Source organism: Salmo salar, chromosome ssa22 (assembly GCF_905237065.1).
Source record: "Salmo salar chromosome ssa22, Ssal_v3.1, whole genome shotgun sequence".
NCBI classification, from domain to species: domain Eukaryota; kingdom Metazoa; phylum Chordata; class Actinopteri; order Salmoniformes; family Salmonidae; genus Salmo; species Salmo salar.
In genome coordinates, this window is record NC_059463.1 from 642083 (window position 1) to 706019 (window position 63937).

Sequence of the window (63937 nt, forward strand, 5' to 3'; positions counted from 1 at the left end):
TTTTTCGCCCGTATTTTGCCCATTTACCTGGCATACTGACAGTAGACTCGTGTCTAGCCAGTAAACTAGCGTGTCAAAGAGGTTCATTCCTCTTTCCGCATCTCTGCACGTTGCTCCCTCTCTCCTCTGACTTCAACTTTCTGGCCAACACACCCAGAGAGAAAGCACATTGTTTGATCATTTCTCCCTCTCTCTTAAACTGTTGTGTGATTATTTCGCAGTTTCACTCCCTTGCTGTGTTGGCTGTAATGATTGGTAGGACTGGGGGCGGTCAGGTTACAAAGAATGAAGCAAAGAATAATTTTTATGGAGAAGTATGTAGTTAGCTAGCTAGTGCTGCTGTTCGTTGTTGAATTTCACATCACTTGTCATGATGTGCATGCACACTGCTCTCCTCTCACTGACATGAGTCAGCTGAGCTTCCTGCTGCAGCAGAGGCGCACTGTCTCAACAGTACTACACGCACAACCCTCCGGCCCGCCCCTCCCTTCCAATGACTGTATGAAGCTCCTTCCCTGCCACAACCACCACTCACTCACTCCTCTCACTCACTCAGCAACAGCAGCCTGCCTCACTGCCTGATAGTCAGCAGCAACAGGTCACAGTGAAACTAATGGAGAATAAAAAAAAAGAGAAATGCCATGGCGGCTGTGGAGCAACTTAGCTTCTCTAGGGCCAGTGGGACGATTTCGTCCCACCTACGTAACAGCCAGTGGAATCCTGTGGCGGTTTTATTCAAATACCTTAGAAATGCTATTACTTCAATTTCTCAAACATATGACTATTTTACACCATTTTAAAGACAAGACTCTCGTTAATCTAACCACACTGTCCGATTTCAAAAAGGCTTTACAACGAAAGCAAAACATTAGATTATGTCAGCAGAGTACCCAGCCAGAAATAATCAGACACCCATTTTTCAAGCTAGCATATAATGTCACATAAACCCAAACCACAGCTAAATGCAGCACTAACCTTTGATGATCTTCATCAGATGACAATCTTAGGACATTATGTTATACAATACATGCATGTTTTGTTCAATCAAGTTCATATTTATATCAAAAAACAGCTTTTTACATTAGCATGTGACGTTCAGAACTAGCATACCCCCCGCAAACTTCCGGTGAATTTACTAAATTACTCACGATAAACGTTCACAAAAAAACATAACAATTATTTTAAGAATTATAGATACAGAACTCCTCTATGCACTCGATATGTCCGATTTTAAAATAGCTTTTCGGTGAAAGCACATTTTGCAATATTCTAAGTAGATAGCCCGGCATCACAGGGCTAGCTATTTAGACACCCACCAAGTTTAGCACTCACCAAAGTCAGATTTACTATAAGAAAAATGTTATTACCTTTGCTGTTCTTCGTCAGAATGCACTCCCAGGACTTCTACTTCAACAACAAATGTTGGTTTTGTTCAAAATAATCCATAGTTATATCCAAATACCTCCGTTTTGTTTGTGCGTTCAGGTCACTATCCAAACGATAATGCGCGAGCGCATTTCGTGGCAATTTTTTTTCAAAATGTTCCTTTACCGTACTTAGAAGCAGGTCAAACGCTGTTTAAAATCTATTTTTAACCTCTTACATCTAGACGTTCCGCTAGCGGAACACCTGCTCCAATATCCAATGATGGGCGTGGCGCGAAATACAAATTCCTTTAACCTCTTACATCTAGACGTTCCGCTAGCGGAACACCTGCTCCAATATCCAATGATAGGCGTGGCGCGAATTACAAATTCCTCAAAAATACAAAAACTTCAATTTTTCAAACATATGACTATTTCACAGCATTTTAAAGACAAGACTCTCTTTTATCTAACCACACTGTCCGATTTCAAAAAGGCTTTACAGCGAAAGCAAAACATTAGATTATGTCAGCAGAGTACCAAGCCAGAAATAATCAGACACCCATTTTTCAAGCTAGCATATAATGTCACAAAAAACAAAACCACAGCTAAATGCAGCCCTAACCTTTGATGATCTTCATCAGATGACAACCCTAGGACATTATGTTATACAATGCATGCATGTTTTGTTCAATCAAGTTCATATTTATATAAAAAACCAGCTTTTTACATTAGCATGTGATGTTCAGAACTAGCATACCCCCCGCAAACATCCGGTGAATTTACTAAATTACTCACGATAAACGTTCACAAAAAACATAACAATTATTTTAAGAATTATAGATACAGAACTCCTCTATGCACTCGATATGTCCGATTTTAAAATAGCTTTTCTGTGAAAGCACATTTTGCAATATTCTCAGTAGATAGCCCAGCCATCACGGCTAGCCATTTAGACACCGACCAAGTTTAGCCCTGATCAAACTCCGATTTACTATTACAAAAGTTTCATTACCTTTGTTGTCTTCGTCAGAATGCACTCCCAGGACTGCTACTTCAATAACAAATGTTGGTTTGGTCCAAAATAATCCATCGTTATATCCGAATAGCGGCGTTTTGTTCGTGCGTTCCAGACACTATCCGAAATGGTAAAGAAGGGTCGTGCGCATGGCGCAATTCGTGACAAAAAAATTCTAAATATTCCATTACCATACTTCGAAGCATGTCAACCGCTGTTTAAAATCAATTTTTATGCCATTTTTCTCGTAGAAAAGCGATAATATTCCGACCGGGAATCTCCTTTTCGGCAAACAGAGGAAAAAATCACAAAGACGGGGGCGGCCAGGTCACGCGCCTAAGCCCACAGTCCCTTGATCGGCCACTTGAGAAAGGCGATAATGTGTTTCAGCCTGGGGCTGGGATGACGACATTCAGGTTTTTCCCGGGCTCTGAGCGCCTATGGACGACGTAGGAAGTGTCACGTTAGAGCAGAGATCCTTAGTAAAAGATAGAGATGGCAAAGAAGTTCCAGAAATGGTCAGACAGGCCACTTCCTGTAAAGGAATCTCTCAGGTTTTGACCTGCCATTTGAGTTCTGTTATACTCACAGACACCATTCAAACAGTTTTAGAAACGTTAGGGTGTTTTCTATCCATATATAATAAGTATATGCATATTCTAGTTACTGGGTAGGATTAGTAACCAGATTAAATTGGGTACGTTTTTTATCCAGCCGTGAAAATACTGCCCCTTAGCCATAAGAGGTTAAAATCCGAAAACTTCAATTTTTCAAACATATGACTATTTCACAGCATTTTAAAGACAAGACTCTCGTTAATCTAACCACACTGTCCGATTTCAAAAAGGCTTTACAACGAAAGCAAAACATTAGATTATGTCAGCAGAGTACCAAGCCAGAAATAATCAGACACCCATTTTTCAAGCTAGCATATAATGTCACAAAAACCCAGAAGACAGCTAAATGCAGCACTAACCTTTGATGATCTTCATCAGATGACACACCTAGGACATTATGTTATACAATACATGCATGTTTTGTTCAATCAAGTTCATATTTATATCAAAAAACAGCTTTTTACATTAGCATGTGACGTTCAGAACTAGCATACCCCCCGCAAATTTCCGGGGAATTTACTAACAATTTACTAAATTACTCACGATAAACGTTCACAAAAAGCATAACAATTATTTTAAGAATTATAGATACAGAACTCCTCTATGCACTCGCTATGTCCGATTTTAAAATAGCTTTTCGGTGAAAGCACATTTTGCAATATTCTCAGTAGATAGCCCGGCATCACAGGGCTAGCTATTTAGACACCCAGCAAGTAGCATTCACCAAAGTCAGATTTACTATAAGAAAAATGTTATCACCTTTGCTGTCTTCGTCAGAATGCACTCCCAGGACTTCTACTTCAATAACAAATGTTGGTTTGGTCCCAAATAATCCATTGTTATATCCAAATAGCGGCGTTTTGTTCGTGCGTTCAAGACACTATCCGAAAGTGTAAAGAAGGGTTACGAGCACGGCGCATTTCGTGACAAAAAATTTCGAAATATTCCATTACAGTACTTCGAAGCATGTCAACCGCTGTTTAAAATCAATTTTTATGCCATTTTTCTCGTAAAAAAGCGATAATATTCCGACCGGGAAATCATTTTTTATTACAAAGAGAGTGAAAGTAAAAGCATGCTATCCCCTCATGCACGAGCCTCAGTCTAATGGCCCTCTGATAGAGCACTTGCCAAACGCGCTAATGTGGTTCAGCCTGGGGATGGAATTACATCGTTCAGCTTTTTCCCGCCTTCTGAGAGCCCATGGGAGCCGTAGGAAGTGTCACGTCATGCCAGAGATCCCTGTATTTGTTAGAGATGATCAAGGAGGGCAAGAAATTGTCAGACAGGCCACTTCCTGTAAGGAATCTTCTCAGGTTTTGGCCTGCCAAATGAGTTATGTTATACTCACAGACACCATTCAAACAGTTTTAGAAACTTTAGGGTGTTTTCTATCCAAAGCCAAAAATTATATGCATATTCTAGTTAGAAACTGGATTATGAGTTCGGCGTGATCCCAAAGATGCCATATGATGTAATACTGGGTAGATACTTTCCTAACTTTGCAAAGTTAGGCCAAAAGAACGGCATATTTGAGAAGCCAACAACCCTGACCAAGCAGGAAGTAGCATGTCGCCTTCAACCAAAGCCAAGAAAAGAGTTCTCCCAGGGGCCAAACTCACAGGTGCTAGTAGGGGAGGATGAGGAAGAAGTGGCAGACCTCGTTGATAATGAGCAGCCCGGTACTAGTGGGGCTGATCTATCACATAAACCTGTTAGAAGCATGGAGAGAGAGAGAAACACTAATGGTCACGTACCCCACACACTCAGGAGACAGCCAAAATAAATAATTCACTCTGTCCGCAGCACAAGTACAGGAAGTAAAGACCCTGATCCAGAAAAACAGAGATGTGTTTTCAGAGTATGAGGCCATATCGGGTACCTAAGGCTCGACATGCCGCGATTAGAGCAGAGACGGAGCTGGAGTGATCGAAGAGGTCTAGCCCAATTGTCTCCAAGCCTGATGGGTCTTTGCGGTTCTGTAACGACTTTCGGAAGGTAAATGAAATCTCCAAGTTTGATGCCTACCCCATGCCCAGAGTAGACGAACTACTGGGGAAAATTGGTAAAGCTCGGTACATTACGACCCTGGACCTGACAAAAGGGTACTGGCAAATTCTTCTGACACCCAGGGCCAAAGAAAAGACAGCCTTTGCAACCCCTGACGGTTTGTTTCAATACACCGTCATGCCATTCTGCTTACACGGGGCCCCAGCCACCTTTCAACGGCTCATGGACAAGGTCCTAAAACTGCACCAAGCATACGCCGCAGTTTATTTAGATGATGTGGGGATCTACAGCCCAGATTGGGAATCCCATTACCCCGGGTACAGGCAGTGTTAGACGCCCTTAGAAAGGCAGGGCACACGGCGAACCCTGCCAAGTGTTACATGGGGTTAGAGGAAACAGAGTATCTGGGATACACCGTGGGAAGAGGGTTAATCAAACGCCAATGTAAGAAGGTGGAGGCAATTAGAGAATGGCCGAAACCAGTAAATAAGAAGCAGGTTCGAGCCTTCCTAGGGCTGACCGGTTACTACCGGAAGTTCATCCTAAGTTATGCCACAGTGGCCGCCCCATTCACCGCCATGACTAGAGCCAGAGGGCCAAACATTGTCAAATGGGATGAAAGGGCCACCAAAGCATTTAGGACATTACAGGAGGCTCTCTGCTGTAATCCAGTGCTGGTGGTACCAGATTTTGAGAGAGAGTTTGTGGTTCAGACGGATGCCTCAAAGGTTGTCTTGGGAGCGGTGCTATCCCAAGAGGTAGAAGGGGTGGAACACCCCATCCTGTTTTTAAGCAGGAAGCTGGAACCACGGGAGACCAACTACTCAGTCGTTGAGAAAGAGGCGCTGGTAGTAAAGTGGGCTCTAGAAAGCCTGAAAAACTACCTGCTGGGGCACCACTTCACCCTCATCAGTGACCATGCCCCACTCACCTAGATGCATAGGGCTAAAGAGAAGAACGCTCAGATGATGTGGTGGTTTTTGAGTCTCCAACCGTTTCACTTTGACTTAAAACACAGAGCAGGGAAGGAAATGGGAAATGTGGATGGGTTATCCCGCATGCACAGATATTTTGCTGCGGTAGCCCGACCTAGGGGGTCAGCTCTAGGGGGGAGATGTGTGGCAAAGAAGGGGGTCGAGTGATAAATGGCAGATATGTGAGAGCAGAACTAATAAACGGGCTCTGCCCTATCACTAAAATGGCCACCCCCATCAGAACTCCAGATCACAAAATGTCCGACTGCCAAAACTACAATTCCCAGAAGCAAGGGGAACCCTCAGAAAGTGAGGCTGACCCTCAGATAAAGGGTCAAGACAAACCAGGAAGAGAGAGAGAAAGGGCTGGAAGGATCTGTGAACCATAGAGAAAGAGACAATATATATCGGCTGGATTTACCGTGTATGAGCTGGACTATTTGGACCTACCGAGAACCCGATTTGTGTACCAAACCCTGCTATCCTTGACCATGCCTGTGGCCTGGGTGGACCAGGATGGAGAAACAAACACACAGGTACTGTCCTGTTCGAAAGAATTGTCATTCTGGGGTGATTTTGGTGACAGTTTCCCACTTAATTTGTGACAAACGCTCCTAATCTTGAAAAGATTTGCCACAATTTGTTTTGATTTAGAATGGACCATTATCATGCACCTGTCTTGAAACAGGGGCAGTGTAAAAAATACATGTCATCTATGCACTTAATTAGCGAATGCAGGAAGCTTTTCATGTGGTTCATTTTCATGCCAACCAGGTAAGCTATACTCCTGTTGTAAAGAGAAGCAATGTGCTTAATATTTGGAAAGTTGAGAAATAATAATAGTAGGCCTAGCCTATAGAAAGCTGATGGGATCCTCTTTTTTTAACAGATGCCATCACTGTTTTCTCACTCAATTGCATAGCCTATAGAAATGTTGCAGAACATGTTCTCATGAAGAGTTTGATTAGATTTTCAAATTCATTTGCATTGATGTCAGAGTAATTAGAGGGACAATAGAGTGCTGACTACCAGGCAGTTAGCAAGTTTGGTAGGCTACTAATGACCATCAGCAGCATCAGAGGTTGGAGAAGCCTAATTACCGTGAGTAACAGTCACATGGAATTTGACTGCCTTCATGACTTGTGACCGCCGGATTGGCAGTAATACGGTCGCTGTAACAGCCCTAGTCTGGTAGCCTCAATAAATAGACAAAGATTTGAAGTTGAACAAGTCATTGCATGTAGATTTTTTTTAAACTTGACTTGATTTAAATTTGTGATTCGACTCAACTTGCTCATAGAATGCACGACTTGGAATTAACTCCAGTCTTGACCTGTTCTACTTGGGACTTGACTTGAGACTCAGGCCTTGTGACTCGAATAATAGTGATTTGGTCCCACCTCTTGATACAAGCGCTTGTTTGATCATCTCAAAGACTAAATTCAATGTAGAATCAGTTTAACAGGTGAGAAACAGATTATTTTACTATTGTAACATGTAGTGGGGAGAATTCTTTCCATTGTCCCTGTCGGGAGCCCAGGTTTTGCCATAGATGCTAGAGTTCATGTCTCTGGACCACACAAGCTTTAGATTTCATTCTGCTAAGGCACCTGTCAGCTACATTGGTGACCAGGGTGGGATCCTTTCGATACACCTATGGGGCCTGAGCACACAAATGCTCCTAGAGAGAAGGGGGAATACTGAAGCATCTGTTGATGACAGTTCTACAGTTGCCATCAGAGGCCCAGGCTTTTGGCATAGATGGTAAAGCTCTCATTTCTGGACTGCAACATTGTAAGATTGTGCCCTCCACGGCACTTGATATACATTGATTGGTAGGTTATGCTATATTTAGATACTTCAAATACTGGCTGACACCTTTGCAATTTGTCTCCTCACTGATTAAATTGTGAAACACTATTTGTGATGGTGTTCTTTGTTGGAATGTATATGATGAAACGTACATTATGGAAAACATGTCTCACACTCAGTCATAGTTAGTAGAATAATGAATGGATTGGCAAGATTTTGGCACAGTACCTTTCCTACTAACCTTCTAAAAGTTTAATAATTTAAATCACCTAAATATACTCGCATTCACATTTAGTGAATGCGAGTATATTTAGTATATAAACTTCAAATCTTCATAGCAGCTTCCTAATTCTATGGTGGGCATGAATGCATCAGAATACAAGGTTTGGAAAATGATAGAGCCTTTAGGATTATAGAAAAAGCAGTTGGGAAATAAAGATTTGAAGTTCATATACTAAACCATCTAGATGTCACTGTAATTAATATTGTTAACCATCTAGAGGTCACTGTAATTCATATTGTTAACTGGGTGGTTCCATCCCTAAATGCTGATTGGCTGACAGCTGTGGTATATGAGACTCTATACCATGGGTATGACAAAACATTTATTTTTACAGCTCTAATTACTTTAGTAACCAGTTTATAATAGCAATATACCACAAACCCCGAGGTGCTTTATGGCCAAGAACGGCCCTTAGTCGTGGCCATCCCCTCAAGCCTTATTGCTTAAATCTACTACGGCAACAATCGGGACAAAGTGCCCTTCACTCCTGCTTGACAAACACGTTAACTACATAGGAAGTAGATAACTAGCCAATATCAGGGTGACAGTAAACACACGGATACAACCTACGACGCAACAGTATCCTACACCTATCATCAGTACTTTTAATAAAAAATAAACAATCAGCAGTTTTATAGCTGAAATGTACAATTATTTGTGTAAAAGTGTTAGTGAAATACGACTCATCCTATGGTTTAAAAACGGAAGAAACCCCCCCCCCAGCTCAATCAAAAACCGTCTACCTATAGCAGAGCGCTTTGGTTGCCATATAGGGCTGCAGCTTTGGCTCTTCCTCTCTGCTGTTGAGCAACACACCCACCTTGGGATTCGGGTTCCTATTGGCTGCCACTCCCGGTGGCTGTGAGAGCCTATGGGTTTCCTCTCACACGGGGCAGGAACATTCTCAGCCAATTGGAATCGTAAGGTGGAAGATTGGCATGGGAACTCATGAATATTACAAAAGGGCAAATGACGGCTACTTAAATTCAAGTTCACACCTATCGTTCCCTCCTTCTCTGTCCCTGTCCAAAGCCAGGCAGTAACAACCATACAGCGACCACGACTGAACGATCCAGAAGAAGACAATCATGTCCGAGAAACTGCCCTTCAAAGTTGGTCAGTATGAATTTACATTTATTTCTATTCTTTATCATACACGCGATCTTCAAGTCCTTCATTTATTGTGGATTACCGGGTGGCTAGCCGGCTAATGCTGTCGCGTAGCATTGATTTTAGCCTTCAATTGGCTAGCTAGTGCGTAATTTGTCTGACTCTAAAATAACTTAGTTAGCAAACATTTTATCTTTGGACATTTAGCTAACAAAACATTTGCACAGGTATTTATAAACGTGAATAATCCAGTTGAGGTGGAACACATGGTCCATTTCCCTGCTGCCTTCTTGTTATACATAATTTTTTTTACAACGCTTTGCCCATGCATAACCGCTAACAGAAATTGAAGAATGTAAATTACATAATTTGGTAAAATGCAAGTTTTGTTACAGAACGAATAGAATCGGCATGACGAACATAACACTGGCCCGCAAGCATGGTTTCATTCAGAATACGTATTTCTAAGTTGTTGGTAGTTGTAGTCCATTTAGTCGAGTTTGGTGCTTTCGTTCATATTCGGAACTTGGTAGTAAAACTACATAACCTAAATGTCAGCGTGTGGAGCCGCCAGTTTTCATTGATTGACAGGCAGTCTGGCACAGCAGGCAAAGCAGGGCACTATAACAGTGTGCTATTGTTTCTGCACTAAATCCATACTGAGTTTTTTTTTTTATGGTTCAATTTTGGAGGGAATTGGGCACAAGTTAAGATTTGTTGAGATAAAAAAAATGCCCGTCATTATAAATAAGAATGTGTTCTTAACTGACTTTCCTAATTAAATGAAGGTAAAATAAAACAATTCTAAGCTTCTGACTTTGGTGACAATGACTACACTTGTTTGAAAGTACCTATGTATGAAGGGGAAAAATCCCCACACTTGCTTGGAAGGGTTCGATGAAGTGACACTACAGTATGTAACCATTTAGTATTTCACCTTTCTACCAGTCTGTGTCTTAATTGGTTACATAACATTTTAAAACGTCTCACCTAGTATTTTTCAGTCCTCACTTGTCACCTTGACACTTTAAACATTTTTTTTGTAATAGATGAGGGAAAGTTAATCAATGGCTTGATGGTTAGTGCCCTAACCATGACCCCTGCATGACCACTTTAAATGTAAAATTCAATTGGGGGGGTGTCCAAGGTACCAAGGAAAATTGCTTGATGGCTGCCTTAGACTTTGTTCCACAATTTTCTTGGTCAGAGTTGCCCAAACGATACTTTTAGCATTGTATCATTCACTCAATATGTATACTAGGCCTATTTCATTTTTTTTATTCCACTTATAAAAAATGATCTCAAAACATCCTGGAATAATATCCATGGCTACGTTTGAGCAGCCTATGTTTTGCCTCAGTCTTGATAGTTTTGCAGGGTGTGGACTTATTTTGGACACTTGACGCAAGCTGGACTGCTCCAGTTCAGTGTGGTTGTTTGCAGTTGGCACATATTCTGGCTCACCGCATCTGACTGGCGTACAGGAGTAAGGTTCAGTTTAACTCTAACCTAGTGGTGTATACCCTTTTATTTTTTTTATTTTTTTGGCTTTTTTTTTCGCCTTTATTTAACCAGGTAGGCAAGTTGAGAACAAGTTCTCATTTACAATTGCGACCTGGCCAAGATAAACAGCTGGCACCCCATGGGTTCTCAGTTGATTGTACTGATCACAGCTGGCTCCCTTGTGAACAATAAATCCAGATTCTTTGTTTAATCCCAACGCTTTGTCTTTCGATGCGGGTTTGGAAACCTTTGGAGCTATCATAAGCGAGAATCTTTTAAATACAAAATATACGTTCTGTGTGCAGTTTAGATACATTTACTATGTGACATCTTATCACCTTGCGCTCAAATTTCCATTGGACCATTGATTTCCTCTTTCTGAAAATACAGCCAGGTGCAACATTTCTAATCTGTGTACAGTAAGTGTATTGTATTTGAACAATTGTTTCTTGCTTATATGAAAGTTTGACACATTTGGAATTTAACTATCATGTCCGAGGCATATTTGCGTTTTTATACAGAGCGTTTAGGCAGCGTCGGAGAGTTTTGAAATCCCCTGTGGCGGCTGACTGTCTATTCACAAAGCAGTAATGTTCAGTAACATTTACCGTCTATTTGAATGTGCTTTGTTCAGTTAGGAGACCTCTGAAGAGCACAGTGTTGGATTGCAGCTGTTAAGACCCAGTAGTCGGTGGAAGCTGCAACTGATGTTGACTCCCAAACGCGTTCAGCCAGTGCAAAGCAGCTGCCAGTGTCTTATTTTAAGACAAACTACTCTCACTGTCAGCCCGCTCTCCTAAACCACAGCTTGATCTCAATAGATCATGAGATGACCACTCGCAATGAGTTTTGGTTAAATTGCTAATTCTTTCAAATCAATGGCCACGAAGTGAAGGAGATGCTAAGGGATGGAAATGATCATGGACGGTTTAGACTTGATCAACCTATACTGAATTTTTTTTTTAGATGCGACAATTTCAAAGATTTGGCTGAGTTAGTTCATATAAGGAAATCAGTCCACTGAAATAAATAAATTAGAACCTAATCTATGGATTTCACATGGCTGGGCAGGGGCACAGTCATGTCCCCCATCCTCTTACGATCCCACAATTGAAGAAGCTAGATGTGGAAGTCCTGGGCTGGTGTTACATGTGCTCTGCGGTTGGGAGGCCGGTTAGACGTACTGCCAAATTCTCTAAAACTATGTTGGAGGTGGCTTATGGTAGAGAAATGAACATTAACTTCTATGGGCTGCGTGGGACCTGCGGGACACAGCCAGTGAAATATCAGGGCGGCAAATTCAAAACAACAATCTCCTCATAATTCTAATTTCTCAAACATACAACTATTTTACACCATTTTAAAGATGCATCTCTCCTTAATCCAACCACATTGTCCGATTTCAAAAAGGCTTTACGGCGAAAGCATAAAGTTAGATTATGTTAGGACAGTGCCAACACAAGAAAAACCACAGCCATTTTCCAAGCAGGAGAGGGGGTCACAAAAACTAGAAATACAGCTAAAATGAAGCACTAACCTTTGACGATCTTCATCAGATGGCACTCATAGGACTTCATGTTACACAATACATGTATGTTTTGCTCGATAAAGTTCATATTTATATCCAAAAACCCCATTTTACATTGGCGCGTGATGTTCAGAAAATATTTTGCCTCAAACTTCCGTTGAATGAGCACAACAATTTACAAAAATACTCATAAACGTTGATAAAATATTAAACTGTTATTCAAAGAATTATAGATTAACATCTTAATGCAACCGCTGTGACAGATTTAAAAAAAGCTTCACGGTGAAAGCACACTTTGCAATAATCTGAGTACGGCGCTCAGAAAAATACATCAGGCAATATTGGAGTCATCTAAAATCATAAATAGCATTAAATATTCACTTACCTTTGATCTTCATCAGAAGGCACTTACAGGAATCCCAGGTCCACAATAAATGTTTAGTTCTAAAAAGTCCATAATTTGTCATTTGCGCATTCAGTAAGCTACTCCAAATGTAGGAAGCGCGGCCAAAATTTCACGACGAAGTCAAAAAATGTTATATTTACGTTCGTAGAAACATGTCAAATGTTGTATAGCATCAATCTTTACGGCCTTTTTAACAAAACTTCAATAATATTCCAACCGGACGATTCCAATGTCTTGAAAAACGTTATGGAACACAGCTACATCATGTGAATGCGCGCCAATGAACTCGTGCTTTCCTGAGTCGCCAACTTCCCGGCCTTCTTGTTCGCTCTCTGTTCACTGCAAAAGCCTGAAACAAGGTTCTAAAGACTGTTGACATCTAGTGGAAGCGTTAGGAAGTGCAAAATGAACCCTAAGTCACTGTGTTAGATAGGCAATGACTTGAAAAGACTACGAGCATCAGATTTCACACTTACTGGTTGGATTTCTCAGGTTTCTGCCTGCCATATGAGTTCTGTTATAGTCACAGACATCATTCAAACAGTTTTACAAACTTCAGAGTGTTTTCATTCCAAACATACTAATAATTTGCCAATATTTGACTCTGGGCCCGAGTATTAGGCAGTTTACTCTGGGCACACTTCTCATCCGAAATCGAAAATACTGCCCTCTATACCTTAAAAAGTTAAGCTCTGTGGCAACAGCTCTAGTGGACTTTCCATGCCAATTGCACGCTCCCCGAACTTGACATGTGGCATTGTGTTGTGACAACTGCACATTTTACTGGCCTTTTATTGTCCGCAGCACAAGGTGCACCTATGTAATGAACATGCTGTTTAATCATCTACTTAATCTATTCACCTGACAGGTGTGACATATCTTGACAAAGGGTAAAATGCTTACTAACAGGGATGTAAACAGATCTGTGCACAACATCTGAGAGAAATGTGCCTTTTGCGAGTATGGAACATTTCTGGGATCTTCTTTCAGCTCATGAAACATGGGACCAGCACTTTACGGTTTGCCTTTAGATTTTTGTTCAGTATACATAATCTCAGTTATTCAGAAGTAGCTGAACTTGGACTTAAAGTGATAGTTTACTCAAATAAAAGTTCAGAACCCCAAATATTTGAAGGATAAACTCTGGCTTATTTGAGCACTTTAGAAGGTGCATACCCTTTTCTAACTAACATTGAGGTCTGAGAAGCTCTGATATGTTGAACTATCACTTAATCAACATGCAGAACCTGTTTATTTATGAATGTATTTTTCCCCCTCCGTAGCTGACATCAGCCTGGCGGAGTGGGGTCGCAAAGCTATCGACATTGCAGAGAACGAGATGCCCGGCCTGATGAAGATGAGGGAGATGTACGGCCAGTCCAAGCCCCTGAAGGGTGCCCGCATTGCAGGCTGCCTCCACATGACCCTGCAGACCGCCGTGCTCATTGAGACCCTCACTGCCCTTGGAGCCGAGGTGAGAGACACACTTCCATGCAGTCTTCCTCTAAGGTTTGACTAGATACTTTCCTGCACACTGCATGTAGCCTCAAGTGTCACTTGTGTACTTTAAATGCTAACATCTTGGTCTGTTGACCTTCATCACATTATCTGACAAAGAACTGTTCTATTTCAAATAAAAGTGAAACTTTGTGTGAGCAGTGTGCTGGAACGTCTTGTATTGGGTTAGGACTCTGGTCAGGCATAACGAGTTCATCCTGGGTTCTGAGTTATGTCTCGAACAGATTCTTTTGGTTGGTCATATTAGAATTGGAAAGCAGGTCTCAATCTTGCAGGTTTGAAAATCACTGCAAGAAGGGAAATGAAACTTATTTGAATAAGACCCTCTTTTGGCAAAGACGCAGCTAAACCTTAGCTTGTTTTTGCTAAGGCATCATGACCGTGGGAATGGAGAAGTCCACACAAGTGTTTCGGTTGACCGTGTCAACTAAATGTAAGTCACTGTGGATTTGCCCCTGTGGTAGCCATCCACCACAACACTTTAGATTAATTTGGTCAGCCCAAAGTCCAACTCATTCAGTTGGATTAAGCAGATGCTAATTTGATCTCAATAAATGTGAATTGTTAGTTGAATCTTGATGGTGAACATTACATTTCCATTTTTTGTATTGATGCAACTGTCAAGTGTCATTGACCGAGTCGCTTATGAAAATGTCCAGGCCTACACTGCATTCGGAAAGTATTCAGACCCCTTGACTTTTCCACATTTTGTTACGTTACAGCCTTATTCTAAAATGTATTAAAACACATTATTTCAGCAATCTACACACAATACCCAATAATGACAAAGCCAAAACGTTACAGCCATATTCAAAAATGGATTAAGTAGTTTTCCTCAGTCTGCACACAATAACCTATTTTTACTTTGTCATTACAGGGTAAGACATTTTTGAAAAAGTTTTTAATACAATCACATTTACCGGTATTCAGACCCTTTACTCTAGAGGTCGACCGATTTTATGATTTTTCAACGCTGATACCGATTACTGGAGGACCAAAAAAAGCCGATGCCGATTTTTCTTTATTTGTAATAATGACAATTACAACTATACTGAATGAACACTCTTTTATTTTAACTTAATATAATAAATCAATAAAATCAATTTAGCCTCAAATAAATAATGAAACATGTTCAATTTGGTTTCAATAATGCAAAACACAAAGTGTTGGGAGAAGAAAGTAAAAGTGCAATATGTGCCATATAAAAAAAGCTAATGTTTAAGTTCCTTGCTCAGAACATATGAAAGCTGGTGGTTCCTTTTAACATGAGTCTTCAATATTCCCAGGTAAGAAGTTCTAGGTTGTAGTTATTATAGGACTATTTCTCTCTATACCATTTGTATTTCATATACCTTTGACTATTGGATGTTCTTATAGGCACTTTAGTATTGTCAGTTTAACAGTATAGCTTCCGTCCCTCTCCTCGCCCCTACCTGGGCTCAAACCAGGAACACATCGAAAACAGCCACCCTCGAAGCATCGTTATCCATTGCTCCTCAAATGCCTTGGCCCTTGCAGAGCAAGGGGAACAACTACTTCAAGGTCTCAGAGCGAGTGCTGTCACCGATTGAAACGCTAACTAGCTAGCCATTTCACATCGGTTACACCAGCCTAATCTCGGGAGTTGATAGTCTTGAAGTCATAAACAGCTCAATGCTTGAAGAGCTGCTGGCAAAAGCACGAAAGTGCTGTTTGAATGAATGCTTTCGAGCCTGCTGCTGCCTACCACCGCTCAGTCAGACTGCTCTATCAAATCATAGACTTAATTATAACATAATAACACACAGAAATACGAGCCTTAGGTCATTAATATGGTCAAATCCGGAAACGTATTATTTGGAAAACAAAACATTATTTCAGTGAAATACGGAACCGTTCCATATTTTATCTAACGGGTGGCATCCCTAAGTCTAAATATTGCTGTTACATTGAAGGTTGTACAATGTTATGTCATAATTATGTACAATTCTGGCAAATTAATTTGTTTTTGTTAGGTATAAATGGTCTTCACACAGTTCGCAACGAGCCAGGCGGCCCAAACTGCTGCATTTACCCTGACTGCTTGCACGGAACGCAAGAGAAGTGACACAATTTCCCTAGTTAAAAGAATGTCATGTTAGCAGGCCATATTAACTAACTAAATATGCAGGTTTAAAAATATATACTTGTGTATTGATTTTAAGAAAGGCATTGTTGTTTATGGTTAGGTACACATTGGAGCAACGACAGTGCTTTTTTTCGCAAATGTGCTTGTTAAATCATCACCCGCTTGGAGAAGTAGGCTATGATTTGATGAGAAATTAACAGGCACCGCATCGATTATATGCAACGCACGACACGCTAGATAAACTAGTAATATCATCAACCATGTGTAGTTAACTAGTGATTATGTTAAGACTGATTTGTTTTTTATAAAATAAGTTTAATGCTAGCTAGCAACTTACCTTGGCTTCTTGCTGCACTCGCGTAACAGGTAGTCAGCCTGCCACGCAGGCCCCTCGTGGAGTGCAATGTAAGGCGGGGTTAGAGCGTTGGACTAGTAACCGGAAGGTTGCAAAAACGAATCCCAGAGGTGACAAGGTAAAAATCTGTCGTTCTGCCCCTGAACAAGGCAGTTAACCCACCGTTCCTAGGCCGTCATTGACAATAAGAATGTGTTCTTAACTGACTTGCCTAGTTAAATAATGGTAAAAGAAATCGGCCACAATCTGTGTCCAAAAAATGCCGATTACCGATTGTTATGGAAGCTTGAAATCGGCCATTCCGATTAATCAGTCGACCTCTACTTTACTCACTACTTTGTTGAAGCATCTTTGTTAGCGATTAGTCTTCTTGGGTATGACGCTACAAGCTTGGCACACCTGTATTTGGGGAGTTTCTCCCATTCTCTGCAGATCCTCAAGTTTTGTCAGGTTGAATGGGGAGTGTCGTTTCACAACTATTTTTAGGTTTTAGAGATTTTCAATCGGGTTCAAGTCCGGGCTCTGGCTGGGTCCCTCAAGGATATTCAGAAACTTGTCTCAAAGCCACTCCTGCGTTGTCTTGGCCACAGAGGAACTCTAGAGCTCTGTAAGTGACCATTGGGTTCTTGGTCGTATCCCTGACCAAGGCCCTTCCAAACTTCTTCCATTTAAGAATGATAGTGGCCGCTGTTATTGGGGATGTTCAATGCTGCGTACATTTATTTTTTTATTTATTTTTTTTGTACCCTTCCCCCAGATCTGTGCCCCGACACAATCCTCTCTTGGAGCTCTACTGACAATTCCTTCGACCTCATGGCTTAGTTTCTGTTTTGACATGCACTGTCAACTGTGGGACCTTTTTTTAAATGGACAGGTGTGCCTTTCCAAATCATGTCCGGTCAATTGCATTTACCACAAGTGGTCTGCAAGTTGTGGAAACATCTCTCAAGGATGGTCAATGGAAACAGGATGCACCTGAGCTTTGTATTTAATTTAATTTTTTGATCTGCAAAAATTTCTAAACCTGTATTCTTTGTCATTGTGTGTAGATTGAGGACAAAGTACTTAATCCATCTTAGAATAAGGCTGTAATGTTACAAAATGTAGAAAAAGGGAACGGGTGTGATTCATTTCTGAATGCACTATACATGCATGCACTCACTACCGGTCAAAAGTTTTAGAACACACTCATTCAACGGTTTTTATTTATTTGTACTATTTTCTACATTGTAGAATAATAGTGAAGACGATTAAATAACACATGGAATCATGTGTTAAACAAATAAATATATTTTAGATTCTTCAAAGTAGCCAAACTTTGCCTTGATGACAGCTTTGCACACTTGGCATTCTCTCAACCAGTTTCATCAGGTCGTCACTTGGAATGCATTTCAATTAACTGGTGTGGTTTAAGTTAATTTGTGGAACTTCTTTCCTTAATTCGTTTGAGCCAATCGGTTGTGTTGTGACAAGATAGTCAATCTTCTGTATATCCCGCCCTTCCTATTTGGTAAAAGACCAAGTCCACATTTTAAGGGTGAGAACAGCTCAAATAAGCAAAGTGAAACGACAGTCTGTCATTACTTTAAGACATGAAGGTCAGTCAATATGGAAAATTGAGAACTTTGACAGTTTCAAGTGCAGTCGCAAAAACCAACAGGCGCTATGATGAAATAGTAAAAAATTAAATTAACAAACCCTTGAATGAGTAGATGTTATAAAACTTTTGACGTATGTCTGTATGTATCTGACGTCTAGCCCGTGGTAACAGTAGCAACCTCCTTCCCCACTCACTGCACCAAGTGAGCACAATTTAAATGGACTCGTTATCTGTCAGTAAGCAATGTTCTGAGAATTACAAAAGGACTTGTGTGGGAGTGCGTACTGAGTGTCCTAGTCAACCTGTGACCGTTTATCTCTTTTGTAGGTTCAATGGTCCAGCTGCAATATCTTCTCCACTCAGGACCACGCCGCTTCAGCCATTGCCAAAACTGGTGTTCCAGGTACACACAACTGTTTGTTTATAATACCCCAAGACCTGCTCTGTGTTTAGCACTGGTTTCTACCGGCTCTCACTTGGCCCTTGTGCAACAGTAAGAGAAGGCAGACCAGAAGTACACAAGGGTCCTCAATTGATCTTTTAAGGCCTATGGGGCAGAGTGTTCTGCTAAATAAGCCTGTTGTTCACCCTCTATACACTGGTATCATGTGATAGATAGATATATATATATATATATCACACTCGATAAAGTAGAACATTCATTTTTCCTTAAATGGGGAGTGTTGCATAGTCCAATTTTATTTAATTCAGGAGAACGCCTATATTCCTTGCTTAACATTCATCCTAGGATGTCTCTCTGAGATGTCACCATTGCTTAGCGCAACATTATCCTGGCAGTCATGTCAATCTGAAGTTCAAGAGGATATTTCCTGTGTGGTTTTCCAAATGTAATGACGTAACACTCGAGTGGTGTTCTGGGTGAGAAGTTACGAGGTGTCTGCATCAGTGGGATGCTTAATTGGTTTGAGCTATAGCCAGGTTTCAGCCGCTCGCTGTTCAAAGCCTCGAATGGCATAGGTTGACGTGATTCCTGAGTAACACTTTTCCAGGCGTGATCCGTAGCCCAGTGTGACTGTGGGGGGGGGACCTGGAACGCGCCCATTATGTGTCAAATGAGTTTTGGAAAGCTCTTCACACTTCAGTTAACGACAGTAGTTGGATTTGTCAAGGAATTTGATCATAAGCCAAGAATGTATTACTTGTTTCACTAAAAAGAACTTCACCTAATGGATAAAATGTTAGATGAAAATGAATGTTCCAATTGGTAGTGCCTTTTTAGAACGTTTTCTTCTGCTTCATGCCTATAGACCACAACCCTTGTCTCTGCCATTGCAAAGCAGTCTCTCCTCAACTCTGATTCTTTCATTGCAGTGTACGCCTGGAAGGGCATGACCGATGAGGAGTATGTGTGGTGCATTGAGCAGACCATCTACTGGAAGGATGGCCAGCCCCTCAACATGATCCTGGACGATGGCGGTGACCTTACCAACATGGTCCACAAGAAGTACCCCAAACTGCTGTCAGGTACGGGAGCTAGCTACCTCTGACAACCGTCAGGGCCTCACAGATGGGGCAGCTTCATTAATGAAACAAGGCACTGTATTGTTACACCTTACAGATCTGCAAACATTAAAGGTATAGGGAGGAAAATAGGATTTACTGGTCCCAATTTGCTCCCTCCCCCTTGGCCCCACCAGATCTGGGTAGGTTTAATAAAGTTGTCTAGTGGTTGAGCGCCAATTTTGCTTTCAGTGTAATTGAGTCCGCAGACTCGCTAGTCCGGCATCCCATTGTGACATAGCTAGGCTGCTCTGAGACCACCATCCATGGGGATGCACATCCCAAAATCCCCAACCAAACAGGGTTCCACGTACACATCTATTCATTTGAATGTGGTGACGGTTGGAGAAGTGGCCTGAGCAGTGCTGAGAATACCAAAAGTATGAAAGCCAACTGGTCCAATATTCTAGGACACTGCTGTGCATACACGTTTTGGACTCTGATGTTTACAGATCTGTGAAGTGTCTGAGGGTTAGTTGGGACTTGCCTTGGCTTATGGGTGTTTTGAGGCACTGTGCTTTTACTGGTGCTTTCTGCATTGTCCACTAGTGTTGCTGCAGGTAGGAAATATCGAAGATCTATTATATTGACAAGATAGTAGTGACTGCTCTAACAATGGAAATGCATGTTCTCAAAGATGAAAGGCGAGATCAGGTGAGAGCCTTCTAGCCAATGAGAGGGCAGATACGAGTGAGTGAACAAGTACAACTAAGTTAATTTCTCTTGAGTCGGAATGGTGCTATGCCGGTGTTGTGCCGAAAATCTCCCCCCTGCCAGAATTCCCCCCCCCCTCGTGTGAACGCGCACACTCAATTCTTCATTCCTGCGACTTGCTTGCTAGTTGAGATTTCTAGCTACCAAAATGATTATGAAGTGTGCCAGGCCTTGCAGTCCCAAGATAGGTGGGGACCCCCCCCACTAATTTCCTTAAATTTTGTAACTAGTCAAATACTTTCGGTGGCACACATCAGTTAAATACTTTCTATAGAACAAACTTCATCAGGATAGGCAACCGAAATGAATAATTAATGTATGTGTGTTATATTAAACAGAGGAAGTAAAATGCAGGCAGGCAAACATTTCAGAACATCTACTAATCGAATAAGACATGGGAGAGATGACAAATTTTGGCAAAGATTTATTTATAGACTAATACACCCGATACAAATAGCCAAACCTAAAACTGCAGACATTACTAGTGCCTTCCCCACGACCAAACCGCCATAAAATTAAAATGAAACGCAGCGTAACGTGATCATTGACAGCTGACTTGAAGGACACAAATAAAACATGCTTTCTGCTACTAAGATCAGTGAAATGTCGGCTAAACTGACAACTGAGTGAAGAGCAGAAATCCCAACTAGCAAGCAAGTTGCAGGAATGAAAAACTGAGTGTGTGTTCATGCGGGATGGGGTGGTTCTGGCAGGGGCGAGATTTTTGGAACACCGTTCCTCAAGTTATAATGCGTTAGTTGCTCACTGGACCCTGGCAATCTGTGTGAAATGTTAACTAACTGTTTTCCCTTACGCTCTGCCTGAAAGAGATCCATTATGCCAACAAAGGGTATCATGCTCAGCTGGCACATAGTAGAATAGCTGTACACAGGCAGAAAGTGTAAGATGTTTTTGTTGTGTTGAACTTCACAGTAACACGTGAGTGAGGCGGATAATAAAAAAAAAATATATATATATATACTCGGTGAACGTTTATTTTTCCACACATGTAGCCTTGTGCACTTGATCGACGTCACCTATAGTGGCCACTATATAATAGAGCAACAATAGAATGCCTGTTTCATTCTATTTCTACTTTGTTTTTTTCACAAGTGCAATATTTAGGTGTGTTTGGTCACGCGTTCTATTATAAGGGTTGTCATGGCTAACTGCAATATTAGTGGATTTTTCTCAAGACTTCAGTGTCATTTGCAGTAAAGTTTAGGCAACAAATTACATTGCTTTCTTTACATTTTTTTTAATAAAGTGGTTCACATTAACCACTTTATTTTACACAGACTGATCATGTAGATCGTATTTGTTTAATTAGTTAAAACCTGCATTTCCCCCGAGCAGGGATAATTGTTTGTTTTTGCATGTTTCAGTGCAAAAGTCACCTTTTTGTCCCTCACCAGTTTTCATCCCTGGGTGAGGCTTTTTAGCTGGCATTTACTTAACAATGGCTAACTGAACTTTTTAAACATTCTCATAAAGCAACAGTCTTTCTGAGTTTGATTCTGATCACCAGAAGTCTTTGTCACACTCCTGAGCGAAACACTAGACTACATTAACATAACACTGGCTGCCCACTAATGTGGGTTGTCTTAATGGAAATGAACTGTAAGATCAGTGATTTTACACCTTGATTTTCTCAAGCTGATCCCCTCCAAAGGACTTAGTGTAGCTAAAAATAAGTAAATTAGGGGAGAGTCAATGAAATCAACCGTAAAAATATATTGTAGTGAATTTGGGGAATAATCTGGTTGGAAGTGAGCTGGCAACCAGAGGGTTGTTGGGATCAAATCCTAGATGCCATTGCCTGCCAGTGTCCCCTTGAGCAAGACACTTAACCCCCCACAACAACAGCTCCCTGGGCACCCAGTGTGGCAGCCCCCGCACCTCTCAAACTTGTACATTGGATTTGGAAAGTATTCTCCTTCACTCTTTCTACGTTTTGTTACTTTACAGCCTTATTCTAAAATGGATTAAATATTTTTTTCCCCCTCAATCTACACACTACCCCATAATGACAAAGCAAAAACAGGTTTGTATTAAAAAAATTAATTAGGGCATTTACATAAGTATTCAGACCTTTTATTTGGTTGAAGCACATTTGGCTGTGATTACAGCTTAGTCTTCTTGGGTATGACGCTACAAGCTTGGCTCACCTGTATTTGCAGCGCTTCCCATTTATTTTCTGCAGATCCTTTCACGCTTTGTCATGTTGGATGGGGAATGTCGCTGCACAGCTATTTTCAGGTCTCCAGAGATGTTTGATCGGGTTCAATTCCGGGCTCTGGCTGGGCCCCTCAAGACTTGTCCCAAAACCACTCCTGCTCTGTCTTGGTTGTGTGCTTAGGGTCGTTGTCCTGTTGGAAGGTGAACCTTCGCCCCAGTCTGAGGACCTGCTCTGGAGCGGGTTTTCATCAAGGAGCACTCTGTACTTTGCTCCGTTCATCTTTCCCTCGACCCTGACTAGTCTCCCAGTCCCTGCCACTGGAAAAACATCCCCTCAGCATGATGCTGCCGCCACCATGCTTCACCGTAGGGATGGTGCCAGGGTTCCTACAGACGGGTTGCTTGGCTTTCAGCTCAAAGATCAAATCTTGGTTTCATCAGACCGGAGAATCTTGTTCCTCGTGGTCTGAGTCCTTGAGGTATGTTTTGGAAAACTCCAAGTGGGCTGTCATGTGCATACCACCCTGCATCCCACTGCTGGCTTGCTTCTGAAGCTAAGCAGGGGTTGGTCCTGGTCAGTCCCTGGATGGGAGACCAGATGCTGCTGGAAGTGGTGTTGGAGGGCCAGTAGGAGGCACTCTTTCCTCTGGTCTAAAAAAAATATCCCAACGCCCCAGGGCAGTGATTGGGGACGCTGCCCTGTGTAGGGTGCTGTCTTTTGGTTGGGACGTTAAACGGGTGTCCTGACTCTGAGGGTCATTAAAGATCCCATTGCACTTATCGTAAGCGTAGGGGTGTTAACCCCGGTGTCCTGGCTAAATTCCCAATCTGGCCCTCATACCATCACGGCTGTCTAATCATCCCCAGCTTACAATTGGCTCATTCATCCCCCTCCTCTCCCCTGAAACTATTCCCCAGGTCGTTGCTGTAAATGAGAATGTGTTCTCAGTCACCTTACCTGGTAAAATAAAAAATTTAACTGAGGAGTGGCTTCCATCTTCCATGGTCCCGTGTGGCTCAGTTGGTAGAGCATGGTGTTTGCAACGCCAGGGTTGTGGGTTCGTTTCCCACGGGGGACCAGTACGGAGAAGAAAAAAAATATGTATGAAATGTATGCATTCACTACTGTAAGTTGCTCTGGATAAGAGCGTCTGCTAAATGATCTACCATAAATGCCTGATTGGTAGAGTGCTGCAGAGATGGGAGAACCTACCAGAAGGTAGATCATTTCCACAGAGGAACTCTAGAGCTGTCAGTGACCTTCGGGTACATGGGATTTGGTCAGGGAGGTGACCTTCTCCCCTGATTGCTCAGTTTGTCTGGATGGCCAGCTCTAGGGGGAGTCTTGGTGGTTCCAAATGTCTTCCATTTAAGAATGGAGGCCACTGTGTTCTTAGGGACCTTCAATGCTGCAAATATTTTTTGGTACCCTTCCCCAGATCGGTGCCTCAACACAATCCTTTTCTGAGCTCTACGCACCATTCCTTTGATCAATTTATTTTTTACAATTTAAAAAAAATGGTTTTATTTTTTTTGCTCTGAAATGCACTGTCAACTGTTGGACCTTATATAGACAGGTGCGTGTGCCTTCCCAAATAATGTCCAAGCAATTGAATTTACCACAGATGTTTTTACCAAGTTGTAAAAACATCTCTAGCATGATCAATGAAAACCAGATGCACCTGAGCTCAATTTCAAGTCATAGCAAAGGGTCTGAATACTTATGTAAATAAGGTATTTCTGTTTTATTTATTTTTTTATTATTTTTTTTGAATTCATTTGCAGACATTTCTAAACCTTTTTTTTTTTTTTCTTTGTCATTATGGGGTATTGTGTGTAGATTGAGAATAATTTATTCAGTTTTAGAATAAGGCTAATTTAACAATGTGGAAAGTTAAGAGGTCTGAATATTTGCCTACTGTACTTGTCTTTTCAGAGGGGTTTGGGTAAAAGCGTAAGTCAAATTTCAGTTGGCCCTCTTCATTTTAATCCTGGTCGGTGATACCCCCCCCCTGAATTTGCAACATTGGTGTAAAAAGTGGGTCGTGGGGGGGGCACTCTCTTCCGAACAACTGGGGTGGTGTAGCAACCATGACCCGACGTCTAATGAGTCTGTCAATAGGTTCAAACCTCTTGGTTTAACCGTTAAGGTTTTGTAAAGACAGTTGCTGGGCCTGGGTTTGTGTCCTGGTTGGGGCTACCCACCGAAATTGCTCCAATTTACTGTACTTCCATGGTTGGTTTCATTGACTCTCCCCTTTAACTGCCCCTAATTTGACCTATTTTCAGCTACAACTTCCAAGTCTGTTGGCGAGGATCCGCTTGAGCATATTAAGGTGAAAAATCCCTGATCTACAAGTGGGATTGCCCAATTTCGAGTCAAGTTTTACAATGTATTTTTTGCAAGGGTCGTACTGCTGTAATTGTCTCCAGGGCTGTTGGTTGGAGTCTTGTACACTAGGTGGCAGCATTACTCCACAAAGCCTATACTGAGAGAACCTCATAACTAAAGGGATTTGGCAAGCAACATGCAGCAGGCACTCTAACAGTGACCATTAACTTAAATGCAGTACCGGGGGAATGTTACTTTGGATTGAAGACTTGATTGCTGTTTGTAATGTTAACTACTATGAATGGCAAGTTAACTCGGGAGAGATACGGCTATGGTCCTGATAATTTTCCACCATTGTTTTGGTGCCACGTACCAGATGTGAATGCCATGACAAATGGTCTTAATTTAACATTGTTTTGACCATGTTTGACAATGTTAATTGTCTCCCCTCAGGAATCAAGGGGGTGTCTGAGGAGACCACCACCGGGGTGCACAACCTGTACAAGATGATGAAGAACGGCGACCTCAAGATCCCAGCCATCAACGTCAACGACTCAGTCACCAAGGTAGACCCACTCGTCCTCCCATAGTAGAGCCATGCATACATCCTCTGCTCTTAATGGTGCCATTAAATTATGCTGGTGAATGCAATGTATTAAATGGGAGAGCAACATGTAGAATGTAAACTGAATTAATATAGATGGGTCATTAATAGAACTGATACAATTGCATGGTTTATCCAACCTTCGTTGGTTAGTATAAAATGCATTTATACTTGCGCATTTTGTAATGTTGCATCCTCTTGAGTAGGCAGCGGTACTAAGTTCCAATACAGTAACTCCCTCTCTTAATACCATCGCTCTTTCAGAGCAAGTTTGACAACCTGTACGGCTGCAGAGAGTCTCTGATTGATGGGATCAAACGGGCCACAGACGTGATGATCGCCGGGAAGGTGGCGGTTGTTGCCGGTTACGGTGATGTTGGCAAGGGCTGCGTTCAGGCCCTCCGTGGGTTTGGTGCCCGAGTCATCGTCACAGAGGTTGACCCCATCAACGCCCTGCAGGCTGCCATGGAGGGTCTGTACCTTTTTAAGTTTGGTTATATGACAACGTTATTGTTTGGATTTAATTTACATTATCCCAGGACGTTCTTGGAGATTCAACAGCTCATAGAAAGTAGGTTATAGGTGTGTGTTCCTTTATCTTGGGTGCCTGGCAAATAAAATTGAGAGAACTGTTTTTAAGTTCAGGGCCATGTTATAAGTGACGTGCCAATAATTTATGCTTTACCCCATCTCATTTGTTCACTGCAGCAGCGAGTTCACCTTTTACATTTGAGCTTAAGTTATTGATTACTAATTATACATTTTTGTCCATATTTTTTTTGGGGGGGGTTTCACCCCTTTTTTTCTCCCCAATTTCGTGGTATCCAATTGGTAGTAGTTACAGTCTTGTCTCATCGCTGCAACTCCCGTACGGACTCGGGAGAGGCGAGGGTGGAGAGCCATGCGTCCTCCAAGCCACACTGCTTTTTGACACAATGCACATCCAATCCGGAAGCCAGCCGCACCAATGTGTCAGATGAAACACCGTCTACCTGGCAACCATGTCAGTGTGCACTGCACCCTGCCCACCACAGGAGTCGCTAGTGCACGATGAGACAAGGATATCCCTGCCGGCCAAACCCATGGGCCTCCTCCGGCGACCGAGCCTGGGCTCGAACCCAGAATCTCTAGTGGCACAGCTAGCACTGCGATGCAGTGCCTTAGACCACTGCGCCACTCGGGAGGCCTTATTGTGTAGTATTTAATTGTATTTTGTGATAATGTTGTAGGATACGAAGTCACCACCATGGAGGAGGCTTGCAAGGAGGGAAACATCTTTGTAACCACCACTGGCTGTGAGGACATTCTTTTGGGCAAGTAGGTATCATTTTGGAGACCTGTAGAGCACCATGCAACTTGTGTTCAGCACTGTCTGATCAGAAGAACAGTTAAATCCTACCTCGTTATTATTCCTCAATTCAGTGATTCTATTCAACACACATGCATTGAGTAGAAGTTACCTCTAGGTACAGATCTCGGATCGGCTTATTCTCGCCTAATCCTTTTTGAAGATTGCCCACTAGCCTATAACCCTTCCCATTAGTGGAGGAAACTTAAAGCTGACCTGATGCTGCATTCACGTGCCATCAAACTGGGAATCTGAGTTTTAACATTAACTTAAGTTATTTAAGTAGAGCTTCCTATTGGTTGATTTTCATTCTTTCAAGTGGGGAAACTCGATCATCTTTCTACAACCAGTAGACATTTCTGAGTTTTTAGGGGCAACAGCATCCTTCTCTGAAATGCAACTGCTGCCGTGTCTACAACAGGACATTAATGTGTACACTGGTGTGTTCCCCAGACACTTTGAGCACATGAAAGACGACTCCATCGTTTGCAACATCGGCCACTTCGACTGTGAGATTGACATGAACTGGCTTAACGCCAACGCAGCCGAGAAGATAAACATCAAGCCACAGGTAAGACATGACATACAGAGCACATTTAGTGTGTGTGTGGTTAGTCTACAGTAATTTATCTCTTGAGTTTTGGCCATTGTCCTATACCAACGTTCTCCTCCCGCCAGGTGGACCGCTACCGCATGAAGAGTGGCCGCCACATCATCGTGCTGGCTGAGGGCAGATTGGTTAATCTGGGCTGTGCCATGGGTCACCCCAGCTTTGTCATGAGCAACTCCTTCACCAACCAGGTGTTGGCCCAGATTGAGCTGTGGAAGAACACCAGCAAGTACCCCCTGGGAGTTTACTTCCTGCCCAAGAAGGTGAGCCATTGAGCGAAGAAACGTTTCCAATTTCCACAAGATTGATGTGTATTATGTAGCTATGCGGTTGCGGGAACTAAAGTTGTGTTGCACTGTGAATTTGGCAGAACAAATGCTGCAATGCGTGCGCAATATGGCGCTCTAGTCTTGCGACTTATAGCGATAGTTTGTCACGACCTGTATATGTTGCAGGGTTTTAAAAAGGGTTCAATATTTTCAGTGCCTGGAGCTGTATACAGTTTATTAGGAAGAAATGTTGCGATAAGACATAGAAATCTTGAGTGGGGTATTCTCTAGAAAGCAAGCATTGTATCCAAAGTTGACCATGCTGTAACCCTTGATCGAAATGAACAGGTTTCAGACTGGAAAAATACCAGGTGGACACAAGTAGATTTTTGCAGTTCTGAGCATTAGACATGCATTTTTGCAGTTAGTATGTAATCAAGTATGCTCCATTAACATTACAGAGTAGCCTGTATTCAGTTTGCAGAACTGTGTAATGCATATTTTATTGATCTCTGCTTGAGTTGTTTTTAAAGGCAAATTCTGCCACTTTCAACCTATTCATTATCTCAGCACCATACCAGTGTCTCCATACAGTATGTGAAAATGGCGTGTTTCGTTGATCTGGTGTTAAGGTCAGGAGGTCCTAAAAAAAAAAAGGCTTCTGTCATCACCGGGTAGGATTAAAATGAAGAAAAACATTGATTTTTCAAAAACTGCAATGAGTTTCCTTGCTCCCCATGTCTCCACGAATCTTAGTGTTTGAAAATGATTGGGTAGAACTTTTCAATTTTATTTTCTACAAAATGTAAGTGTGTTCTGTTTTCACATATGTAAACACTGGTATTGTACTGAAAATTAAGTTGAAAAGTAGTGGAATTGCCCTTTAATGCTCGACTATTGACAGTCCTACCATCTGACTGGGAATTGGCAATTTCACTATCAAATTGTGTCCTTTAAGGCAGAATTGTTAATAGCCCATGTTGGATTTGGGCATCATTGCTTTCACTGTACATTTTAGATTTTTGGGCATAGTTTTTAATGTGTATATTATGTCTTGTGACTATTCAAAGAAATTGAAATTAGGCTAAATGGATTAATGATTACCTCTGAAATGGGTAGCCAAATGAGGCTCTCTGTACTTGGGGCAGAAATTTTGCATTACAGTGTCATTTTGCACTGAGTGACACATGGGTTGTGGTGAACATCTTAAGGCCTTTAACTGAAGCCATATGCTCAGAGCTGAGAGATATACTCATGAGAAGATGGGAACTAAGCCAGGGAAGGTTCTCTTGAGTGTCTGCCGACTAGCAGGAATTCTGTCCATAGCATCACGAACCGTACCCCATGTGATAAAAAACATTCCAGCTGCTAACTTAACCCATCCCTAAGAGGTCAACCTATTGCCATGAGAGAATGTGTTTTTATTTATTTTGTTTAAGAATACATGGTCTGTCAAATAGAAGAACCACCCCTCTGATATATCATTCTTCTGTTGCTAAAAACCTAATGTTCAGCCTTGTCTTGACGGCCTTGTTTTGACAGCTCCATTGGATTCTGTCTGCTCTTGGCATTGAGGCCAGTTTTGACATTTTTCCTGTGATTTTTGACCCAACTGCTTGGGAGCAACAAAGCATGTTAATTTTTTGTTTGGTGGGGTGAATGTGGTTTTGAGTGATTGAACCCCGTAACTAATCGACGTGTTTTGTCCCAGTGTAAGGAAACTTTTATTCAGAATTTGACTTGTGAAATCCTTTTCTCTTGTCTGCAGCTGGATGAGGAGGTGGCTGCTGCCCATCTTGACAAGCTCGGTGTCAAGCTGACCAAGCTTTCAGATAAGCAGGCCAAATACCTGGGACTGCCCCGCGAAGGACCCTTCAAGCCTGACCATTACCGCTATTGAGAAATGTAAGGAAGGTGGCCAAGCAGCGGCCCAGACTCATGGTGGGGGTCTGATGGTGGTATGGTGGCGCATGGACACGTGGGTTTGGGTAGGAGTCTTTTGGAGGTTAGGACATTTTTGCTAATGCTCTGCTTCAACTACCCTTTCAAATGTCTTGCCCGTTCTACATACCTTTTAGATTCCAACCAGAGCTCCTTCGCCTTTCAAGTAACAAGTGCTAAATTGCTTCTAAAGGCATTATTCTTGTTATAAATTGCATTCCCTCTTTGATCATGTAAAAAACTTGATGCTTTTAGTTGAAAATCCCCATACTATTCAAGTTTACATATACACCATAGCTAATATGGGAATAAGTGCTGGTTTCATATCATTGTCTTACGGAGAAACTCCGAAGTACCACCAAAGCAGTTCTTGCCTGTCTTAAAGAACACACTTACTCAGTTTCCCCATTTGCTTATTTTGTAAGTCTAGGATTCTGGCTGATGGGACAGAAAACGTCCAAGTGCTTTCCTGTTCTGTTTTCTTAGCGGAACTGTGACGAATGGGCTGTGGTCTGGTGGAACATATATGGCCATGTTTAACGGTTACGTTGTTTATCCCAAGTGTTGCATTTCCTACAGTACTTGCACTGAAATGTGATGCAATAAAGATACAATTTTACTGGCTTGTAATTCTCTTATTTTCAAAAAGGATGAACTTGTGTTCCATTGACGTATGGCAAACGCAAGAGTTGAAATAATGCAACGTATGCTGCAATGCAGAGAACAAAGGAGGGCAACTCAACCTGTCAGAATCCTCAATTGGAAACAATTGAAATTCTGCCAGCACACCATTGCTGCAGTTAATCTGCACATGGCAAATTGGAGCCGTGCAAAGCTATGCATTGGGGGATTATGCATGTGAACGTTATCAATGAAGCTAAATTTGCTCTGCAATATCAACATTTTGATTTAATGTAACTTGACTAATTGAATACCAGTTTCTTGCCGTTATTCCCTGTCCCCACCAACACTCATTGAACAACTCTGCCGTATACGTTTGAAGCATTTGGGTTTGAAACTGACCTGTTCTTAGTCAGGAAGAAGTGAATAAATAAATGCCAATTTCAAGGCTTGAAAATCTTACACTACAATCTGCTTACGGTCTGGAATTCTTGAACTACGTTGATCCAAGGTATACAGATACACTACCTTCGGAAAGTATTCAGACCTTTTGGCTTTTTACACATTTGTTAGGTTACAGCCTTATTCTCAGCAAAAAAAATCCTCAATCTACACACAATGCCCCATAATGATAACGCAAAAACAGGTTTTTAGACAATGTACATTTTTATTTAAAAAAACAGAATACTTGTGTAAATGTGAGACTCTTTATTCAGTACATTGTTGAACCTTTGGCAGCAATTAACAGCCTCATGTTAAGTTTGGCACAAGCTACAAGCTTGGCACATCTTTATATTGGGAGTTTCTCAATGCATTATGCACAGCTATTTTCAGGTCTCCGGAGATGCTCAAGGACATTCAGAGACTTGTCCCGAAGCCACTTCTGTGTCGTCTTGGCTGTGTGCTTAGAGTTGTTGTCCTGTTGGAAAGTGACCGTTCGCCCCAGTCTGAGGTCCTGAGTGCTCTGGAGCAGGTTTTCATCAAGGTTCTCTACTTTTCTCTGTTTAATCTTTGACTCCATCCTGACTGGTCTCCCAGTCCCTGCTGCTGAAACAGGCCACCACCATGCTTCACCGTAGGGATGGTGCCAGGTTTCCTCCAGATGTGATGCAGAAGAGTTCAATCTTGGTTTTATCAGACCAGAGAATCTTGTTTCTCATGGTCAGAGTCCCTTAGGTGCCTTTTGGCAAACTCCAAGCAGGCTTTCATGCCTTTTACTGAGGAGTGGCTTCCGTCTGGCCACTCTACCATGAAGGCCAGATTGGTGGGAGTGCTGCAGAAATGATTGTCCTTCTGGAAGTTTCTCCCATCTCCACAAAGGAACTCTAGAGCTCTGTCAGTGAGACCATCGGGTTCTTGGTCACCTCCCTGACCAAGGCCCTTCTCCCCTAATTGCTCAGTTTGGCTGGGCGGCCAGCTCTAGGAAGAGTCTTGGTTCCAAACTTCTTCCATTTAAGAATGATGGAGGCCACTGATCTTCAGTGCTGCAGAAGTTTCTTGGTACCCTTCCCCAGATCTGAGCCTCAACACAATACTGTCTTGGGGCTCTACACACAATTCCTTTGATCTCCATGGCTTCTTTTTTTTTTCTCTGACATGCACTGTCAACTGTGGGACCTTATATAGACAGGTGTGTGCCTTTTTCAAGTCATGTCCGATCAATTGAAGTTACCACGGGTGGACTCAATCATGTAGTAACAGCTCAAGGAGGATCAATGGAAACATGCTGCACCGGAGCTCAATTTCGAGTCTCCATAGCAAAGGGTCTGAATACTTAGGTAAATATGGTTACAAATTTGCATACAGCTCAACCTGTTTTCGCTTTGTCATTATGGGGTATTGTGTGTAGATTGCTGAGGATTTTTATTTAATCCATTTTAAAATATGGCTGTAACATGGAAAAGGTGAAGGGATCAGAATACTGTTCGAAGGCATTGTAAATGTGGCTACTCTGAGCATAATACGCCATGGGAGTGCTCAGATCAACTACATCAGCCATCTTCCCCACAATAATTGCTGCAATTGAAAAGGGTTGAGGTTAGGGCGGTATACTGAATTTTACTATATACCGGTATTGATGCAAGGACCGGTTTGGGTTTTTACTTTTACTTTACCTCCTATAACGGTATTTGAATGTTTGGTTTGTTATATGTGATAGGCCGTGTGTAACGTCCATTTTTATAGTTAACCCTGCTACTTGAGTCATCCCGCTCCGCTCTCTCGCTCCACACAGACCTAGTCCCACAACCTGTCACTCAAGGAGCGCATTTGTCGCTTGACCACGATACACTTTCGTTCAGTCTGCATGGTCAATACAGCACATGGAACAATGTTGATGACAACAATGTTTCCACTTTGATCTTAATATAACTCCACAAGCGTTCTATAGCTACAATATTAGTTTGTTTCTTACAATTGCAAACAGCTAGTTTGTATTTTCTTAGCAAGTTAAACTAAATCGTTTTAGCCACTAATGCTAATCGTTAGTTAGCTGGCTAGCTAATAGAAGTACTGAGTCAGAGCAAACGTAACTAGCTAATACAGCCTGATACCAGTGCTGGTGGAGGCCTAAATCAGCATGGTGTTTGTGTTAACAGTATCTTCTAAATCAAAGAGGAATAGGCAAAGCATGAAAAGTTAACATTAATAAAGATTTAATGTAGCCAAAGATTTATAGGGTCCCCTAGGAAACACGGAACATCACTTTGGGTCCTACCCTGTCACAATAACTCCATGGCATTTTCATTCGTTGTCATGTCAAACAACACTATTCAAAGTGCCCACTATTATTTATATTCTATTTCCATTATTCCAAAAGTTCACCCAAGTGTTTTGATCGCAATTGCAACATTTGGTTAAATCAGGCCTAGTATTTTTGCCCATATTGTGGCAGTGTGGAAATTATCTCACATGAGTGCAGAAATTGATGGAAAAGCAGGAAATTATTTTAGGTTGACGTTGAATTGGTTTAAACTGTTCAATCTGAATGGAGAAAGACCCATTGAAATAATATAGAATATATGTGTTGTCACGCACTACTCATAAAGCAAATGGAGAACTTTCATTAATCAAAAACATAAAATGCCATCAAATTTGAAAAACACCATATGATGTTTTGGCCATATCGCCCAGCCATAGTTGAGGTCTTAAATATATTCATTAGCTGTGAGGGGAAAAGTATGCATTTGATGCAAGCACATTAGGTTTGCACCGACAATCTTACTGTCAAACTGCTTGAGCCCTGAGTTTTTCTGAAGTATACAGCTTTGTCAGTCATTCTGTACGTCGAGTTAAACCTTTATTTTTTTATGGACATAGGATGAATATGCATTGTATTTGTCTACAGGCCCTAACATTTCAAATCGATGTGCACCCCCCTAATCTAAAATTGTTTGGTTAACTTAGCTTGCCATGTTTACTTTAAATCCGTAAATGGCTTTAAAGGAAAACCTGCACAAAAAGTCTATTTGCTGAACTAGAGTGAAAAATAAATAAAACATACTACCTGCTCATGGACATGGTGAGAAGAGAAATCACGCGGCAAGCATTGTGTAATTGTCTTTTTGCGTACTCCTAGGGCTGTTTTGTGGACCGAAGTCTTAACATTCAATGTTGGCCTAGCTTTCTCTTGCTGTGTTCGGTAGCACACATTAAGCGATCACCACAGCTCATGTTATAGTAAAATGTCACTGTGTTTATTAAATGTTTAATATTGGTTCACTTTGCCAGGCACTGAACAGCTACAGTGCCATCAGAAAGTTTTCAGCTCCTTTTTCCACATTTTGTTACAGCCTGAATTTAAAATGTATTAAATTGAGATTTTGTCATTGGCCTACACACAATGCCCCATAATGTCAAAGTTGTTTTTAGATTATTATTTTTTTAACAAAATAATAAATGAAAAGCTGAAATATCTTGAATTAATCAACCCCTTTTTGTTATGGCAATCCTAAAGTTCTGGAGTAAAAATGTTCTTAAGTTGCATGGACTCACTGTGTGCAATAATGGTGTTTTAATATGATTTTTGGAACACATTATCTGTAAGGTCCCTCAGTCGAGCAGTGGATTTCTAACAAAGATTCAACCACAAAGACTAGGGAGGGTTTCCAATGCCTCGCAAAGAAGGGCACATATTGGTAGATGGGTTAAAAATTATGACTATTCTTTTGAGTATGGTCAAGTTATTAGTTACACTTCGGCGGTGTATCAATACACCAAATCGCTACAAAGATACAGGTGTCTTTCCTAACTCAGTTGCCGAAGAGAAAGGAAACCTCAGGGATTGCACCATGAGGCAAATGGTAAAATCCAACACATCACTGAGTACCATTCTTCATATTTTCGGTGACTGCATCATGTTATGGGTATGCTTGTTATCGGTCTAGGGTGTTTAAGGATGAAAAGAAACAGAATAAAGCTAAGCACAGACCAAATCCTAGAGGAGAACCTGGTTCAGTCTGCTTTCCAACAGATCCTGGGAGAAAAATTCACCTTTAACCAGGACAATAACCTTAAACACAAGGCCAAATAACACTTGAGTTGCTTACCAAGACGACATTGAATGTTCCTGAGTGGCCGAGTTAGTTTTGACTTAAATCGGCTTAAATCTGGCAAGACTTGAAAAGGTCTGTCTAGGTTGATCAACAACCAACTTGAAAGAGCTTGACAAATTTTAAAAAGAATGCGCAAGTATTGTACAATTTAGGTGTATAAAGCTCTTATAGACTTACCCAGAAAGACTCGCTGCCAAAGTTGATTCTAATATGTATTTACTCAGGGATGTGAGTACTTATGTAAATTATATATATTTCATTTTCTAAAAATGTAAAACATGTTTTCACTTTGTCATTATGGGATATTGTGTGTAAAATGGATTTAATCCATTTTGTATTCAGGCTTTAACACAATGTGAATTAAGTCAAGGGGTATGCAAAATTTCGGAATGCACTGTATCACACCAATGCTTTAACTTTTTATTAATAGTTTATAATGCATTAATAAATTCATAATTAAAATTAATTACCATATTATAAACCCTTTTATAAAGACTACTTTAAAGGGATAGTTAAAAAATTACGTTTCCACATGCTAACGTTTTAGCATTTGTTGCTCAAAACTTATTTAAGTCATGGGACTGATTTATTAACATTTTTGGAGCATTATTTTCAAAACATTTCTGTGTTTCAAAACAAGTGACTTTGAGCTTCAAACAATTGTAGATAATTTCGGATGATTTGGACATGATGCGCAAACATTTATAATATTGGTCCCATATATATTCATGGATGCCAAGGTAAGCCAGGCTTCCCCAAAACATTACAGAGAGAAATAATTTAAAAACATGTAAAATAATTTCTTTCATCTCTCCGTTCCATAATTGCTGTATGTACCTCACTGGAGAAAGCATCCGAACGAGTGAAATAGATGGCCTACACATAGTGACAGAGAGGCGCTATCTGATACTGTCTGGTCTAAACGAGTATGACATTGTTGCTGCCCGTAGCATTGAATGCAAAAAAAGCCAGTGAGCATTTGGCCTCCCTTGATCAGTGTTGCTCTAAACTGAGTGAACTCAACTGTGAATGGTCCAAACGCACCATAAAAAAGTGTCAAGGGAAGCCAGCTTGGATTTGGCGTCACTTCAATCAAATCTTATTGAGAGCATACATCATTGACAGAAACAACTTGAATTGTTGCACCTCGTTGTGTTGTCCTCTGGTTGCTAGCTAAAATTGGCCCTTTCCTAAATGAACCATGGATGGAGATAGAGATTTGAAATTGTGGTTTTACTTAATTTTCTGTGCTGGCAAATGATTATAATGGTGACTGATCCAACTATTAATTCATCCATTGTTGTGCCCCTGACCTGAGAGGATGGAAGTTCAATGTGTAGCTAGATGTAGAAGGCAAATATTAACTAGCTAACGTTGCCCATGAATGGAAGTTAGGCTAGCAAGCAAGCATTTTAGTCAGGTAGACTAGGACAACAAAAAACAATAGCGTGTACTGTATAACAGTGATAGACCGTTTCGTCAACATGAGAGGAGGGTGGAATTGGCATTTCTCTACAAGTAGGGTGAGTCAACATGTTTTTTCTACTTGCACAAACACTCACGCACACACACAAATCAGAATCATGGACAGCCACATTTCAGGGGTGTATTGATGGGAATGCATGGGGTAACTCAGGGCCGGCTACAGGCATTTAAAAAATATTTTTGGGAAACTCAATTGAGGTGTCAACTTACTGTTTAAAAGTTAGAATAGTAGAATACACAAGGTGCAAGTTCTAAATTTGGTTGTGCATCTGCAGTTTTTCTATTGTTTTTGCCAGTCACTGATTAGTTAATCTAGCCAGTTATCTTAACATGGCAAGTCATAGCAAAATGTGTAGAACTGCAAAACTTTAAAACTGCAATCTGCCCCATTGCAAAATGAAGATGGCCTTCTGTTTATAAAATTGCAACAGTTTCTCTGTAACCCATGGCAAAATTAGTAGAATTGCATTTTCTAAGAATGTTTTCTTCTTCCTGTGAATGGGAAACAGCTGCTTCCTGTGGTACCCAAAGTGTAACTCCCTCCCATTGATGTGTTTTGGCTCCTAATTTTTATGACTTGTACTGTCTGGGCCTGGTCAATGTTTACTGCCCAGCTCATTACACTACTCTGAGCTGCTCAGTCCTCTATCATGAGGGCCACTGGCACTAACTTTGATCTATGCAACCCAGTTTCCACATGGTTTTGTCGCTCGAAAGTGGCTTTCAGAGTCCAATGTGTCCACTTCCGCATAGCAGTGTTAGAATATTGAACTGTTGGCTTTCATACTTTCTTGAATTCTTAGCAATGCTCAAGCAATGTCTGTCATCACATTCAGTTGAATGGGAGCCAAGTACACAGAGCTGGGCTGGTTGGACATTTTGGGGAGGTCCACGGTCGGGCTGTAGGACCCCCGCGGACGGAGGTTGCAGAGCAGGATAGCAATGTCACAATGGGCTGTCGGTCTATCGCAGCTCTGAGACAGTGGACTCTGAATTGCACTTAAAGAATGTTGATGTTGTCGTGGAAAATTACATAATTAGTCATGCTATCCCATGTTTAACTGCTTAAATAGTCTCTTGTTATATGCTAGTGTTTTTTTCTAACCTGATTCAAACTTGTCTTTGTGGGACTTAGTTATAAGACTGGGCGTATAGCTAAGATCTGTTTGTGACAGCCTGTGGCAGCCTGTGGGTTTACTATCTTCAGGAAGTCACATGTATGGAAACTTGCAGAAAGGAGCACATTATAGTGATTGCTGTTGTGAATGAATTAGACGGCTGAGCCCTTGGGCTATCAACCTCATGCTATTTTAAATCTGCACAGACAATTGCCTTTTACACACACTGACTGCCAGGTATACAAAAAGATAACATACTGCTGTAATGATCTGCTATGCGGTTAATAAGGACAGCGTAACTAACAAATTGTCAGCCAACATAATGTATTACGTAACTTATTTGAAAAGTCATTACTTTAATTTGTCATAATTAATTAAATCATTGAATTTGTATCTTAAGACCAATAAGCATACTACATACTCAATTTACTTCACAAATAGTATGGTTAGTGCTGAGTACATCTACTAATCTTGTTTTTATTGATTTTTATTTTGGTTGATAGAACGCCATCATCAAAACGCTGGTGTATTGAGCTTTTGATTTCTTTCATTTCATTGTGCCAACTCAACAGCATCTCTGAATTCCTTATTAGATTGGGGCGGAAGGGTAGCCTAGTGGTTAGAGCGTTGGGCTAGTAACCTAAAGGTTGCAAGGTCGAATCCTCGTCAAGGTGCAAATCTGTCGTTCTGCCCCTGAACAAGGCAGTTAACCCACTGTTCCTAGGCCGTCATTGAAAATAAGAATTTCTTCTTAACTGACTTGCCTAGTTAAATAAAGGTCAAATAAAATTGGAATTTTCCCAATTTTATCTTTGATTAGATTTTTTCCTATATCCTCTTACATCTAGACGTTCCGCTAGCAGAACACCTGCTCCAATATCCAATGATGGGTGTGGCGCGAAATACAAACTTCTCGAAAATCTGAAAACTTAAATTTTTCAAACATGACTATTTTACACCATTTTAAAGACAAGACTCTCCTTTATCTAACCACACTGTCCGATTTCAAAAAGGCTTTACAGCGAAAGCAAAACATTAGATTATGTCAGCAGAGTACCCAGCCAGAAATAATCAGACACCCATTTTTCAAGCTAGCATATAATGTCACAAAAAACAAAACCACAGTAGCACTAACCTTTGATCTTCATCAGATGACACATGCATGTTTTGTTCAATCAAGTTCATATTTATATCAAAAACCAGCTTTTTACATTAGCATGTGACGTTCAGAACTAGCATTCCCACCGAACACTTCCGGTGAATTTACTAAATTACTCACGATAAACGTTCACAAAAAACATAACAATTATTTTAAGAATTATAGATACAGAACTCCTTTATGCAATCGCGGTGTCCGATTTTAAAATAGCTTTTCGGTGAAAGCACATTTTGCAATATTCTGAGTAGATAGCCCGGCCATCATGGCTAGCTATTTTGACACCCACCAAGTTTGGTACTCACCAAACTCAGATTTATTATAAGAAAAATTGGATTACCTTTGCTGTTCTTCGTCAGAATGCACTCCCAGGACTTCTACTTCATCACCCAATGTTGTTTTGGTTCCAAATAATCCATAGTTATATCCAAATAGCGGCGTTTTGTTGTGCGTTCAAGACACTATCCGAAAGGTAATGAAGGGTGACGCGCCCGGCGCGTATCGTGACAAAAAATCTCTAAATATTCCATTACCATACTTCGAAGCATGTCAAACACTGTTTAAAATCAATTTTTATGCTATTTTTCTCGTAAAATAGCGATAATATTCCGACCGGGAGTCGTTTTCGTTCAAAGACTGAAAATGTAAACATGGAGTCGTCTCGTGCACGCTCGCCCCCGTCTCATTGTTCTCAGATCGACCACTTACCAAATGCGCTACTGTTTTTCAGCCAGAGACAGCAGAGTCATCATTCAACGTTCTGGCGCCTTCTGAGAGCCTATGGGAGCATTAGAAAATGTCACGTTACAGCAGAGATCCCCTGTTTTGGATAGAGATGGCAAAGAAGGCCAAGAAATGGTCAGACAGGGTACTTCCTGTACAGAATCTTCTCAGGTTTTGGCCTGCCATTTGAGTTCTGTTATACTCACAGACACCATTCAAACAGTTTTAGAAACTTTGGAGTGTTTTCTATCCAAAGCTAATAATTATATGCATATTCTAGTTTCTGGGCAGGAGTAATAATCCAGATTAAATCGGGTACGTTTTTTTATCCGGCCGTGAAAATACTGCCCCCTATCCATAACAAGTTATTCGAGCTGAATTGGTAGAATGTTCTTGCGCTTCATTTAGTGCCTCTACGGCTTTGCTATAGTTTACCTCTTCTATGGTAGTTATTTCTGCACCTCTCTCAACGGTGTCCAGAGTTTAGATTTCCTCACTCAAGGTTTTAATGTATGCCAATTTTAACAATTTTCCAAGGTATTTGTACCTTTTATTTGGTAATGGTTTTCATACCCTATAATACTGAAGCGTCTGCAAAATTACTGCTGGAGAATATGGGAGACCTAATGTCCTATACCAGTCTCACGATTCAAAAATCACTTTTGTTGACAACACATATTACCAAAATACAGTCCATCCTCTGTCCATAACATATATCTCTCGTAAATACACACCCACACTCAGGTAACAAAAACGAACACAGGAAACAAACAGTATTTGGTTAGGAACGTCTTCCTTTCTTTGAATTTAAACAGTAATTTCTTTATCAAAATATTTTTTTATTACTCTATGTAATTTTAAATGTTGTATCCATATGGTAGTTCCTATGCATATTTCCGTGAAGGGTTTACATTTATAGCTGGTTTCCCAATCATAACCAACTGTTTCACCAGTACACTGACTAATTACATTTTCTTTTACAATGTTTTTCTAACCTGCATGAATACTTTCTTACTTCTTCAGGACCTTGTCCTGGTATCTCTTAATGCATTTACATCTTACGATTGTAACCCATAGTATATTACTTCAGGACATTGTCCTGGTATCTCTATAGTACTGCAGGATCTTATTCTTATTCTGGTATCTCTCGTCAGAAATCTGTCCTGGTGTCTCTAACACGTGACCTATTCCTAGAAACTGATACGACTACTACCCATGTCTTTGAAAATGGGACCAGTAACAATACCCGGTTAATTTTACATAGCGATTGGTGTGGAACTGATTTTGGCGAGAGCATGAACAATGTTTACAAATAGTCCAACCTTGTATCATGCTGCGTTGAAACAATCGCTAAGGATGTACATTTCAGGGTTCTGTGTTGGTACACTATGTAGGAAATGTGTTATTTGCGTAAAAAGACAAACTCATATTCCGGACATCACCACATTATTAAAGTATTTGGCAGAGCAGGGTCACAAAGCATATTGGAAAGTACAATCAGCGAAGCAAGAGAACATATATTTCGGTCCCGTGTGGCTCAGTTGGTAGAGCGTGGTGTTTGCAACGCCAGGGTTGTGGGTTCGATTCCCACGGGGGACCAGTACGGAGAAAAAATGTATGAAATGTATGCATTCACTACTGTAAGTCGCTCTGGATAAGAGCGTCTGCTAAATGACTAAAATGTAAAAAAAAAATGTAAAAAAAATATTTGGGGGTTTCGATTTTGGAAGTCACGAAGCACATTACACATGATCGAGTAGGAACAATGCGTTCTTTGGCACGACCAAACACTCCTCGCAGACTCAGGAAAACTCTAGGGGTTTTAATCCCGTGAGACATTTTATTTGGGCTTATTCTGAATAGATGTATAGAATTGACGAAAGGGAAGAGGGGTCACAAGAAGACAAAAACGGTTCATTATTGGAGGGAGGACAGTGGCCTCCATGTGAACAGAAGTTATTATGTTTGTTTTGACTGTAATTTAAAACTTTTTGTTCACCTGGTGAAGTAAGTTAATAGGAAAGTAAGAATTTTGAATTTTAATTGTTTGGACTGATTGGCGAAGTGAAAACTAACTAAATGTTTATTTTCTCTCCCTTTCAAATGTTTCCCGAGGTTGATGCCTGGGAGAGCAGTTAATGAAATTCTGTAGTTTTATAAAGGTGTACTGATCCTTCCGTATAGGGAGCTCCCAGATAAGTAAGGCCTGGCCATTTCTTTGTTTGTTTTTGCCCTACGTTTGTAACGCACTGGCCATAGAGAGGGGTTTTTGTTCTTTATTTTGGTTAGGCCAGGGTGTTACATTGGGTGGGCGTTCTATGTGCATTTTTCTATGTTGGTTTGTTTCGTTGATTTTGGCCATGTGGCTTCCAATCAGGCACAGCTGTAGAGTGTTGTTGCTGATTGGGAGTCACACAAGTGCCTGTTTTTCCGTTGGTGTTTTGTGGGTAATTGTTTCTGTTGTGTGGTTTGCACCTGACAAGACTGTTTGGCTGTCGGTTTTCTTGTTTTGTTTTGTATAGTGTTCTTTCTGTTATTAAATTCAATGATGAACACTAACTCCGCTGCGCCTTGGTCTACTCTCTCTCCCGACAGCCGTTACAACGTTTTACCACACACAGCAGCACCATAACTCAAATGTTATGAATATGTGTTAAGTGGTGTTAATACTGTTTGATTTGTTGTGTGGGGTCTTTTTTTAATTTAGTTGTAAACTGGGTACGCAGAATGATGGAAATGTTTTAAATGGTTTCTGAGATACAGGGAAAGAAAAGGGGGACAAAACACTTCATGGGGTTGAATGACCTCTGTTCTGACCTCCTGGTGAGGCCTGATTCCCCTCAATAGAAAGACTGCAGACATTGGGTGAGATTTAAATGGGCTATGTAAACACTAATACTTAGGAAGAAGTTTATAATTTATCAATATGTGTTATTCAGAACATTAGAAGGAGAGAGAGAATGAGGGACACCTGTCTCTAGTCTATTTTACCATTACCTTATGGGATACAATTATTTCCTTATGAACTATCAAGAGTTGTAATTCTAATTAGATTTTTTTTATTTATTTAGCAGGCAGTGTTTTTAATTACCGGTCCCCTGGGGCCCTTTGGTAAATATGCCAATTTGTTTCTTCACATGTCTGCCTATAAAAGGAAGAAAAGATTTTCCACCTCTAATTTATATGAAGAAGTGTATTTTTGTTTTTGTCTTGTTTGACAAATCTCACCAGATTGGATCTGCTGCACGGTCAGGATTTCTCCTTAAGGGGTAACTCTGCAAGGTTGCCAGTATGATAAGGGAGTATGAGCAAAATGGTTTCAACAAGTGTGTTGTTATGCTCTTTGACATTTGTCTTAGACATTTTGGTAGTAAACAATTGGGAATGTAATAATTTTTCAAATAGTGAATAGTTGGTCTGGATTTCCAGAATCAGAAATGTCTTAAACTGTTGTTTTGGTCTGTCCTCGAAGTTATGGCGATAGTGACTACAGATGGTACTTGATGCATGGAAGGAATAAATCGACAAAAACAGTGTGAACAAAGAGTGAATAGTTGTGTGAAGAAACAACCCCCCCCCCCCCAACTGGCTGAAGAAATGGTGACAGATGTGTTCACTACGACCTTGTCCTGCACCACTTCTACCGTGAGACCTGAGTCCGAGCCAGCAACCTGTACACAGAGTCCAGTCTGTTTTCAACTGCCTTTTTTTTCTCATGCCATTTTCTCTCAGGAGTGCGCATGGAGAGAGATCCTATCATGCCGCTGGTGTACTGGTAGACAAATAACAGCGGTGCCACTGTAAATGACAGTGGCGGCTCAGGTGAGAGACATTATCAAGTGCCATCCACTTTGAACATGTGCCATTGGAGGACAAACTGACGCTATCTGAAGAAGAACATGAAGACACGCAAGAAGGATGAGTGCGGGGAAAGAGGGGGTGGTCAACCGTGCTGTCATTAATTTAGGCTCATCTAAAATTGTTTATTTGGGATATCAGGTTGATTGTGGATGTCTGGACACTGCAAAATGTAATTTAGACTAAGAATGCATTGAGATACCAATCTGTCATTACCACAAGTGTTGAGAATAGTTAATGCTGGGAATATAAAATGAATATACTGTTTGTTAATCTGCTGACTGCCACGTATACGAAAAGGATGTACTTCTCTATAAAAGCTGAGACCCGACACTGTTCGTTGGGCATTAACTGCGCAACTGTTGAAGTGAATAGTTAACTTCTCCATTTTTGCAAATCTTATAATAAAGTTGTTTTGAAGAATACAGTCTCTTTCCTTTTGGTTAGAAATTACCACAATATCTCAAAGCTCAAGCCAACTGAAAGGTGGCACAATGTCAGGCGAATCCTCTTACTATAAACTTAGTCCCACCTACCTGAGGAGCTTCTTTTTTTTGCCATCTATTTCCTGTGTTTTGAGGGGTACAAAATCCACTTGTCACTTTAATCTCGCTGAATTGATTGCTTTCATTTTACTCCTGCCACTCTTTCATACTCTTGCTTGTGCCTGTTGTTTTTTCCCGTTATGTTATGACCCTGGTAATGGCTGAAATGGGTTCAATGGAATACAATGTCTTTCCGTTGCATCTATAAGAACACTAAAGATTCGTCAGGGATTTAACCTATCGTCTCGACTCTTACATCACAAGAAAAATAAAGATTTATTAACATTATTTGGATGGGTGTACATTTTTTGTGGAATTTTGAAAAGTAATCATTTAATACAATTTAAAATTTTTACACAGATGTGCTGAAATGAAAACAACTTCAGAAAATGAACAGTGATATTATGTCTGATCACGCAAACAATGTAAAATATGTATAGCTATGTGTATTGTAGAGCCAAGTGTTTTGATTTCTATCCTAGGGTATCCTGCTACTGACACACATTGAATAATGCAACAGAACGTGACAACAGTAATTAATGAGGCAGTCTAGACGGCGCAGTTGAGAGCAGGTAGGTCTAGACAGAGCAAGTTTTAGTGGTTGCAGCCCTGTCCCACCCATTTACATTACATTTAAGTCCTGACGTCGTGAGGGAGCTTGTTCCACCATTGGGGTGCCAGAGCAGCGAACAGTTTTGACTGGGCTGAGTGGGAACTGTGCTTCCTCAGAGGTAGGGGGGCCAGCAGGCCAGAGGTGGATGAACGCAGTGCCCTTGTTTGGGTGTAGGGCCTGATCAGAGCCTGAAGGTATGGAGGTGCCGTTCCCTTCACAGCTCCGTAGGAGCCACCCTATGTTAATTTATGATTATATGCAAATATACCAATTGTATTTATGCAAATTAGGAAGATATCTTTTTCTTTATTTACACACAAAATATACAACAAAAAATACCTGATACCTTACAAAGTTCTAAGAAAATAAATGTGATGTTTGACAATTGGGTAACTTGACACCCAGCGTCATAACACGTTATGGCACAGTCATAACCATTTCATAATATGTCATAACAGCTGACATAACTTGTCATAAAGTTTTATAATACGTTCATAACAGTGTCATGAAACATATATTTAGACCTGTTGTGACATATATTGTGTTGTTTTATGGCTGGTTATGACATCGTCATAAGTGTCAAAACACACACAACCTACCACAATGCAAAACACCACAGGTCTACGTGTCAACAGCATGTTTACGTTATATATCATTTTTTTTACATTTACCATATTAAATAATATTTGTAATTGCGCACACATTGATGTCAGACATGCACCCACCTCAATGCTCTGTTGTTGATTACTGGGCTGAATGCAAAAGCACATTTCAGGAGCAGGACAAGACACCCTCTTTTTGACTGATGACTGACAAAAGGGAATGCATGTGATAGGCCTATCTGGCTTATATCAATATGATGGTCATAATGCTTCTTGACTGTGTCATAAAGTGTATTTTCTTAGTCCAAGTAAAGTGACACAGGAAGGTCATATTGCTTCATGACACTGTTATTTAAAATGTGATGAAAAACACATGGCTAAAGAATTCGTTACAACGACAACAAAGGATTTAAGAAACAAACTTTAAAATGAAAAGAAACTTCTTGGCAGGGAAAAGTATTTGAATAAATGTGGGTTTTGACACCCTTATGTAGGTGTCATAACCAGCTGTAAAATAACACAATATACTGTATGTCACAACAGGGTAAATGTATGGGTCGTAAGTATTATGAACATATTATTGCAAACAAATATATCAATAAATTATTATGACAAGTTATGTAAGCTGTTATGCCATATTATGACATGGTTATGGCCGTGTTATAACGTGTTATGACATTGGGTGTCAAGTAAAGTGTTACCGACAATTGAATAATTGAATTCCCACCAAAAACCATTTATTGAAAGATTCTTTCTCACCCATCTACACACAATACCTCATAATGACAAAGTAAAAACATGTTTTTAGAAATGTTAGCAAATGTATTGGAAATTAAATGCACACCCCTGTCAATACTTTGTAGAAGCATATTTGGCAGCAATTACAGCTGTGAGTCTTTCTGGGTAAGTTTCTAAGAGCTTTGCACACCTGGATTGTGCAACATTTGCCCATTATTCTTTAAAAAATTCTTCAAGTCAAATTGGTTGTGGATCAATGCTAGACAACCATTTTCAGGTCTTTCCATAGATTTTCAAGTAGATTTAAGTCAAAACTGTAACTCGGCCACTCAGGAACATTCAATCTTCTTGGGAAGCTACCCCAGTGTCGATTTGGCCTTGTTTTTTAGGTTGTTTTCCTGCTGAAAGGTCTCCCAGTGTCTGGCGGGAAAGCAGACTGAACCAGAATTTCATCTATGATTGTCCCTGTGCTGAGTTCCATTCAGTTTCTTTATAAAAAAGAAAAAACATTGTAGTATCCATGGTATCCAATTGGTAGTAGTTACTGTCTTGTCTCATTGCTGCAACTCCCGTACGGACTCGGTAGAGGCAAAGGTCAATAGCCATGCGTCCTCCGAAACACAACCCAACCAAGCCTCACTGCACATCCAACCCAGAAGCCAGCAGCACCAATGTGTCAGAGGACACCATACACCTGGCAACCATGTCAGCGTGCACTGCCCTCAGCCCACCACAGGAGTCGCTAGTGCACGATGAGACAAGGATATCTCTGCCAGCCAAACCCTCCCTAACCCAGAGCCAATTGTGCGCCACCCCATGGGCCTCCCGGTCGCGGCCGGCTGCGACAGAGCCTGGGTTCAAACCCAGAATCTCTGGTGGCACAGCTAGCACTGCGATGCAGTGCCTTAGACCACTGCGCCACCCGGTAGGCCCTCATTCAGTTTCTTTTTTATCCGGAAAAACTCCCCAGTCCATAACGATTACAAGCGTACCCATCACATGACACTGCCACCACTATGCTTGAAAGTATGGAGAGTAGTACGCAGTCATGGGTTTTGTTGGATTTGCCTAAAAGGGATATTCAATGTCTTCTTTTTTCTCCCACCCATCTAGCAATAGGTGCCCTTCTTTACGGTGCATTGGAAAACCTACCTGGTCTTTGTGGTTTAATCTGTGGTTGAAATTCACTGCTCAGCTGAGGGACTTCACAGATAATTGTACAGTATGTTTGGGGTACAGAGATGAGGTAGTCATTAAAAATCATGTTAAATATAGTTATTGCACACGGAGTCCATGCAACTTATGTAACTTGTTAAGAAAATGTTTATTACTAAACGTATTTAAGTTTGCCATAACAAAGGGGTTGAATACTTATTGACTCAAGACATTTCAGCTTTTCATTTTTTATTTGTTTAAAAAAATCTACCATAATTCCACTTTGACATTTAGTATTGTGTGTAGGCCAGTCACACAAAATCTAAATGTAAACATTTGTTAGAAAGAATCAAGGGGTGTGAATACTTTCTGAAGGCACTGTGTATAGACAGGTGTTTCTGTCTAAATCATGTCCAAACAATTGAATTGGCCACAGGTGGACTCTAATCAAGTTGTAGTCTCAGGGATGATCAAAGGAAATTGGATGCACCTGAGCTCAATTTGGAGTGTGATAGCAAAGGGGTGTGAATACTTATTTCAGTATTTAATTTTCAGAAAATGTACACAAATGTCTAAAAACATGTATTTACTTTGTCTTTATGGGGTATTGTGTGTAGATTGGTGAGACATATTTTTAAATTAATTTTGAATTTATGCTGTAACACAACATGTGAAATAAGTCAAGGGGTATGAATACTATATCTTTATACCTGTTGTGACATATATTACAATATTTTATGGCTGGTTATGACACCTACATAAGTGTCAAAACCCACAAAACCTACCACACTAGGCAAACCTTTCAATTACACCATAGACACAGGTGGACTCCAATCAAGTTGTAGTTACATCTCAAGTATGATCAAAGAAAATTGGATGCACCTGAGCTCAATTTGGAGGGTCATAGCAAAGGGGTGCGAATACCTACTGTATGTAAATTAACCTGTTGGGGATAGGGGGCAGTATTTTCACGGCCGGATAAAAAACGTACCCGATTTAAACTGGTTACTACTCTTACCCAGAAACGAGAATATGCATATAATTAGTAGATTTGGATAGAAACACTCTGAAGTTTCTAAAACTGTTTGAATGGTGTCTGTGAGTACAACAGAACTCATATGGCAGTCAAAACCCTGAGACAAATCCTAACAGGAAGTGGAAATCTGATGTGTGGAATCACTTTCAAGTCTTTGCCATTGAAACACACAGGGACTTATTAATCATTTAGCACTTCCTAAGGCTTCCACTAGATGTCAACAGTCTTTACAAAGTGGTTTGAGTCTTCTCTGGTAAAAACTGACCGAACGAGAGGCCTGGAAAGTTTGTCATAGAGGGAGGGCCATTACTACTATGATGCGCGTGCCCGTGGGTACTCTCTCATTCCGAAAAGTTTAGTAAGACAATGCAATCGTCCGCCTTAAATATTATTGAAGCTCTGATTGAAAAAGGCCCTAAAGATTTATGTTATACAACGTTTGACATGTTTGAACGAACATAAATACATTTTCTTTGCACATTCGTGTGCAAAGAAATGTCTAAAAACATGTTTTCACTTTGTCCTTATGGGGTATTGTGTGTAGATGGGTGAGACATCATTTTTTTAAAATCCATTTTGATATCAGGCTGTAACACAACATTTGGAATAAGTCAAGGGGTATGAACACTGGCACACCCTGATCTGTTTCACCTGTCTTTGTGCTTGTCTCCACCCACCTCCAGGTGTCACCCATCATCCCCATTATCCCCTGTGTATTTATACCTGTATTCTCTGTTTGTCTGTTGCCAGTTCATCTTGTTTTGCCAAGTCAACCAATGTGTTTTCCCCTAGCTCCTGTTTTTCCCCTAGCTCCTGTTTTTCCCTAGCTCTGTTTTTCTCTAGCTCTGTTTTTCCCTAGTCCTCCCAGTTCTGACCTTTTGCCTGCCCTGACACTGAGCCCGCCTGCCTGACCATTCTGCCTGCCCTAACCTCGAGCCTGCCTACCGCCCTGTACCGTTTGGATTCTGACCTGGTTATGAACTCTTGCCTGTCCTCGACCTGCCTCTTGCCTGCCCCTTGTTTTATAATAAATATCAGAGACTCAAACTATCTGCCTCTCGTGTCTGCATCTGGGTCTCGCCTTGTGTCGTTATAGAATAGTATATATTTAGACCTGTTGTGACATATACTACAATATTTTATGGCTGGTTATGATAACTACATAAGTGTCAAAACCCACAAAACCTACCACACAAGGAAAACCATTCAATTACACCATAACCTATTTGTAAACAGTATGTTTATATATGTATGACGTTTTCTGAATTTCACCACATTAAATTACCATTTTAATTACGCACACAATGATGTCAGACATGTACCTATCCCAATACTCTGTTGCTGATGACTGGGTTGAATGCAAGGACAGATTTCAGGAGCAGGACAAGACACCCTCTTTCTGACTGATGACTGACATAAGGCCATGTACGTGATAGTCCTATCTGGCTTATTTGATTATGATGGTCAAAATGCTTCCTGCCAGTGTCATAATGTGTATTTTCTTAGTCCAAGTAAAGTGACACAGTAAAGTCATAATGCTTCATGACATTGTTAGAAAGTGTATTTCCTTAGTCCAGGTAAAGTGACACAGGATGGTCATAATGCTTCATGACAGTGTTAGAAAGTGTATTTCCTTAGTCCAGGTAAAGTGACACAGGATGGTCATAATGCTTCATGATACAATAAATACGATTTATAAAAAACATGACTGTATAGAATTAATTCCAACAACAACGGATTTACCTCTTAATCCTATTATTTATTCCAATGTATTTTGTCCCTGCCAATATGTTTCCTTTTGTTTGAAAGTTAGTTTCTGTAGCCTCCCTCAAGGTTTTCACCTCCACCCCTGGATGCAGCAGATGCATTACTTTCTCAGAAAAATATAAGTAAAGAACAGAAATCTGAATAGAGTATGCTACAATGCAGTGATACTTCTAAAGAAAGCTGAAAGCTAAAACTTCCTACCAAATATATTATGGCAATAGCAAACACTTTCAAACATTCTAAAATACATCTACATAATCCAGTTTTTGCAATGCTTTCTTAACATATCTCTCAACTATTCATGTAGCTACCATCTAGTAAGTGTTTGTTTAGCTATAGTTAGGGAAAGGGGGATACCTAGTCAGTTGTACAACTGAACGTTAGCTACCCTATCACTAAAGATGGTGGTGTGCAAAACAACTAAATACACACATACATTGTTGAGGCAAAAACAGTACATCTGATTCACTCTATACAGTGCATTCGGAAAGTATTCAGACCCCTTCTCTTTTTTCACATTTTCTTACATTACAGCCTTCTAAAATGGATTAAATAAAAAATGTTCCTCATCAATCTACACACAATAACCCATAATGACAAAGCAAAAACAGGTTGTTTGAAATGTTAGCAAATTACCTTATTTACATAAGTATTCAAACCCTTTGTTATGATACTCAATATTGAGCTCAGGTGCATCTTGTTTCCATTGATCATACTTGAGATTGGTAAATTCAATTGATTGAACATGATTTGGAAAGGCACACGCCTGTCTATATAAGGTCCCACAGTTGACAGTGCATGTCAGAGCAAAAACCAAGCCATGAGGTCAAAGGAATTGTCCGTAGAGCTCCGAGACAGGATTCTGTCGAGGCACAGATCTGGGGAAGGGTACCAAAAAGATTCTGCACCATTGAAGGTCCCCAAAAACACAGTGGCCTTCATCGTTCTTAAATGGAAGAAGATTGGAACCACCAAGACTCTTCCTAGAGCTAGCCGCTCGGCCAAACTGAGCAATCGGAAGAGAAGGACCTTGGTCAGGGAGGTGACCAAGGACCCGATGGTCACTCTAACAGAGCTCCAGAGTTCCTCTGTCGAGATGGGAGAAACTTCCAGAAGGACAACCATCTCTGCAGCACTCCACCTTTATGACAGATGAAGCATGGTGGTGGAAGCATCATGCGGTGGGGATGTTTTTCAGTGACAGGGACTGGGAGACTAGTCATGCTCGAGGGAAAGATGAACAGAGCAAAGTACAAAGAGATCCTTGACACAGCCAAGACAACGCATGAGTGGCTTCGAGACAAGTCTCTTGATGTCCTTAACTTCTTGCGGATCAGAGGTCCCATTTCGTAAACTTCCTGTGAAATTTCAGAGCGCCAAATTCAAATTAAATTAATATAAATATTAAACGTTCATGAAATCACAAGTGCAATACATCAAAATAAAGCTTAACCTGTTTAGGATAGGGGGCAGTATTTTCACGGCCGGATAAAAAACGTAGCCGATTTAAACAGGTTATTACTCCTGCCCAGAAACTAGAATATGCATATCATTATTTGATTTGGATAGAAAACACCCTAAAGTTTCTAAAACTGTTTGAATGGTGTCTGTGAGTATAACATAACTCATATGGCAGGCCAAAACCTGGAAGTACCCTGTCTGACCATTTCTTGGCCTTCTTGATTATCTCTATCCAATACAGGGGATCTCTGCTGTTACGTGACACTTCCTACGGCTCCCATGGGCTCTCAGAAGGCGCCAAAAAGCTGAATCGTGGCTTTGCAGGCCCTGGCTGAAAAACTTTAGCGCATTTTGATAGTGGTCGAACAGAGTACAGAGACTGGCGCGCACATGCACGAGGCGACCCCATGTTTTTATTCTTTCGTCTTTGAACGTAAACACGCTTTGCCGGTCGGAATATTATCGCTTTTTTACGAGAAAAATGGCATAAAAATTGATTTAAAACAGCGGTTGACATGCTTCGAAGTACGGTAATGGAATATTTAAACATTTTTTGTCACGAAACGCGTCGTGTGCGTGACCCTTATTTACACTTCGGATAGTGTCTTGAACGCACGAAACAAACGCCGCTATTTGGATATAACTATGGATTATTTTGAACCAAACCAACATTTGTTATTGAAGTAGAAGTCCTGGGAGTGCATTCTGACGAAGAACAGCAAAGGTAATAACATTTTTCTTATAGTAAATCTGACTTTGGTGAGTGCTAAACTTGGTGGGTGTGTAAATGGGTAGCCCTGTGATTCCGGGCTATCTACTTAGAATATTGCAAAATGTGCTTTTACCGAAAAGCTATTTTAAAATCGGACATAGCGAGTGCATAGAGGAGTTCTGTATCTATAATTCTTAAAATAATTGTTATGTTTTTTGTGAATGTTTATCGTGAGTAATTTAGTAAATTCACCGGAAGTGTTCGGTGGGAATGCTAGTTCTGAACGTCACATGCTAATGTAAAAAGCTGGTTTTTGATATAAATATGAACTTGATTGAACAAAACATGCATGTATTGTATAACATAATGTCCTAGGTGTGTCATCTGATGAAGATCATCAAAGGTTAGTGCTGCATTTAGCTGTCTTCTGGGTTTTTGTGACATTATATGCTAGCTTGAAAAATGGGTGTCTGATTATTTCTGGCTGGGTACTCTGCTGACATAATCTAATGTTTTGCTTTCGCTGTAAAGCCTTTTTGAAATCGGACAGTGTGGTTAGATAAAGGAGAGTCTTGTCTTTAAAATGCTGTAAAATAGTCATATGTTTGAAAAATGGAAGTTTTTGTATTTTTGAGGAATTTGTAATTCGCGCCACGCCTATCATTGGATATTGGAGCAGGTGTTCCGCTAGCGGAACGTCTAGATGTAAGAGGTTAAAACCTCTTGACGGTCGCCTAGGATAGGGGGCGCTACAGCGATTTTTGAAAATAATCCTTGCCCATTTTAAACGGCCTCCTACTCAAACTCAGAAGCTAGGATATGCATATAATTAATACTTGTGGATAGAAAACACCCTAAAGTTTCTAAAACTGTTTGAATGGTGTCTGTGAGTATAACAGAACTCATATGGCAGTCAAAACCCCGAGACAGATTGTAACAGGAAGTGGAATTCTGAATTGCGGACTCAACTTCATCACTTTGCCTATAAATCACACCGTGAGCAATGGTTCATTGAGCACTTCCTATTGCTTCCACTAGATGTCCCCAGTCTTTACAAAGTGGTTTGAGGCTTCTACTGTGAAAACTGACACAATGAGAGTCTGTGGAACGTGGTCACATGAGGAGGGCCATCACCATTATGACGCCGGCGCCCCTGGCTACCCTCCCCTTTCGAAACGTTTTGAAAGACAATGCAATCGTCCCCCTTGAATGTTATTGGAGCTCTGGTTGAAAAAGGCCCTAAAGATTTATGTTATACAACGTTTGACATGTTTGAACGAACCTAAATAAAAAAAAATGCATTTTGTTGAAAGAGGAGTCCTGCGCAAGACGGAGCTTTTGGAGCAGCCTTCAGAACGCGCTAACAAGAACAAGCTATTGGAACATAAAGGATTCACTTTTTCGAATGAAAATACATTTGTTGTGGGCCTGGGATTCCAGGAAGTGCTTTCTGATGAAGATAATCAAAGGTAAGGGATTATTGACAATAGTATACAAGAGTAGATTTGATATGCGATTGTTCCAAGATGGCGCTGACCTGTAACGGTAGCCTATTTTTCTGAGTATCGCATCCCCTTTTATCGCAAAGTGTGATTACCCAGTAAAGTTATTTTTAAATCTGGCATTACAGGTGCTTTGAAGAGATATTCATCTATAAATCTTAGAATGACAATATTACATTTTAAAAATGTTTTCGAATAGTAATTTAGTAAATTGTAGTGATGTTTCACCGGATGCATTTGAGGGAAAATAGTTAGTCAACGTCACGCACCGATGTAAAATGCTGTTTTTATATATAAATATGAACTTTATCGAACAAAAGAATGCATGTATTGTGTAACATGATGTCCTAGGAGTGTCATCTGATCAAGATTGTCAAAGGTTAGTGCTGCATTTAGCTGTTTTTTGGTTAGTTGTGATGCATGTGGTTGGTCGGAAAATGGCTATGTGGCTACTTTTACGATATACTCCTCTAACATAATCTAATGTTTTGCTTTTGCTGTAAAGCCTTTTTGAAATCGGACAACGTGGTTCGATTCAGGAGAGGTGTATCTATAAAACGATATAACATAGTCCTATATTTGAAAAAATATATATATTACATTTTGTTATGCTAATGGCGATAGGATTTTTCACTGGATGTCCGTCCCGCATACGGGACGGAGCCCGACCAGGGGTTAATAATGGTAAGACTTAGGTTAAGTATTTAGGACATGTTATAAGCCAACAGGACAGGGTTATATGACATCTGTGATCCAGGATCATTGAGAGTAACAGATAAACTTACTTAACCTCTATGGGACCGGCGGGACGAATTCGTCCCACCTACGTAACATCCACTGCCAGCCTGTGGCGCGATTTTCAAAATCTTCAAAATCCTATTACTTCAATTTCTCAAACATATGACTATTTTACAGCCATTTAAAGATAAGACTCTCGTTAATCTAACCACACTGTCCGATTTCAAAAAGGCTTTACAACGAAAGCAAAACATTAGATTATGTCAGCAGAGTACCAAGCCAGAAATAATCAGACACCCATTTTTCAAGCCAGCATATAATGTCACCAAAACCCAGAAGACAGCTAAATGCAGCACTCACCTTTGATGATCTTCATCAGATGACAACCCTAGGACATTATGTTATACAATACATGCATGTTTTGTTCAATCAAGTTCATATTTATATCAAAAACCAGTTTTTTACATTAGCATGTGACGTTCAGAACTAGCATACCCCCGCAAACTTACGGGGAATTCGCTAACATTTTACTAAATTACTCACGATAAACGTTCACAAAAAGCATAACAATTATTTTAGGAATTATAGATACAGACCTCCTCTATGCACTCGATATGTCCGATTTTAAAATAGCTTTTGGTGAAAGCACATTTTGCAATATTCTAAGTATATAGCCCAGGCATCACGGGCTCGCTTATTTAGACATCCGGCAAGTTTAGCACTCACCATAATCATATTTACTATTATAAAAATGTCATTACCTTTTGTTGTCTTCGTCAGAATGCACACCCAGGACGTCTACTTCAATAACAAATGTTGGTTTGGTCCAAAATAATCCATCGTTATATCCGAATAGCGGCGTTTTGTTCGTATGCGTTCCAGACACTATCCGAAATAGTAAAGAAGTGTCGCGCTTGGCGCAATTCCTGACAATAAAATTCAAAGTATTCAATTGCCGTACGTCGAAGCATGTCAACCGCTGTTTAAAATCAATTTTTACGTCATTTTTCTCGTAGAAAAGCGGTAAAATTCCGACAGGGAATCTCCTTTTCGGCAAACAGAGGAAAAAAATCCCAAAGGCGGGGGCGGTCGGGGTCACGCGCATAAGCTAGTGTCTCTTGATGGGCCACTTGAGAAAGGCGATAATGTGTTTCAGCCTGGGGCTGGAATGACGACATTCTCTTTTTTCCCGGGCTATGAGAGCCTATGGACGACGTGGGAAGTGTCACGTTAGAGCAGAGATCCTTAGTAAATGATAGAGATGGCAAAGAAGTTCCAGAAATGGTCAGACAGGCCACTTCCTGTAAAGGAATCTCTCAGGTTTTGACCTGCCATTTGAGTTCTGTTATACTCACAGACACCATTCAAACAGTTTTAGAAAATTTAGGGTGTTTTCTATCCATATGTAATAAGTATATGCATATTCTAGTTACTGAGTAGGAGTGGTAACCAGATTAAATCGGGTATGTTTTTTATCCAGCCGTGTCAATGCTGCCCCCTAGCCCTAACAGGTTAACAATGCAATAATCTTGATATTACTACCATAGACATGTTGATTTTTCTCAAATCCAGGAGTGCAACCAGGGAGACAGTGAGACTTTTAGTTAATATTTGGAAACAACCAGTATTTAACACTGACTGTTATGAGAAAGAGCGACAGACAGATAGAAGGAAGGGCAGACAGAGAAGTCCTCCCCCACACTGCTGAAACCTTGAGGGTTGGGAAGTAGCGGGAAGAAAGGAGCGGGGCCAGGAGGAGAAGATAGGATGATAATTTAGTTTGGTTCGCTTAGCTTTAGGATATTAATTAATGGAGAGACTATCGGCTCCATTGGTTTAAAAAAATATGAAAAGTTAGAAGGAGAGGCATGGATTTTAGTTTTGATTTTAAGTTTATGTTTGGTAAATTCGCTAGGAAGAGATATGATAATTTTGTTGAAAGTAGTTGTTACCCTAACTAAAAGGGGAATGAAAGCTTAGTTGGTTTCAGGAACTAAGGTGTTAGACACTGAACCATTGACCAGACACTATTCTGCACAGCAGGCCGAAATAGTAGCAATGACTAGACCGGCGAGATAAGAAAGGAGAGAAAAGTTACTATTTACACTGACAAGCACATAGGCATTTAAAACCATACAAAACAACACAGATAAATCTTAACCTCTTGGGGCTATGTGGGACGCTAGCGTGCCACCCGTGGTGCACCCTATCAACAGCAGGTGCATTTCAAGAGCGGCAAATTTGAAACCAAATAAATGTCAAAATTCAAATTTTTCAAACATACAACTATCTTACACCCTTTGAAAGATAAACATCTCCTTAATCTAACCACATTGTCCGATTTCCAAAAGGTTTTACGGCGAAAGCATAAAGTTAGATTATGTTAGGAGAGTACATTGACAATAGCTGTGTGTAATGTTTTGTCAATTCAAAGACAGGCGTCACCAAAACCATAAAACCAGCTAAAATGATGCACTAACCTTTGACAATCTCCATCAGATGACACTCCTAGGACATTATGTTAGACAATGCATGCATTTTTAGTTCTATCAAGTTCATATTTATATCCAAAAACAGCGTTTTACTATGGCGTTGATGTTCAGGAAATCGTTTCCCTTCAATAACCGGCAGTCAAGTCAGCACCACAAATTAAATAATTAAAATTAGAAAACATTGGTAAAATATTATATTGTCATTTAACCTCTCTGGGCTAGGCGGGACGAATTCGTCCCACCTACGTAACAGCCACTTGAAGCCTGTGGCGCGATTTTCAAAACCTTAAAAATCCTATTACTTCAATTTCTCAAACATATGACTATTTTACAGCTATTTAAAGACAAGACTCTCGTTAATCTAACCACACTGTCCGATTTCAAAAAGGCTTTACAACGAAAGCAAAACATTAGATTATGTCAGCAGAGTACCAAGCCAGAAATAATCAGACACCCATTTTTCAAGCTAGCATATAATGTCACAAAAACCCAGAAGACAGCTAAATGCAGCACTAACCTTTGATGATCTTCATCAGATGACACACCTAGGACATTATGTTATACAATACATGCATGTTTTGTTCAATCAAGTTCATATTTATATCAAAAACCAGCTTTTTACATTAGCATGTGACGTTCAGAACTAGCATACCCCCCGCAAACTTCCGGGGAATTCGCTAACATTTTACTAAATTACTCACGATAAACGTTCACAAAAAGCATAACAATTATTTTAAGAATTATAGATACAGACCTCCTCTATGCACTCGATATGTCCTATTTTAAAATAGCTTTTTGGTGAAAGCACATTTTGCAATATTCTAAGTACATAGCCCAGGCATCACGGGCTAGCTATTTAGACACCCGGCAAGTTTAGCACTCACCATAATCATATTTACTATTATAAAAGTTTGATTACCTTTTGTTGTCTTCGTCAGAATGCACTCCCAGGACTGCTACTTCAATAACAAATGTTGGTTTGGTCCAAAATAATCCATCGTTATATCCGAATAGCGGCGTTTTGTTCGTGCGTTCCAGACACTATCCGAAATGGTAAAGAAGGGTCGTGCACATGGCGCAATTCGTGACAAAAAAATTCGAAATATTCCATTACCGTACTTCGAAGCATGTCAACCGCTGTTTAAAATCAATTTTTATGCCATTTTTCTCGTAGAAAAGCGATAATATTCCGACCGGGAATCTCCTTTTCGGCAAACAGAGGAAAAAATCACAAAGACGGGGGCGGTCAGGTCACGCGCCTAAGCCCAGAGTCCCTTGATCGGCCATTTGAGAAAGGCGATAATGTGTTTCAGCCTGGGGCTGGGATGACGACATTCAGGTTTTTCCCGGGCTCTGAGCGCCTATGGACGACGTAGGAAGTGTCACGTTAGAGCAGAGATCCTTAGTAAAAGATAGAGATGGAAAAGAAGTTCAAGAAATGGTCAGACAGGCCACTTCCTGTAAAGGAATCTCTCAGGTTTTGACCTGCCATTTGAGTTCTGTTATACTCACAGACACCATTCAAACAGTTTTAGAAACTTTAGGGTGTTTTCTATCCATATGTAATAAGTATATGCATATTCTAGTTACTGGGTAGGAGTGGTAACCAGATTAAATCGGGTATGTTTTTTATCCAGCCGTGTCAATACTGCCCCCTAGCCCTAACAGGTTAAAGAATTATAGATTTACATCTCTTGAACGCAATCGACTTGCCAGATTTAAAAATAACCTTACTGGGAAATCACACTTTGCAATAATCTGAGCACTGCGCCCAGAAAAATACGCTTTGCGATACAGACAAACGGCCATGTTGGAGAGATCTAAAATCGAAAATACTATGTAAATAATCCATTACCTTTGATTCTCTTCATCAGATGTCACTTCCAGGAATCCCAGGTCCATAACGAATGTAGTTTTGTTCAAAAAAGCTCATCATTTATGTCCAAAAAGCTCCGTGTTGTTAGCACATGATCTAAGCCCTCCGTACTTCACTTCATGAACGAGGGGAAAAAATATATTTACGTTCGTTCAAACATGTCAAACGTTGTATAGCATAAATCATTAGTGCCTTTTTTAACCAGAACATGAATAATATTCAAGGTGGACGAATGCATTCTCTTTTAAAACGTATTGGAACGAGGGTACCCAACATGACCTCGCGCGCCAGAGTCTAATCGGCCATCACCGTTCCAAGGCTCTTGTTCGGTCAGATCTCATAGTAAAAGACTCAAAACACTTTGTAAAGGCTGGTGACATCTAGTGGAAGCAATAGGAAGTGCCAAAACATTCATCAGCCCCTGTGTGTTTCAATGGCATAGGCTTAAAGGTAATTCAACACATCAGGTATCCACTTCCTGTCAGAAAATGTCTCAGGGTTTTGGCCTGCCATTTGAGTTCTGTTATACTCACAGACACCATTCAAACAGTTTTAGAAACTTTAGGGTGTTTTCTATCCAAAGTCAATAATTATATGCATATTCTAGTTACTGGGCAGGAGTAGTAACCAGATTAAATCGGGTAAGTTTTTTATCCAGCCGTGTCAATACTGCCCCCTAGCCCTAACAGGATAACATACTATTTACAAGTAAAATGGAAGGGTTTTCCTTGTGTGTGTGATGTTCGTCGTAAGGAGTAGACCAAGGTGCAGCGTGTTGAGTGCTCATGATAAATATTTATTTTAACTCAGAACACTAAAGCAAAATAACAAACAAACGGAAAACGAACGTCACGTTCTGCAGGCTTTACAGAGTTGTGCAAAAACAAGATCCCACAAACCCAGGTGGAAAAAAACCCTACTTAAGTATGATCTCCAATTAGAGACAATGAGGACCAGCTGCCTCTAATTGGAGATCATCCCAAACAAACCCAACATAGAAATAGAAAACTAGAACCTGAACATAGAAATACAAAACATAGAAAAACACCCCCTGTCATGCCCTGACCAGTCTACCATAGAAAATAACAGCTTACCATGGTCAGGACGTGACAGTGTGGTAGGATTTGTGGGCTTTGACAGTCTTATGTAGGTTTCATAACCAGCCATATATGTCACAAGACGTCTACATATGTGTCATTACAGTGTTATGACAATGTTATGACAGGTTATGTCAGCTGTTATGACATATTATGACATACTTATGACCATGTCATAATGCGTCTTGGATGAGCCCCATTCTGTATGCAAGCTCAGCGTGGCTGCTTTGTAGTTACTATGTAGCCAAGCTGTGTCTGTATGCGAGCTCAGCGTGGCTGCTTTGTAGTTACTATGTAGCCAAGCTGTGTCTGTATGCGTCTATGTGCCAAATGAAAAAGCACCGTATATTTATAAACACCTCTGCTTGGATTGGTAGGTAATATCGTCAAAATAAACCATTTCTACCCTCTTTGCATCAAATATGTATGCTGCCCTACAAAGGCAAAACGCAGTGTCTACACTTTTGGTCAACAATGTGGTTCTGTTTCAGAGAAAATGGCGTGTGAAATTTGCAGTAACTACAAAATCCAAGTAAAAACCAAGGCAAACAGCAGTAAGTGAAGTTACTGCCCTTTGGGTTGTTCCACCATTGTTTTGACTGCAGTTACCCGCTCTCCCATACAAAGAGCAGTAACTACACAAACAGTGAAACTGAGAAAAATGGCTTTATGTGTTGTAGGTAGATAAATTATAATGCATTGATGTATTTCCTTACTATGAAGTTATTTTTTTGCATATAAACCATTACCACTGATTTGACCAATGACCCAAAAGAATAATATATGATCATACAAGTTCAAGGAGAATAACAAGTTGGATTAACACATTCAGATTGTAAATACTGCAACAAAGTCTAATATTTTTTGGAAGTATAAACATTATGCGTGATTAAATAGTTCTTACCTTATGGTGAAAAATGCTTGAGGGTTACTAAAATACAACATTCCAAACAAAAAAATAGAACTAAATAAAACCATTAAATACAGTTAGAATGTTGTTAGAACTCTCAAACTGTTTCCATCCAACAGAAAAAACAACAAGAAAGTTGGATTAACACATTTAGAATGTAAATACTGTACTTTTCCTTTGCATTACATATAATTGTTTAAGTTCATACAAAGGCAGAGTGCAGTATTTGCATTTACGTGGTCAGAGGTCAAATCAGTGGTCATGGTTGATATGCATATAAATGACTTGATAATAAGCTGATTCATCAGTGCATTATCACTTATCTACCTACAACATATCTGGCTGGCTAGCAAAAATACTTTAAAGACACTTTTCTCAGTTTCCCTGTTAGCGTAGTAACTGCGTTTTGCCTGTGTAGGGCAGTATGCTGCTGATACAAATTCATTAAAAACAAAATGTATGGTGACAGCGCTTCAAACAACTGAGGCAAAAATAATAAATGTCAGAGAAAAAGCAGAACGTCATTTAATGTGCATGCTGACACTACACTTTTGTTATTCCTCATACTTTTCATGATTATTCTGTTTCTTCACGATTTGCTGTCAAATATGTAGCCTACTAACTTTGGTTGTTGTTCAAAAGGCCACTATTAAACAGAATTACTAACAAAAAATGATTGGAAAATAATTTATAGTAGCCTAGTTCGGCAGGCTACAGATTTGTTCAAATGTAAAACCCTTCTATTTTCTCTCATCTTAAAAAGACAAGATTCTCATCAAAGTGGCCTTCAGTAGAATCATTTTTGTTCAAAATGTGTGGTTTTAAGATCCAAAACTCAATTATGTATGCAGTGCTGTTCTTTATTTCTAGTCATCAAATTATGCCTACAAAATAACAAAATATGCAGGCTGCGTACAAGTAGTTCGCAATTATTTATTTTTTGTATGAAGGAGCCTTTATGAAAGAAAAGGCTGGAGAACCCTACTCAAACTGTTCAAATATGACCCATATTATCGGAGCTACTTTAAGTTTTTTCTATTGCAAATTCGGGCTGCAATTTATGGATACAGTGCCTTTGGAAAGTATTCAGACCCCTTGACTTTTTCAACAACAAAAAATTACATTACAGCCTTATTCTAAAATTGATTAAATTGTTTTTTTCCCCCGCTAATATATCTACACGCAATACCCCATAATGACAAAGAAAAAACAGGTTTTTAGAAATGTTTGCTAATATATAAAAATTAAGAAAAAAAGTAAACTGAAATACTACATTTACATAAGTATTCAGACCCTTTACTCAGTACGTTTTTGATGCACCTTTGGCAGCGATTTCAGCATTGAGTCTTCTTGGGTATGACGCTACAAGCTTGGCACACCTGTATTTGGGGAGTTTCTCCCATTCTTCTCTGCAGATCCTCTCAAGCTCTGTCAGGTTGGATGGGGAGCATCGCGGAACAGCTATTTTCAGGTCTCTCCAGAGATGTTCGATCGGGTTCTGGTCCGGGCTCTGGCTGGGCCACTCACAGACATTCAGAGACTTGTCCAGAAGCCAATTCTGCATTGTCTTGGCTCTGTGCTTAGGGTTGTTGTCCTGTTGGAAAGTGAACCTTTGCCCCAGTCTGAGGTCCTGAGCGCTCTGGAGCAGTTTTTCATCAAGGATCCCTGTGTACTTTGCTCCGTTCATCTTTCCCTCGATCCTGACTAGTCTCTCAGTCCCTGCCGATGAAAAACATCTCCACAGCATGATGCTGCCACCACAATGCTTCATTGTAGGGATGGTGCCAGGTTTCCTCCAGGAATTTCAACCTTGGTTTCATCAGACCATAGAATCTTGTTTCTCATGGTCTGAGAGTCTATAGGTGCCTTTTGGCAAACTCCAAGTGGGCTGTCATGTGCCTTTTACTGAGGAGTAGCTTCTGTCTTGCCACTCTACCATAAAGGCCTGATTGGTGGAGCGCTGCAGAGATGGTTGTCCTGGAAGGTTCTCCCATCTCCACAGAGGAACTGTAGAGCTCTGTCAAACTGACCATCGGTTTCTTGGTCACGTCCCTGACCAAGGCCCTTCTCCCCCAATTGCTCAGTTTGGCCGGGCGACCAGCTCTAGGAAGAGTCTTGGTGGTTCCAAACTTCTTCCATTTAAGAATGATGGATGCCACTGTATTCTTGGGGACCTTCAATGGTGCAGAAAGTTTTTTGCACCCTTCCCCAGATCTGTGCCTTGACAGAATCGAGTCTCATAGCAAAGGGTCTGAATACTTATGGAAATAAGGTATTTCTGTTTTTTATTTTTAATACATTTGCAAACATTTCTAAAAACCTGTTTTAGATTAAGGCTGTAACGTAACAAAATGTGGGAAAAGTCATGGGATCTGAATACATTCTGAAGGCTCTGTATAGTTGCCCCAAAAAATCTGATTTGATAATGATAAATTCATTATACGTTTGAAATAAAAACAAATTATGTGAACATAATCAATGCCCAAACGTAAGTGCATAACTCCAGTTAGCATTTTCAAGTTGACAGTTCTTGAGTTCAATTCCCCACCATATAACACCACCATACTGAGAAAGTTAACAGTTCTTGTTCAATGCCCTAACATATTACACTGCCTCTGCCTTATTGAGAAAGATAAATCAAAGTTCACATTTGTAATTGTACCACATTATTGTGATCACTTTATTTGTGACAAAAAAACGATAAAAACGTCATGCTTTTTCTTAACCTACAAAGTACAACATTCAAATCCTTATTGTGTAAAACCATATTATTCCTCTCATTTTCATGCGTTCTCCTGCACACATTCCTAACAATTTGGCCTATCAATCTATAACTGTGAGTGGGCTTGTCAGAGGAGGAGCAATATATTTATGAGAGTCACAGAGTTGGTAGGGTTTCAAACCTGTCAATAAATTATTTGGGGTAGGATTTTCAGGGAAGGAAGTAGATTAGTAATCTAGTCATCAAAACACTTTTTCAATATCATTTGTTGTGGCAAAGCCCCCCAAAAATAGGTATGTTCTGTTCATAAATATGGATTCCCCCTGTTAAGAAACAATGTAGAATTGCATGAAAATTGTTAAAAATATCCAAACATTTTCTGGGGGAGCTCACCCAGAACCCCCCCACTCCCAAAGATGTTGCACCCCCCAAAGTCAGTGGCCCATACCGATACCTTAAAGAGGCTATACATAAATGTGCCTTTGGTAACCGAGACTTTGCAGGGTCAAAGAAGCAAGCAAGTGTTTTGCAATTGTCCTTATACAACTCATCCGAGGTGACATCCAGAACAATATCAAACAAACATGATGAACTGATGAGAAGTGAAAAATTGTTGTAGCGTGTGGACTTAGTGGGCACAACACAAGTGCAATAGAAACCAGGCGTCCAGTAGTGCTGCAGGGTGACGATTCACAGCCATGATCTTAACAAGCGCAGCAGTTCAAATGTGAAGAT

The 63937-nt window shown here is 40.5% G+C and overlaps 1 protein-coding gene and 1 non-coding gene across 2 annotated transcripts; both read left to right on the forward strand.

Annotated features, from left to right (window-relative positions):
• The first annotated feature begins 9102 nt into the window (after positions 1 to 9102).
• On the forward strand, positions 9103 to 30341 carry LOC100194597 (adenosylhomocysteinase). The gene is given in 10 exon segments (NM_001142321.1): positions 9103 to 9194; positions 13909 to 14099; positions 18533 to 18608; positions 19538 to 19690; positions 25404 to 25516; positions 25819 to 26026; positions 26784 to 26871; positions 27356 to 27473; positions 27581 to 27775; positions 29550 to 30341. Coding segments are annotated over 10 exon segments (1302 nt in total). The 5' UTR covers positions 9103 to 9166; the 3' UTR covers positions 29682 to 30341.
• A 10561-nt stretch (positions 30342 to 40902) lies between these two features.
• Positions 40903 to 40978, forward strand: trnaa-ugc (transfer RNA alanine (anticodon UGC)). Its single transcript has one exon. It is a non-coding gene; the product is annotated as a tRNA-Ala (tRNA).
• Positions 40979 to 63937: the final 22959 nt, after the last annotated feature.